Source organism: Equus caballus, chromosome 15 (assembly GCF_041296265.1).
Source record: "Equus caballus isolate H_3958 breed thoroughbred chromosome 15, TB-T2T, whole genome shotgun sequence".
In the NCBI taxonomy this organism is placed as follows: Eukaryota; Metazoa; Chordata; class Mammalia; order Perissodactyla; family Equidae; genus Equus; species Equus caballus.
In genome coordinates, this window is record NC_091698.1 from 31,881,725 (window position 1) to 31,953,813 (window position 72,089).

At 40.2% G+C, this 72,089-nt stretch overlaps 1 protein-coding gene and 2 long non-coding RNA genes across 29 annotated transcripts; 2 read left to right on the plus strand and 1 right to left on the minus strand.

Moving 5' to 3' along the window:
- Nucleotides 1-8,493: 8,493 nt before the first annotated feature.
- On the minus strand, nucleotides 8,494-50,413 carry LOC111768048 (uncharacterized). Of its 27 annotated transcripts, XR_011426317.1 has the most exons (9): nucleotides 49,478-50,403; nucleotides 45,635-45,742; nucleotides 40,121-40,435; nucleotides 34,107-34,255; nucleotides 17,612-17,777; nucleotides 17,321-17,501; nucleotides 15,781-15,885; nucleotides 14,378-14,430; nucleotides 9,151-9,997 (listed from the first exon to the last, which is right to left on the minus strand). It is a non-coding gene; the product is annotated as an uncharacterized lncRNA (long non-coding RNA). The 27 variants fall into 27 exon arrangements; XR_011426311.1 differs by lacking the exon at nucleotides 15,781-15,885 and having other exon boundaries at nucleotides 8,505-9,997; XR_011426307.1 differs by lacking the exon at nucleotides 15,781-15,885 and having other exon boundaries at nucleotides 9,137-9,868; nucleotides 17,321-17,456.
- LOC100629716 (uncharacterized) lies at nucleotides 44,781-46,193 on the plus strand. The gene is made up of 2 exons (XR_011426330.1): nucleotides 44,781-45,089; nucleotides 45,501-46,193. It is a non-coding gene; the product is annotated as an uncharacterized lncRNA (long non-coding RNA).
- Nucleotides 50,414-53,246: 2,833 nt separating the features above from the next.
- LOC100065558 (transcription factor Spi-C) lies at nucleotides 53,247-54,302 on the plus strand. Its single transcript, XM_005599850.4, has 2 exons — nucleotides 53,247-53,421; nucleotides 53,505-54,302. The coding sequence occupies exons 1-2, from the start codon at nucleotides 53,321-53,323 to the stop codon at nucleotides 54,154-54,156; spliced, it is 753 nt and encodes a 250-aa protein (XP_005599907.1). The 5' UTR covers nucleotides 53,247-53,320; the 3' UTR covers nucleotides 54,157-54,302.
- The last annotated feature ends 17,787 nt before the right edge of the window (nucleotides 54,303-72,089 follow it).

Here is a 72,089-nt window from a genome sequence, read left to right on the forward strand (position 1 = left end):
TCCCACATTAATGTTTTTAGCTTTTTTACTCACATTCCCACCAGCAGAGGGAGTCATAAAGCTTTAAAATGTTTGTCAAACATTTGAGAGAGAAATGGCAATTCATTCTTTTCAGGGTTTTCAGATAATAAATTTGAGAATTTTTTTCTTACATTTTATGTTCAAATAATTATAGATTCACAGGAAATTATAAAGATGTACCAAACAGCCTTTACTTAGCCTCCCCCAATGTTGACAGCTTGGCCAACTAGTACAATATCTAAAGCAGAAAATTGTCTTCCATATAACCTACAGAACTTAGTCAGTTTTCACAACTTATATATATACTCGCTTGTGTGTATGTTTGTACATGTGTGTAGTTCTATAAAAATGCATCACATATGTAGCCTCACATAGCTACCACCATAATCAAGATACTCAACTGTACCATCTCCACAAGACTCCCTGGTGTTATCTCGTTATAGCCACACCCACCCTCTCTCCCCATCCCTAACTCCTGGCAACCACTACATAAAAGGCACTATGCATCATGTCCTCTTTTGAGACTGGCACATTTCACTCAGCATAACTTCCCTGAGGTTTATCCCTGTTGTGTGACTCAGTAGTTCCTTCCTTTTTATTACGGAATAGTATTTCCTTTGTATGATTTACTAAAGATTATTTAATTGTTTATCCATTGAAAAACACTTGGATAATTTTCTGGGTTTGGCTATTACTGATAAAGCTTCTATGAACATTTCTGTACAAGTTTTGGTATAAAATAATTTTTCATTTCCCTTAGATAAATGACCACGAGTTCATTTGCTGGGTGTATGATAAGTCCATTTTTAATTTTAAAAGGAACTACCAAACTATTTTCCAGAGTTTCTGTACCATTTTGCATTACCATCAGCACACTTGCACTTGATGTTGTCATTATTTTTTAATTTAGACATTCTTACAGGTGTGTGGTTTTAATGTTCATTTCTCTTACGTCTAGTGACAGTGAACATTTTTTCATTTATTTGTCATCTGTGGATCCTCTGCAGTGAATTGTCTGTGCATGTGAACCCATTTTCTAATGGGATTGTTTGTTTCTTAATACTGACTTTTGAGGTTTTTATGCATTCTAGATACAAGTCCTTTGTTAGACATGTGATTTGCATTTTTTATCTCCCAGTCTATAATTTGTCGTTACATCCCTTTAACAGTCTTTTGAAGATCGAAAGTTTTTAATTTTGATGAGGTCTAGTTTACTAACTTTTCCTTTCATGAATTGCGTTTTGGGTGTGAAGTTGGCAACTTATTTTTACATTCATTTTTATCCTAATTTGCATGAATGGGGACTTGTCTCCCTTAGAACACACTCTGCCTACTATTCACTTTTCTTTGGATACTTTTGAGAATTAATACTTTAGAGAATTAATGATATCCTTTGGTTATTTTCTTATTGAAATTTTCTTCCTTAAACTCACATGGAATATCTTTAATTACTATAGTTTTCTTTTATTTTTCCATATGTTTAGTGATTTTCTCTAGTGAACCATTTGTGTTTGACATTGGTTTTAGTACTTCTACTTACAAAGTTTTTCCAAAAATTTTTGTATATTTTTTCTTTTCATATACATTTTTTGTTTACTTTGGAATTTCTTGTTCTCATGTTAAGTAGTCTCTCTGATATATCAATTTGACATATTCACATAAAATATCTTCTGTAATTTTTATAGATTTATGTTTTCATGTTCACATCTTTTATGTATATCTAATTCATAAATATATAGGCCATATGATAGAATGGTTTGACAAATCTTCATTGAGATATATTACCAATCTTATTATCATATACATTTTTCTGTGTCATTTATCTAATTTTATAGTTAAAACATATCAATTATCAACATACATTGTCTCTTTTCTATCTTCTCTATAATATTCTTTGTAATTGATCCCACATTTTTGATTTTTCTCTGTAATCTATTGTACTCTTTTCCTATGTATCTTTGACTTAGTTTTTTCGCCCTCTGAATACATTTCTTTCTATTTACTTTATAATTACTACTTCTACTTTGCTTTTTTTGTTTTTAATCTATATCTGTATCTCTATAAGTTCATTTTTCATATCATTTTCTTGCCAATTACTTCTCCTTGGAATAGGATTTTTGGGGGGAGTATTTTCAAAATTCACAATCATTTCTTCTGGAAAAGGACTGTGTCCTTATAGATTAGCTTAGCGAATCCTTTTTTATAGCTTGGTTGTGGGATAAGCATGGAAGACAGAGTTTGGGGATGTGGACCATTTAAGGTGGTTAAGTTGGTCTCCATTTTCTTTTCTGGAATCCTCTTAATGATGAATCACCTACAATGTCTGACAAAGAGTGAAAACACTTTCCCCAATCACTTGCTTTCTCCTACTCCCCCTGCTGCTTTCCTCCTCCACCCAGAGCTCTAGGAGAGACCCAAAGTGAGTTATTGTTCCAGCCCTGGTCCACGCAAAAGTACTGGGGCTCCAAGTGGGAATTTACCAGCAATTTCCACCTGCTCCTCTGAAATCTTATATTTTTCTCTTCACTCTGCAGATCCATCCCGCCTACCTTCTGCCATTCCTGGGACACTATTTTATCTTTTGACCAGCCTGAGAAAACCATACCTATATCTGAACTGTTTTTCAGGCTTCTAACAAGTTGTAATTTATCTTGGTAGGAAGAGGACGTTCTTACCTCTTTCCCATTGGGAATATAACAGAAATGCTGAAAGTTGAAAATTAAGTGTTGCTCCATTCTAGTAAATCAACCAGTGGTGTTACCAGCTGGATGCACTTTAGTAGTTGTGCATGTGCATATGTGTGCATGTGCGTTGCTGATCACTGGGGAAAAGTGAACTATTTAGTAAATAATTTTGGGGAAGAGTATCATCCATATGGGAAAAAATGAAATCAGATTTCTAAGAACATATAGAAAATTCACTTTCCAAATGGATTAAATTCTTAAATATAAAAGACAAGATATTTTAAACTTGTAGAAGAAAGTATGTAGCAGGATATATTTAGATAATGTGAACACAGGGTGGGAAACCAGATCCAGGAGAGTATGTCTCATTCTCATCCTCTTTTTTCCTGATCCTGATCCTAGCAGTTTATAAACATCTTTGTTACAGAATTAATAGAGCAGCTTTTAAAATGCAGACCCTCCACACACATATTTAATCAAATGTACAAGGAGATAAGCATTGGGAAATAAAGGAATGATATTCTGGGATGACCTGGAAACTTGTTACGGTAAAACAAATGCAAGGGAAGAAAACCGAGCACATTGAATCCAGAAACTCCAGAAAGAAGCTGAAAATCAGTATTTCTAATGAAATTCAGCAACTGGACAAAATCAGAACACTGCCTCCAAACTATCGGGAGATGAGGACAGGAGCCTAGGGCAGCTAATCAACCTCAGGGGAGGAGTTTGCTGAGGACTGGGGTTCTGTGCGAGGAAGCCTCAGTCATGCTGAGAGGAAGGCCCACAGCCATCTACCAACCCGATATCCTGGATGGAGTGAGAAATCTGTCCCAGAACCACTACCTCTGAATCCCCACGGGACCCTAGAGGTTGGTGCAGGTGTCATGAATAATGAAAGACTTCACAGCAGCTTTAACCTATCAGGGTAGCCAGAGGCCAGTTTATAATTGCTTGTGATTCTTCTCTCTTTTCTAGACATTATGAAGGACACTGGAGACTGCCACAAATAAAGTTCGAGTCACACAGAAAATATGAATGCAAAGGGAGAGACAGACAAATACGAGGAAAGCCATATCTCATTGGAAAGAGATTGCTTCGTAGTTGTTTATGACAAGCACTTTGGGTCAGACAGACTGAGGTTCAAATTCTGACTCTTCTTTTCACTAGATCTTCAGCAAGTTACTCAACGTGGAAGCCTAAAGTTCTTCAAAGAGTGAGTTTGTAAAATCTCTTACAGACACGATGTAAAGAATATAATAAATGATCTTTTCTTAAGTTTGGGCCTAGCAACATAGAATATGGTCTGTAAGTAGTAGCTATTAATCACAATTGTATACATTGCCATTTTCCTGTGCTGGTGTGGCTTAATAAATTGGAATTAAACCAAAGTACAATTAATATTAACTTTCCAGCCTGAACACTAGGACAACAATCCTTGATAGTCCAGCAGTCACGTTGTCAGAAAATCATTATACAATAAAGCATAGTCATGAACACTGCAATAAGGTACGTCAGGTAGTTCTTAGAATTCTTCAGAGAGTTTAGAATCCCCAGCTTTGAAAAGTGATACAGCAATGCAAAGCAAATATCCTCAGGATTAGAAGTAAAAATTAAATTTAAATATTGTCACATTCAATAGAAGAGAACACTATTTTCATAGAAAGCTTCAAAGTAATCAATTATTAGTCAGGAAGATAATTTTAAAACTGATTATTCCTTACAATTGAAGAGACAGTGAGAGAATGCAAAAACAGGTGTTTGGAATTATTCGCAAATAATGAAGCCACTTTTGATTTCTTCAAAGGTCATCAGGTCTGGGTGAACAAAAATTGATATTTTAAGATAATTTATCAAGAATTTATCCCAAGATTGTCACAGCCTATAAATACTTTTAAGATCTCTAGTAACAGGTGCATCAGCAAGAAAACCCTTCTCAAAAGTAACAGTCATTAAAAAATTTGTGTGATTTTGCATTTGCCGAGAGAGACTGACATTGCTTCCAATTATATGTATTTAAAATGACATCACTAAATTTTGATCCTATAATCAATGAATTTGCAGAAAAACAAGCCAGGAAAATCTCACAATCCATCAGAATACCTTGCCACTAAATTATCATTTATTGTATTATGTAAAACTTTGACACCTAATATTACTTTTTGCAATTTTTGTAAGTTCATCTGGTTATCCATATAATTATTACTTTTGAAAAGTAATAAAATGTTTCTAAAGGAAAATTTATTTAATTATCATGATGACACCTTTTTCCTGCTTTTTGAACAAGCAGCCTCACATTCATTTTGCGCTGTGGTCTGCAAATTATGTAGCTGGCCTTGCTTTCCAATGATATGTGCTAGACTCCAGAAAGGTTGAAGTTTGGAAATTTCTTTGGAAACTTCTTTCAAATACCCTCTATTTCATCAGCAAGGAATACTCCACCTCCATTATTCCCATTCCTATCTGAAGAAAAGGAGCAGGCTAGTAGAATTTTATTATAAGGGGGGAGGTTTATCTTATTTCCCTTTCAAACTGACAATAGTAATCTAATTACTCATGTCCTGTCTCTTTTACCTGGGGCATTAATTGTAATTCTCAGGTTTCCACTTTCAAATCCTGCATGTGTTTTTTTAAAATATGGATTTATGATGTAAAAAGAAACTTTTTATTTCTATCCAGTTCTACTGGCAAGCCATTAATTTGGTTTGGACAAAATAAAATGATGTAAAAACATGAAACAACTCCCAGAGTGTTAAGAAATTATAGCTCAGTAGAACAAATATGTAATCAGGGGGCCAAGGGCGCAGTGGGAAGCCGTGTTAAAGAGCCGCCTCTCTGATCCTGAGTTCAATCCCAAGTAACAGAACAGGGTCCCGGGTGTGGAGTTCAAAGGAGGGCAGTGGTTGGTGATGTCAGGAAAGTTGCCAGGGAGTCTGCCACCAGCGATTTATTTAGGATCAGACTGGTAGAAGATGCAACACTGAATTCTGCAACCAGAAAAGTCTGGTCACGGAAAAGCAATGAAAGGGAAAGACGATAACTGCCCAGAAGGTTACATTTTAGTCATAACCTTTTTGAGTCTAAACAAGATAACATCTTGCGGATAACATCATGTACAGTGCATGCAAGAAGTTTCACTCTGTGCCGTTGAAACACTACCTCCCCATTCCACAACTACATACCACATAATTTGCATATTTCTCCCATGTTGCCCCCCCAGCTTTTCTGTGGTCATATAATGAGTGTTGTCCAACTGATGAGGAAACTGACTACAGCTGAAAGTTGGGCTAAGGCTATGGGCTCCCAGGCTCAGCTCCTCAGCTTCCTGCTCCTCTGGATTTTTGGTAAGAGAAATATTTCCAACTCTTTGTGGCATTTAAGTCCTCTGAATCCCAACAAAAATATTACATCTTCATGAGAAACTGATTTTCGTCATTCTCTCTAAACATGACGCTTTTGATTTCTCTTTCCTATTTTCCTCCCTAAACAGATACCAGGGCAGAAATAACAGTCACACAGTCTCCGGAATCCATGTTAGTGATTCCAGGAGACAAAGTCATCATCACCTGCAAAGCCAGCCAAGACATTGGTGATGATGTGAACTGGTATCAATGGAAACCAGGAGAAGCTCCTAAGCTCATTATTAAAGAAGCTACTACTCTCTGGTCTGGGGTTCCCTCTCGGTTCAGTGGCACTGTGCATGGAGTAGATTTTACCCTGACAATTGAGGACGTAAAATCTGAGGATGCTGCATATTATTTCTGTCTACAACATGATCGTATACCTCTCACAGTGATACAGCCTGTTACAAAAACCTCCAAATGCCCTCAGTGGGGTTGCCTCAGCTGCTACTGAAAATGTTCATTATGTAGAATGAGGTGACTGTTGGTATTTATAAAGTTTCTCCATGCACATGCACACTCACTTCCTTTTTTGGTTTGTTGGTTCTGTAGTTTCTGCTGCCGACAAAGCCATGCCAGACACACTGGATACAGTGGAGGCTATAGAAACCTCATTACATTGTCCAGCTGTGCCAGTGCTTGCACTCTGAAGCAGAAGTAAATTCATGTGGCCAGGTCGCAGACTTTTGCCACATTCATCATTTCCTCTTCCGAGAAAAGCAAAACCAAATACCAAGATGGACCCCGCTTAGCTTCCAAATAATAGCATTAAAGGGAATCTTTCCTTTCCTCGAAGCATGCTCATTCTCGCCCATGCAGGCTTTTAGACCCTTTCCTAAGTCGCTGAGTTTTCACCAGCTCCTCCTCAATCCTCATCCCAACGACGGAGAAAAGCAAGTGACAAACATGAGAACACCACACAACTGGGTGCGGACTCCTTAATATTCAGTCTCTCCTTAGATTGCCAGAATTTTCTCTTCATCTATTTCATCTTGTTTGTTCTCATTACAATGACCACTAGGATGTCTCTCACCCTTCTTATTTTAGATCCTCATTCATTTTTGATGTAATTCACCCATGTAATTCCAAGGTCAAAGCCTTCCCCTTATACCCATGGCATATACTATCATCTGGTGACTTTTTGACTTAATCCCCTTGTATCCACTGGCCAAATTTCACCTGAAATCTCAAGTTCTCCTTCAAAACCTGAAGAACTTGGCAGAAATCAAAGAGATTACCTTAAGTTTGGGAATTCAGAATACTTGAAAAGACAGATCTGTGTACAGGCTCTCTCTAACAATCAGGTGATGTTGTTTAATCGAGCATTTGTGATTTAAAGGCACTTCTCCTGGATTTGTGAGAAAAACAACAATAACACTAAGTGATATCCATGTTTTGACCTCATCATCTCCAGCCTATGGCAGCTTTCATGCTGTTGGTCTGCCACAGACACCACCTGGAGAAGCTTCGTGTATAATTATAAAACTGTGGCTCCCCATTAAACTTCAACGTCTGGCTGAAATTATGCCTGACTCTGTGATTTTTACTGAGTACTCAGGTTAACATTTAATAAACTTTAACAAGGAAAACAATGGAAGTAGCAAGAGGAGCCCCAGAAAATCATTGATTTTAAACTTTTCTTTTTTTCAAACAGCATTAAAAGTTATAAATTTCTCTCTAAGTACTTTTTTAATTGCATCCCACAAATTTGGATAGGCTGTGCTTTCCTTATCATTCAGTTCAAAGTATTTTATTTAATATTTGATTTTGATTTATTATTTACATATTTTATTTAGGAGGATATTGTTTCATATTGTATGATTTTCAAAATGCTTTTGTACCTGCTTTCTAATTTTATTGTTTTATGGACAGAGGCAATTCTCTGTATGATTTCCAGACTTTTAAGTTTATGCAGACATTGCACAAGATATGGTTTATCTTGGAGAATCTTCCCTGTGCATTTGAAAGGATGTTATTCTTCTGTTGATGGTATACTGTTCTTCAGCCATTAGTTCAAGTTGGTTGGTACTGTTCTTAAATCATTTATATCTCTAATCACTTTCTGCCTTGCTATCAAGGGCTGAAAGGAGTGCATTAGAAATTTACCTGCAGGGGCCGGCCCCGTGGCCGAGTGGTTAATCTTGCGCTTTCCGCTGCGGCAGCCCAGAGTTTAGCCGGTTCTGATCCTGGGCATGGACATGGCACCGCTCATCAGGCCATGCTGAGGCGACGTCCCACATGCCACAACTAGAAGGACCTGCAACTGGGATATACAACTATGTGCTCGAGGCATTTGGGGAGATAAAGCAGGGGAAAAAAAAAAAAAGATTGGCAACAGCTGTTAGCTTAGGTGCCAATCTTTAAAAAAAAAAATTTACCTACAATTGTAGAAATAGGCAAATGCCACAAACTAGGGCTTTTATTTTTCTGAAGAGTGTTAACCACGTACTAGCACTGTAATGGAGCAATGCAGGGTCTAATTCCTTTACGTATTGTTCTCTTTTTCCTGTTTCTACAGCTTCTCACTTAGGGCTCTTGCTCCCAGATCCACTGACTGTTACATATGGCTCTGTGGCCTACAAGGTTGCACAGGGACTGCCTAAATCTCACACTTTCTGGAAGCCTTCACCTAGATGCAGGCACTTCATTCCCAGGGGAAGTGAACTGTGCTCAGGGAGGACACTGGTACTCTAGTTTTGTGCCCAGAGAAGAAGCTGGGCACTGCCAGGCCTTGATTAGACCAAACCAAAGGCTCCACAGTTAAAGGATGCTACCCCTTTACAGTGGATGGATTTTATTATCTCAGGAGTCAAGGTAGCAACAACAGCCCAGGAACAAGGCTGTAATAAACTTGTCAGTGTGGACACTTCGTAATATCTTCCTTTTGGCTAAATCTGTTAGCATCTACAGGAATTAGGATTTTTTTTTCAATTATTTAAAAATAATTTCATTATTACCATTCATAATAAAAGAAGAAGAGTTGGTTATCATTCAGTAATTCTTCATACAGCTTAACACACTATTTCAACCAAATAATGCAAAGGATCCAGGGCCTGTGTGGTGGCTGCCCCGATCATATTCCTTTATTTGGAGGGAAGTTCTACTACTAATCCCACCCTGCTGAGCTTGTTTATGGAGTGGAATCTTAAGAAACAATCTACTTAAATGTTACTGCTCTATTTAGAGGAATTGCGTCACACAATTAGGGGAATTGCCTCATTTCCTTCATTATTCAGGTTGCCACCAAACTGGACCTCTTTCCGAATTTATCTATCTCCTGGACTTTGTTTATTGCTTTCTTCTGATGACGAAGAGTTTTCAACAATAATGTAAGTCCAGGTTCCGCTAGAGGCCACTGAGAGGTCTCCCAGACATGGGAAGCAGAGACCAGACCCTCACAGCCTCTGAAGCTGAAGCAGCTGGACCCTGAGGAGCTGCAAGAGGTTTTTGCTTCTGTCTGTAACACTGTGGGTGGATCACTATTTGTGTGCTGACAGTAGTAGATTGCAGCGTCTTCAGCCTTCACACTGCTGATTGTGAGAGAATACGACATCCCAGATCTGCTGCCACTGAAGTGGGATGGAATCCCAGAAGCCAGGCTTGACGTCCTGTGAACAGGGAGATTTGGACGGGCTCCTGGCTTCTGTTGGTACCAGTGTTAAGTAGCCGGTACTTATGCTTGTGCTGATCCTGCAGGTGACGGTGACTCTCTCCCCTTGGGAAACAGCTGTGGAAGCCGGAGACTGGGTCAACATGATCTCTCCACTGCACACTATGATCACATAGGAGAGATGAAAAGAGATGGAAGTCAGCAGACATAGAGCTTCATACTATGCAACATACAGATTTACTGTAAGACTCAACTTCAACAAAACCAAACAAGTTTGTCTTAGACTCAAACTCCATGGAAAAAGGATCCTGAGTTGTGAGCTCATATTTTTCTTACCTGTGACACCGAGGAGCAGGAAACTGAAAATTTGAACCTGAAAATCCATTATGTTGGCTGAGCCTTGTCACAGGCTAAACACAGTTTTCTCACAAGCATACCCCCTAAAAGCAACTCTGAGAGTCTTGTGATTTCAAAGGAATAAAGATGCAAATCAGCAGGGTGTAGGCCAGGAGGTCCCGGTTATGAGTTCACGTGATCCTCTCGTTTACTTGTATGAGTCAAACAGGCATAAAGAGGGAAGGTTCTCAGTGCTTCTCTGATGTGTACTCACCACTGTGCTACAGGCTTAATTTGAATTCGTTAGCAAAGAAAGTTCTATGGGTCAGTGTGTGAGGTGACTTTCCTTTGTGATACAACTCTGCCAAGGGATGACCAATGCAATTCCCGTCATAAAACCCCACCGCACAGATCTGCCTCCTCTTTCCCTGGCAGCTGCTCAAACAAGACCTTGCTCAATCATCAAGATCTCCTCAAACGCCTCTGAACCTGCAAAGTGCTCGGAAACTCGTATCCTAGTAAGTGACCTGGAGCATAGATATCCTCATGATGAGTTTCCATAAAAGAAAGACACTGTTTAAATTCAGAGACTAAAACTCACCTGTAGCACAGGGCAAGATAAACCTTTCCGTCTGAAAGTGAAAGACACTCAGTTTCATTAGCAACAGCGATGTATCTAGCACTCTATCTCACAATGGTTTTAAAAGAACCCTGAGATTTGAAGAGCTGGAATGGAGACTCATATCAAATAACCATAAATCAAAACAGTGATTATTTAATCACAGTATGAACAATATTCTATTACTGCGGTATTTAGCTAGAAGTCGTATTTTTATCTGTGAGTGTTGGAGAATAATCTGCAAAAAGTTACATATTAATTATCAGAGAGTGAATGAGAGCACTGAAGCCAGAGAATTTATGTGAGTTTGCACAAGGCAAGGTTTGGAAAGTGCTTTTGTAGTCTCACAGTATATTTGGATTCTATCCCTCTGTACACCGTAGAGATACAGGGACCATGAGGAAGGCTGAGAACATCTTCCATACTACCTCGAGGATGAGTAACTCCTTCACTGATTCTCTCATGAAAGAATTCTCCCTCATTGGTTATTGGTTCTCAAAGATCGGGAATAAAAATTGCTTAGGGAATTTGTGAATAAAGTTTCCATGCCCAGAGATATTGATGTCCCAGGTGGTCTTGAGTTCACCTTAATTCTCAAAAGATGTTTTGCTGAGACCTAAACTCTAGGTCTAGGACTTTATTTTTTTTTTTAATCATTTTAGATATTCCATGGTCTCTGCCTTGTCTTGTTTATGTTGACACTTTAACTGTCAGTCTTATTCTTGGTCCTTCAAAAGGAGAAAATGTTCTATTCTGATGAAAATTTTTTTTCTATTTCATCAGTAATGAGACCGAAGTGTGATAGTATTCACACAGTGGAATACTAGACAGCAATGTAAATGAATGACTGCAGCAACTGACGACGACATTGATGAATCTCATAAACATGCAGTTGAGTGAAAAAAGCTCCGTACGTGTCAAGTAAAAAAAGTGGGAAAAACTAAAGTAATGTTTATGATGCACCCTTAAGAGGCAAAGCTAAGAAGAAAAATAAGGAAATGATTACAGTGAAAGTCAAGATAGCGTTTACTTTGGGAAAAAATATGTGGAGCTTTTGGAGTGTTGTCAATGTTGTATCTATTGACCTGTGTATTAGTTTCCTATTGTTACTTTTAAAAATACCACAAATTCAGTGGCTTAAAACAATACAAATTAATTATCTTATAGATCTGAAATCAGAAGTCTGAAAACAGGTCTGATGGGGCTAAAATCAAAGGCTACATTCATTTCTGGAGACACTGAGGAAGAATCTGTTTCTTCCTTGCTTTTTCTGGCCTCTACAGGCTGCTCACATTCCTTTGCTCCTGGAGGCATTATTCCATTGTCACTGCCCAACGTGAGCCCATAGTTGGACCACGCCCAGGCATCTGTGGATAACTGGCCCTTGAGCTGCACTGAGGTGTTCTCCTATAGGAGCCTTTACTGAGGTTCACAGACCAGTGCCTGTAACTTGGCTTGACTTCTTCAAGTACTTTTCTAAGTCTTTTTCTCCAAATGCCGAAGTCAGACTAACTCTATCCAGAAAGGTCTGGTTGGCTCTGCTCTGATATCCCCTCTCTCTATACCAAAGTCTCCACTCCTAATATTTTCCTTTCCACAACAATTATAAGACAGAATTCCATTGATCAGTGAGATCAGAAATGGGAAACTGGGAAAAATACATATTTCTAAAAATAAGTGCTATGTAGACATAGCAGATATTTTTCACCGGAGGCACCAGAATCTCAGATTTTCAGAAATAACATCTCACCTGTGTGAATCCTAATACGGCACCAATGATTTCTCAACCTTCCCAGGTAGAAACAGCTCATGCTGTACCTGTAGTGCAAGTGCTGCATGCTGTACCTGCCCATTTAATTTCTGCCACATTCTAAGTGGTAGAAAATTCTATTCATTTACCCACATATTTGACTCACTAATAGCCATCCATTGGTAGGTATTATCATGTTTTGATAAATCCTATTCCTATTTCCCTTTCTTTGTACTATCAGCAGTCCAGTGGTAAATTGCTAACAGAATCATTTGTCCTTTGATTGAAGTCTTTTAGTCTTTTTTTCCCCCAATATTCTCTATTGGGTGGTAGGCTTTAAAAAAGACTAAATTCTGAAGAAAATAAGTAAAGAGAGACTCTGACGGGTATAGATTATTCCTAATAAGGACAGCATGTGAGCAAATCGGAAGAGTGGTACAAGTTTCTCCTTTGGTTATCTTTGCCCAAGATTTCCTTACAGAAAGGGTTTCATTATTTACAATTATTTGTCATCACCAGTAACAAGACATTGATGTTATGTAACTCCTGATATGATGCACTGAGAAACATACCACCCTTCTGTAGTATTCTTGCCGAAACCATATAATCTGAATCTAATCAATAGAAACATCAGACAACCTTGATCAGAAGGACATTCTCCAAAATAACTGACTAGTACACTTTAAAGGTATCAGTGTCACAAAAGACAAAGAGAGAATGAAGAACTGTGACAGATTAGAGGCGATTAAAGATATATGACAACTAAATGCAATACGGTATCCTACACTTGATCCTGGAAATTAAAAAAGGAATTAGTTGAAAAATCAGTGAAATCCAAATATGAATTTAGATTAGTTAATAGCACTGTGTCAAAGTTAATGCTCTGGTTTTGTAAGATGGTTATGTCAGATGTGGTTATGCAAGATATTAGAGAAAGCTGAAGGAAGAGTATATAGAAACAACCTTTATGGCTTTAAAACTTTTTGTAAGTCTAAAATTATTTCAAAATAAGATATGTAAATAAAAATAATTAAACATAAGAGAAGAGCCTGAGATTTTACTGTACAATTTCACAAGTGTCGTTCTACTTTACCCCTTTTCCCTGTTTGTAATTCCCGTGTCTGGCCCCTGTTATCTACAGCATATTTGCTTATTGGCTCAATATTAGAATAGACATAAGGCGTTTTGAAGGTCGCTGGTGCATGCTTCTGAGAATAGGAAATCTAAATGACTGAAGTTCAATATTTGTTTAGAGCTCATTTTTTCTTTAACATGAGGGCAGGTGTCCAAATTCTATATTCAAAAGTTACTAAGTTAGTCCACATGCCATGCTGTTTCAGCGTGGCTACACTATGCATATAAATTGTGTTTGTAAGGCACTTCTGGTTATGGAGTCATGAAGGGTTTGGTAAATCCTCTCTGCCAAAACAAAGAAACAAGAATAAAGCTGAAAAAATTATCACCACAACTACTTTAGGGCTCTGGAAATCACCAAAGGCATTAAGCACCTTAAGAAGTCTTTATTTTTGGAAAAGAACTAGAGCTTGAGGTAAGGACAGATGTCTGTGGCTTTTTGCCTGGGGTTGCTTCCTTCCACCCAGGTCAGTCATCAAGAGTGTAGCTTAACCAACAAGGGAGGGACAGCCCAAGCTAGCAGATTTCCGCTAAAAAGGGTGGAACTGAGCTGGGGTAGGGAGTAAGATCCTCCAGTGTTTACAGTTATTTAAATATTAAATATTAAAATATTTAGAGAAATAATGACAAAATAATTTTTGAATATAATGAAACATTAATCTATAGATCAAAGAAATTTAAATAAACCTGTTCGAGATAAAATGAGATTCATAAATACACATATTATAGTTAAAATGATCAAAGACAAAAGAGAAAATCTTTAATGTAACAAGAATAAAACAACCTAATACAAAGAGGGAAACAATAATCCAGCAATTGACTCACTTTTCATCATGTTCAAAGGAGGCTAGAAGACAGTTGAATGATAATTTCAAGTGCTGAAAGAGAAAAAAAAATCAGCAAAAAATCATATAAGCAACAAAACTATCATTCAAAAATAAAGGCAAAGTAAAAATATTTCCTGATAAGCAAAATGAAGAGACATCATTACTAGCGGATATGTCCTACAGGAAATTTAGGAACAAATCCTTCAGACTCACAGGAGAGGACATGAGGTGAAATCTCAAATCCACAGGAAGGAATAAAGATCTCAAAAATAGTCAACAAACAAAAAAGAAGATAGAAACGAAAGAATGCTTACTTTCATCTCTATGGAGTTCAAGTGCAGGAAATGTCACCCTACTGTGATGGATGCAAAATACCAGTTGCCTTGGTTGAGTTAGGGGAACAGTGATTGACTGAGAAGCTGCAGGAGAGAGGCATCTGGGGAATTTGAAATGTTGTGCATTTTGAACTAGTGAATACACCTGAGCATTCATTCAGCTGCACACTTAAAATTTCGGCCCCTTACTCTGTGTTTTATCTCAAATAAAAAGGGAAACAACAAACTTAGACTCTTTTTAAATAAACGTGAAAAAAGAATAAGAATCACCAAATATTTATGAAACTCAGCCTTATTAAAGAGAATTTAAATGTGACTGGGAAAGTATTGAAACCAAGAAATCTGATAGAGGAAAAAAAGGAAATGTTTAACAGGGTCCCTTTTTCCCTTAGGCAGCATAGAATTCATCTCTATTAGTTTTCCTTCAAATATAGAGACATTTTATGTCACTTTGCTCACAAGACAGTCTTCCTCCCAGATGGCTGTCTCCACACTGCTGCACCCATCAGGGGATTTGCATATTGTTCCCTAGGGAGGACCTTCCCTTGAGAGTCTCAGATAAATGGTCAGCTCTCATCTTGCTTTGACTTATCAGGACTCATCAGTTCAACTTCTCAAAATGAGGTTCCCTGCCCAGCTCCTGGGGCTGCTAATGCTCTGGGTCCCAGGTAAGGGCAGACAGAGAGATGAGAAAGGAGAATGGGGTGGGGAAGAGGGGTCTGCAGGCACCACTGCTTTTCATGTCTATTTGTCCACTTGTTAGATACATGTGTCTTAACCTTTGGGAAGGAGTGTGTGATGTTCAGATCTTTGAGAGTGAGGAAGATTCCAGAAGGAACAAGGAACTCTTCTCTGGTGAAGAATGTGACAAGAAAGAGTGGATGTCTTGTGCCTTGTGTCTTGTGCCCTCTTGTGCCTTGCAAATCTTGGATTCACTTTTGAAACTGGATATTTTAGGGCTTTAATCAAAATCAAAAAGATAATTTAGCTTGAAATAAATTAAAAAAGGAAATTATGAAAATGGCTCATAATATTTGTACATAATCTTGCTCTTCTCTCTCATTACTTTAGGATCCACTGGGGATATTGTGATGACCCAGACTCCACTTTTCTTGCCCGTCATCCCTGGAGAGCTGGCCTCCATCTCTCCTGTAGGTCTAGTTAGAGCCTCCTACATAGTAATGGAAACAGGCGTTTGAATTGGTACCTTCAGAAACCAGGCCAGTCTCCACGACTCCTATTCCATACAGTATCCAACTGGGCCTCTGGGATCCCAGATAGGTTCACTGGCAGTGGATCAGGGACAGATTTCATGATTAAAATCAGCAAGGTGGAGGCTGAAGATGTTGGAGTTTATTACTGCCAACAAGGCATATGGTATCCTTCCACAGTGGTATAACCCTGAACAAAAACCTCCCTGCTTGGCAGGCCAGCTGTCTATACATGTATCTGGTCTGGGAAGCAGGCACAGCAGATTCTCTGAGTCCATGTAAGAAGAAAGTCATCAGAGAACCCAGGGCAATACAGTCATCCCTTGGTATCCACAGAGGCTTGGTTCCAGGACCCCCACAGATACCAACCTCCATAGATGCTCAAGTCCCTTATATAAAATGACGTAGTATTTGCATTTAACCTATGCGGGTCCACCTGTATACTTTAAATCACCTCTAGATTACTTATAATACCTAATACCATGTAAATGCTCTGTAAACAGTTGTTATACTGTATTGTTTAGGGAATAATGCCAAGAAAAAAAGTCTCTACATGTTCAGTACAGACAGAACCATCGTAGGTTTCTTGATTCCTAATTGGTTGAATCCATGGTTGTGAATCCCACAGATACAGAGGCCCAACTGCAGTTTGCACTTGAAGTCTCTAGATCATAGAGCGTCAGCTACACCTGAGGTACTACACGTTAAGGCATCATCAGCTGCAACAACCTTGACGTGGTAGAGCCAGCAGGAGAATGGAGGGGTCCGATGCCCTCCGAGCAACCAGTCATTGGAAGGAGAGGCAAATGAAAGCACATCCTAATTCTCCTCCCACTGAGTGCAAATTAGTCAGCATCACAAGGCAGAAAATTGAGGTAAATCCATGGCAACCAAGTTAAATACAAGCTGTGGTTTAGCAGTTTTAGTATATTTATTAGAGGATAATATTTGGTAATGTGAAGAAATTGGCATTTTCCCACTTTCCCAACTTCCTACCTCTACTTTCACCTCTTATCTTTCCACTCTATTACCATGTTGGAGATTGCAGTCTACACAAGCTGTCCTCAGTGAGGTTAGTTAAGAACAGTTAGCAAAAGTTTAGGTTTTGAGTGTTCAGATAGACTTCTGCAAATTCACAGCATATACAATACTTTAATACTAAAAGTGTTTGATTTGTCTCAATTACCTTTTGCAGAAAGGAAAAGAGAGTTCTTGAAATTCCAAAAGTTGGGTTTGAATTTACGCTATATACCACTGGAAGAATACACAATGATATGAGATTAGTTTTCTTTCCCAGAAGATGACTTTTAAAGTTGTGAGAAGACTGCAGGAAAGGGAATATGAAGAAACTAGAGTAGACATCAGCGACCGAACATAAAGAGCTCTTTAACTTACGTTTGGTGGGGTTGTGGATGGTAGTAGGATTACGGTGTGATGATGTGAACCCAGAAAGAAGCCCAGCTGTGTATCTTATGAAGAATCGGAGAGTTGAAGAGACCTCTGCCTGGCTTCTTAGATCACATCTGATGAGCTGCAAGTTTCATGGGAAAGTATTGCATCTAAGAGGGCGTTAGGTCTGTAATGATCAAAGGTTTAGTGACATTCCTATGCAATGAGACCCAAGGTCATGTCACTCAGTGCTACTCAATCTTCACAGCATGGAAGTGCTTCTGAAGACTTATTTACCCCATGAGGTGGTCTGGCAGAGACCATGTGTTGACTCTGGGGAGATGCAACAGGCAATGGCATGCAAACCAGAAGGTCCAGGAGGTCTTAAGTCAACAGGGAATGCAGTGGAGATGAAGACTAATATCCATGGTTCAGATTTATGTTAAAGATGATGTGTGCAGCCCTGGGGGGAAAAAAGCACCTGAGTATACAGGAGATTTCTGCCTTTCTGACATAGCATCCCCAGCCTGCCTGCTGACTCAGACCTCAGCAATGTCCCCTTTAGAAAGTTGGCCACGTGTTAGAGGTGGCTTTGTGCTCAGGGGATTCTCTCTTCCCAGTTGGGTTTCTCTCCCTGGGCCAAGTCAGACTTCTGTCCACATGCAAATTTGGAAAATAGGCAGATGAACAAAAACTCAGGTAAATATCAGCTCAACAAGAAAAGGTTCTTTTTAATCTGTAATTTGAAGTTACCTAATAACATTTTTTCCACCAATTTCTGATGTCATTAAAATATAACTTCTACGTTTTATTCATTTTAGTTTTTGTAGCTTTTGTGGTTGTTGTTTAGGCCTTCCAAACCCTACAACATTCTTCCTGGGAATAGAGATTCATTTCACTTTTTAACCTAAATAATAGTTTGCAGATAATAACCTTGATACTATATTGTCATAAAAAGAAAAAAATCAAACTATAAGTAAATGTATTATTTTTGCATGGCATGGTCATTTCCTAAGAATGAATCTGATTTACGATTTCTAGTGATAGTTGTATAGCAATAAATGCTACAAATATATCCGACTTCAAATAATGCTCTACAAATATGTCTAAACTAACAATGGGCTTGTCAGTAATGTGCCATGATGTAATAAGATCGAAATAAAAGAATGATGGAATCACCAGGAAAATATAATCATATTTATGGTTAAGGAAATAAACCGTATTAGAGAAGACTGCTTATTATAAGACAACGGATTCCATGGTGATTGGAATTAAAATTGGATTCTTAACCAGAAAGTGTCCTCCTCAAAAAGAAGAAGAAGGAGAAGGAGAAGAAAATGGTTTAAGGCAAGGAGTTTGTAATGCATACAAAGAATGACAAGTCTTCAATGGGTACTGGTACTTCTACACGTATTCACAGAGGGGACACATTCATCCAAAAATCTGTTGGCTTCTCGCTCATATTCACTGATGTGGATCCTGAAGAAGCTGCACATACTTCTGTGAGCAGGACACTCACCGGACCCTGCAGTGTGATGGCCCCAAGCACAAAACTCCTAAGGAGGCTCAGCCTCCCAGGTCAGCAGGAGGAGCTGCGGTGCCCAAAGGACAAGTGGACACCAGGCTGGGCTCAGGTGGAAATGGCTGTAGACCCTTGAAGAAGAGCCCATGGAAGCCTCAGTCACAGCGACTGGGCACCTCTTGGGTGTAAACAGTAGCCAGGGCATCACAAGGACAGCCTCCCAGAGCATCTTCCTTCTTCCCCACGTAGGACGCTCATACCCTACAGAACCTACAGGAAATGGCTGCCATGTCCTCCCTGGAGCATCCACTCAGGTTCCCTAATGACCTCATGGACACATGGAAGCTCAGTCACATCACTGGGAGGAGACCCTAGTGAGGTCCTGACATCACTGCTGCCACCTAATCCCTTGGGACACTGTTTCATGCCTTTGCCCAGTGATCATCGCTCTCTCTGACCATCAGAAGACTGGAAAGCTGCCTGCTCTGTATGATGTTTGGCTTTTGAGCAAGTAAGATCACAGGAGTCTCACATATGTACAGAGCCATAAATAATATTGCCTAATAATCCTATCTTGACTTTGTCATGGAATTCTCTTGGAGCAGCTATTCAATCTACCCATCCGCTCTCAGACTTTTCTCTGGTGAAGCTGCTTTACTTCCAGACCGATATGATTCTAAAGCTGCAAATCTAGACAAATGCACATAACATTCTCACATTTCTAGATGTAAATTTCCTAAGGCAAAGTTCTTATTGTTTTTTAGCTTAATTTATACTTCTTTTATGATGTCGAGGTGGAACCAGAGGTGATTGATGTTTAACTTTTACAGATATTTATTGCTGTAAGTCAGTATGACAAATTTGCTGCTTCTTGCATCTCAGAAATTTTCATATGCCATGTTTTCTTTCAGCTTAAAATAGTTTCTAATTTCCCAATTTCACTTCTTTGACCCAATTTTTACTTAGTAGGGTGTCATTTGAGTTTCCACCTATTTGAGGATTTTTCTCTAACTTTCTGTTAGTGGTTTCTAATACAATACCCTTGGATTCAGAGAATATACTTTGTATGATTTGGATTCATTGAATTTTATTAAGTTATCTTGAGGCCCAAACTATGATCTATTTTTAGAAAATGTTTTAAAAATAACATATATGGTGATGGATAAAAATTAGACTATTGATGGTGAGCATATCACAGTCTATACAGAAACTGACAAATAATAATGTACACCTGAAATTACACGTTATAAACCATTATGACCACAATAAAATAAATTTAAAGAAAATAAAAAAATAAGAATGATGTATGTTCTCCTATTGTTTGGTGGAGTGTTCCCTAAGTGTCAATGATGTTGCGATGGTTGATCGCGTTGTTCAATCTTCTATATCTTCACTGGCCCAAATGGCAGGGCTGCTTGCAATGCAGGCTAGACCAGCTTCAGAGTCCATTGCCACTCTGGGCTCCACTCAGAGCTGGTTGACCTCCATGTCCCCCGATCCATTGGCCAATACCCATATCTAGCCTCCTAGATGTAGAATGTGTTGCCTCCACAAGTCAAAAGTTAGTGCTTATTTTCTTTAAAGGAAAAGACACCTGTTAAACACACTGGAATGGGATGTATAGTCTTCCTCCCCCACCTTCTTTATGGAGTACATATGAGAACTCGCTTATCATTGGGGAAAATATTTCATAAGATTTGGTTCCAGCTGTAGGGGGCAGTGTCCAGAAGTATGAGCCGCACAGCAACTCCAAAGAGGGACTATCAGACACCAGGCCTCAGCCCTGATGATACCGGGTAGCCCAGAAAGAGCTCCTGGGCCATTTTAAGATGAATTTGTTCCTTTTGACACAATCTTTGGACTGGCACTCTAATTAGGAGGGTCCCAAATTTGACAGCTTAATTTCGATACTTCTATTCTACCAATTTCCTACAGATCCTTAAGTCAACTGCATGTTAGGGGGTACCCAAGTCAAATTCTCAATAGACATATTTATCCTCTTCCAAGTTCAGGCCCAAAGCTTTTCTATATTTCCCGAATTCATTGATGTAGTTAATACTATGGGGATGTTTAATCAATTTGTGCCAATACTACTATGAGAATGTTTAATCAATTTGTATCTCTCTCTCTCTCTACAAATGTTAACTTGGGATGAATTTTGTTAATAGCCTTTTTTTCTCTTTGTTTTGCTCTGCGAGTTCTGAGAATATCATAAATCCAAAGCAAATTATTTTACTGAGTCTTAAAACTATAGCATTAAGCCAGAAAGATTACCACTTGCCAAATATGTGCTAATTTCTCCACATAATCAACAAGTTCTCCCCTTTCATTTTTCCTTCTATAGATAATTTTCATGCAATCATTTTTCCTGGTATAGATTAGTAAAATAAATTATTATAACTGGTTTTGAATTCTACCTGGGACTGCTAAGGTAGCAGAATAGGAACGAGCCAAACAGTCTCTGGATTGAGGAGCTTCCTAAGTGACAAGGGCAAGGATATGAAACATGAGGAAGATGTGCCCCAGTGGGTCTCTGATAAGTAATCATAGTCTCCAGGTCTTTGCGAAACTTTATAATTGTGCCTTGTGACTCCTCCTTAAAGTTCAAAATTTCTTTTTATTTCATTTATTACTGGTCACTCAAATTAGGAAGATGGGGAATAGGATCTTGAGAAAACGGAAAAGTCAGGCGTGTAAATATATGTGCTTCTCATGGCTTTTAGAGAGAACATATAAACTCGGATGATAAACACATTCATATACAGAGGGCCTTTCCTGAGTGAACCAGGAATTTTATCCAGCAATGTGTCCTCTAGTGAGTGACAATTGCTGTTATTTAGGAAAGATGACCAACTTGGATCACAGGTGCCTTATAGCTCAGGAATCCATACCAGTGACCTGCACAGGGGCACACTCGCTCTGCTGGATGGCTTGTTCTCAGTTCTCATACAAGAAGAAAGTCTTGCTATTAATCAGGAAGAATCTTCATTTGGGCCCATCAGGGAATAGGCCTCTGTCTGTCTCTAACCTTGGCCAAAGCTGTGTGGGTTTAGACTGTTTGGGCTGATAAAGTTTATAGATTAAAACACAGAATGTGTAAGAAATCACACTCTCCACCTCACAAACTCTGACTCCAGGAGAAAAGATGCAAACAGTTTCACCAACTAGACTGTGTTTTCAGGTTATGCAAATCACACACAGGCTTCCACTTGTGTTAAACGTGAACTAACATCCTCTGGCAACAGAGGTAAAGCTACAATAAAACCCACCTGTGTAAGTTCCTTCTCATTCAGTTGGCTGTAGTCAAGAATGCAGACACAGAGACCTGCTCTATTCCTCAACTGGACCTCTTGCACCTTTTTGCCAACTCTTATTTGTGTTCAGAGTAGAATGACCAGCTTGCCCAGGTGTCAGTATTATTGCCCAGGCCACAGCATGGTTTGTTAACATGCAGATAACAGAAATTATTATTTTTTAGTTAGGAATATACGTTTTGTCTGTAGGTAGTAGACAATAATTTCAATTCCATTTTCTGGCCAAGAAATAAGATTTATAAGACTTTACATTTTCTGTACATTTCAGAGAAACAGATTGTGAGATAAAATGACCAATCAGAATTGGAACATTTGAAAGTTTTGTGTTAATTTCACAGAAAATAGAAATACTTTTTGAATTGTAAGCATCTAAAAAGATACTTTATAAAAGTGACCACTTAAAGAATTCATTTGTTTTTTTTTTTTTAAAGATTGGCACCTGGGCTAACAACTGTTGCCAATCAACGTGGCCTGACGAGCGGTGCCATGTCGGCGCCCAGGATCTGAAGCCTGGGCCACCGCAGTGGAGGGGGCAAACTTAACCACTCAGCCACGGAGCCGGTCCCCAAGAATTCATTTGTAATAAAAGAAAACATGATGGCTTTCTTGCTGTTACTCATTTTTCTGCAATCCAAGTTTCCATATTGGACAGTGGGTGTATTAATTTCCTAGGGCAGCCATAACAACATGCCACAAACGTGGTGGCTGAAAATAACACAAATTTATTCTCCCATAGGGCTACAGGCAGAAAGTCTGAAATTAACGCCTCCAAACACCTCTGACTAGAACCTTATTCTATAGAGACCATCTTTGATGAAGGCCCAGAAAAATGTCGGTCATAGGTACAGGTTATCCTGAGATTTAAAGGAGTGGATCAGTTGTTGTTATTATAACATACGAAATCTCCTTCTAAACTGTAGCTTGGCTGTCCAATACACACGATGAGAAAGAGTAGTTATGGGAAGAATTTTTCTGTTGCAATTCAGAAAAAATAATATAAAATTATTCCTTTTTCATGATGTCCCATCATAAGAAAGAAATATTTCCCTTAAGAAATGTTTTGATTAATCTGATAGATATGTGCAAATATGATAGAGTAATATGAGTTAATATCTAGAGTAAATATGATAGAGTATTGACCAATGTATTAGCAACTGGTAGCCAGGAATTTCGTATTCATTGCCTGAGGCATAAAATTCTTTACCCCTTTTTCTTCTTACCTTAAACAGGGCTATTAGCTCCCCAGCTGTAAGTGACAGATTTTGTTCTCCAGGTCAATTTCTTCTGAACTGAGTGCTTGATGGAATTTAATTCACTAGGGCTCAAAGAATGGTAATTTTTAGCACTTGCAGCTAACATTCTTAAACAGTTAACCCAGCAACAGCAGATGCCAGAAAACTCTTGAACTATTGAACTCTTGAACTATTGGTCTGATGACCAATATTTGTTGGGGTGGCTCTTGTTTCTTTCTACAGGTTAGTTGGGAAAGAGCCAAGGAGATAGCCTTTGAACTTTCAAAGATGGACCTGGACATGAATCTCCTCATCATCAGGGTCTCTCTGCTTTCTTAGAGCAGAAGAGCCACGTGCATAGTGTCCTTGCCTCAGATCTACAGTTTCACATGTGAATCCTTTTTCCTGCTACAGCAGTCAGCATAACTTTATCTCTATTGAGTTTCCTTCAAAAACAGAAGATTTTTATGTCACTTTGCTCACAGGAGTGGTCCCCTCACCCTGTCATTGGCTCTCACCATACTGCTTTACCCATCAGAGGATTTGCATAATGTTCCCTAAGGAGGACCTTTCCTTGAGAGTCTGAGGTAAAAGGGAGCTTTAAACTTACTCGGACTTATGAACTCATCAGTTTAACTTCTTAAAATGAGGTTCCCTGCCCAGCTCGTGGAGCTGCTAATGCTCTGGATCCCTGGTAAGGGGAGAAGGGAGATGAGATAGGAGAATGAGGTGGAAGAGACAGCACTGGGGGCACCACTGCTTCCCATGTTTTTCTGCCTGCTTGTTAGGTATCTGTATATATCTTGGTCTCTGGTAAGGGGCGTGAATCCTTTAAATTCATGAAAATAAGAAAGAACTAAAATTAGCTATGATCTGTACTCTGGTAAAGACTGTGCCACAGAAAGAGGGAAATGGTGTAATAGAATTCTAGAGACCCCATTGTGCCTTACAGATCTCTGTTATTTTTTGAAATTGGATATGTTTTACATGAATCAAAAATCATCCCATTTGCAACAACATAGATGGACCTTGAGGGTATGATATTAAGTGAAATAAGTCAGACAGAGAAAGACAAATACAGACATAGAAAGGCAAAAATCTTCTACATATTTCACTCATATGTGGAAGATAACAAATCCATGGATAAATAGAACAGATTAGTGGTTACCAGAGGGGAAGGGGTTGAAGGATGGACAAAAGGGATAAAGGGGCACATATGTATGGTGATGAATAAAAATTAGACTACTGGGGGTGAGCACAATGAAGCGTATTCAGAAATTGATAAATAATAATGTACATCCCAAATTACACAACGTTATAAACCATTATGATCTCAACAAAATTACTTGGGAAAAAAAATCACGCAAAAAATGATTTAGCCTGAAATAGTTACCATAGCAGAATTATGATTATGGCTCATAATATTTTTACACAACTTTGCATTTCTCTCTTGTTATTTTAGGATCCAGTGGGTATATTGTGATGATCCAGAGCCTGCTCTCTCTGACCATCATCCCTGGAGAACAGGCCTCCATCTCCTGGAGGTCTAGTCAGAGCCTTCTATATAATAATGGAAACACCTATTTACATTGGAAACACCTATTTACACGAAGGCTGGCCAGTCTCCATGGCTCCTGATCTATGGGATTTCCAAGTGTTACTCGAGTGACAGACAGGTTCAGTGGCAGTGGGTCAGGGACAGATTTTACACTTAAAATCAGCAAAGTGGAGACTAAGGACGTTGGGGTTTATGATTGCATGCAAGATACACAACTTCCTCCCACAGTGGTACAGCCCTAAACACAAACCTCTCTGCTTGGGGTGGCCTAACCACCCAAATATGTTGCTTATCTGTGGATCAGACAAAGCAGATTCTCTGAGTGTATAATAAGAGGATGTTGGAGAACTCATAGGTTGCAGCTGAGGATCTGGACCATGAGTGCCTCTGCTACACCTCAGGCACCACACTTAAGCCCCGTCAGCTGCAATAGACTTGTCATGGCAGAGCCAGTAGAAGAAAACAGGTGTTCCAAGTGGCCTCTGAACAACTGGAGGTGTCAGAAGGGAGAGCTAAATAAAAGCTTATGCCAATCATCCTTGTATTGCATACATCCATCAATAAAATCAGTCAATATAAGCCACATAATTGAGGCTCATTAGTAACAACACAAAACTAACACTTTTTTTGGTAGTTTTTGAGTCAACAATCAGTAGTACACATGCAGCAGGATAATATTTGGTGATATTAAGAAAATATTTTCCTCCCTTCCCACACCTTTTCCATTTGTACTCTTTCTTAGCATGTATCCTTGTCCTTATGGGGCCAGGCGCAGGATTTTATACTGCTGTCCTCACTTGAAAAGCCAAGAAAAACTACTCATATTCTTTTGTTTTGAACTACCTAGATAGACCCGACAAATCTCTTCATAAACAAAGGCCTAGTACCAAAGTCTTTGAAAGTCTCAATCACAGCATGTGGAAGTCAAAAGAGAGTTTTCTGAGCTCCAAATTGGATTTTAAAAATAAAGAACCAAGTCTGGAAGAATGAGAGAGCATAAAAATCTATGCTCTATTCATCAGAATTTGTATCAATACAAGATAATATAAAAGTCATCTTTTTGCCTGATGAAAATAAGAACCTAAGACTTTGGGTAGAGGATAGTAAATGAGAACACAAAGGGCATGTGGCTGAGGTCAATGAAATTAAAAGGCAACATACAGAATGAGAGAAAATATTTGCAAATCATATATCTGAGAAGGAGTTAATATCCAAAACATATAACTATGTAATAGCAACAACAACAAAAACCCCCAAGCCACAAATAATCTGATTAAAACTGAGCAAAAAACATGAATAGACATTTTCCCAAAGAAGATGTGCAAATGCCCAACAAGTACGTGGAAAGATGCTCAACATCGCTAATCATTGGGGAAATACCAATCAAAACCACAATGAGATATCACCTCACACCTGTTAAAATGGCTATTAACAAAAACACAAGCATTTTTTATGGCAGGTCTAGTGGTGATAAACTGTCTCAGATTTTGTTTTTTGGAAAAAGTCCTGGTATTTTCTTCATTTCTGAAGGACAGCTTTTCTGTATATAATGCTCCTGGTTGACACTTTTTCTTTCCATATTTTGAATAAATCGTCTCACTCTCTCCTGGCCTGCAAAGCATCTGCTGACAAATCTGCTAACTTTCTTATGGGGGCCATCTTCTATGTGATGAATTACTTTTCTCTTACTGCTTTCAAAATTTGCTGTTTATGACTTTTGACAATTTAATTATAACGTATATTGGCGTAGGCCTTTTTGGTTTCTGTGTAGTTGGGATCCTTTGAGCCTCATGAATCTGAATGTCCATTTCTCTCCTCATGTTCAGCAAGTTTTCTTGTATTATTTCTTTGTGTAGAGTTTCTCTCCTTTCTCTGTTTTCTTCCTGAGATTCTCATAATGGGTTTATTGTTTCTTTTGATGCAGTTCCATAAGTCTCATAGGCTTTCTTCACTCTTTTTCATTTCTTTTCGATAGTTCCTCTGACTGGATAATTTCAAATGACATGTCTTCAGGTTCATTGATTCTTCTACTTAGTCAAATCAGCTGTTGAAGCTCTCTATTGAATTTTTCTGTTCAGCCATTGTATTCTTCAACTCTAGGATTTCTGTTTGTTTTAAATGTCTATATTTGTTGAACAATTCATTTTGTTCATGTTTTCTAATTTCATTTAATTGTCTGTCTGTGTATTTTTGTTGTTCACTCAACTTTTCAAAGAGGATTGTTCTGATTTCTTTGTCAGACAGTTCATAAATCTCCCCTTTTTTGGGGTCAGTTATTCAAGCTTTATTAGTTTCCTTGATGTCATGTTTAGCTGGTCCTTCATCATCCCTGTATTCTTGTGTTGGTATCTGCACATTTGAGTAAGTGATTTCCTCTTATGGACCATACAAGTTCATTTTGGCAAGGAAAGACCTTCATCATCCAGCTTGGCTTGAGGTACTGGATAGATCAGTTGGTAGCACCACCAGGCAGGTGGTGCTTGTCCTCAGTGTCTCCAGTTAGTTAGGTGACTGCCCATGCTCTGAGGTTGGGAGGATGCCACTGTCTGAATTCCATGGTTGAGTGGGCCTGCTGGCTGGGCTCATCATTCAAGTAAGGCCACTGCATAGGCTCCTGGGTTGGAGGGGGCAGATGTCTATGTTGTGCTGTAGGTGGGACCACTAACCGGACTCTGTAATCACCACTTGTCAGGTAGTGTGGCAGGCTGTGCTTGGAATCAATGAAAGCAGAAACCCATTCTGCCAAGATCTGAGTGCTGGTTGCTCTAAGTCCTGGCCTCCTTCTTCATCTCTATCTACTCCCCAGTGTTTTAGCTTAGCAGGTTTCACCAATCATCCCAATGAGGTGAGACCTGGCTGAGCCTTCCAGGAAGTGTCTTGCAATGCTAGGAATAACAAATGTCCACTTCGGGTTTTCTTTTTCCCACTGGAGAAATTGTGGTCCCTGGGGGTCCTCACAGTTTAGTACTGTGCTGGCCTGGAAAGGGACAACGTAGTCAAAGTGAAGCCATTTCTTTAACCCTTCTAATGAAGTCCTTCTCAGGCTTTGTTGTTCAGAGGAGTGCTTCAGCCTAGCCCTTGGGTTCTGGAATTTTTACAATGGTGTCTTGTCTGTAGATAGTTGCTAGTTGGTCTTCTTGTGAGGGGGACTGAAGTTGCCAATGACGTATATCACCAATTTACTGATATGACAGGTTTTCCTTTTTGTGGTTGGCTTATCTCACTTATGTCTTCCATGTTCATCTATTTTGTCGTGATGGCAGCATCTCCTTTTTTAATGTAGAACAATATTCCATTGTATATATATCCATTCATCCCTTGAAGTACCTTTAGTTTGCTTCCATGTCTTGAGAACTGTGAAAAATACTGCAGCCAACATGGGAATGCAGACATCTCTTTGAGTTACTCATTTCATTTCTTTTGGATATATACCTAGAAGTGGGATGGCTGGATCAAATTGTAGTTCTGTTTTTAGTTTTTTAAGGAAACTTTATTCTGTTTTCCATAAGGGGTGTACACTTGTATATTCCTGCCAACAGTATACAAGGATTCTCTTTTCTCCACACCCTCATCAACATTTATTATCTTTTGACCTTTCGATAATTGCCATCCTAATAGTTATGAAGTGATATCTCATTGTGGTTTTGATTTGCATTTATTTCACTGATGATAAGTGATGTTGAGGACCTTTTTGTGCAGCTATTAGCCATTGGTTCATTTTTTGGTTGGGGAGGAATGCCTATTTAGGTAATTTGTCCATTTTTTTAATGCATCGTTAGGTTTCTTTTTTTGCTATTGAGCTTTGCGAGTCTTTTATTTATATCTCAATTGGGCTGCAAAGAAATTCACCCACAGTGTAGTCTTTGAATCCCTTCTCTGAGAAACACTCTGTGAAGTGTTTTTAAAGGCAGAGAACTAGAAAAGAAAAGTTTTTAGGAACATTCTTGCAATATTTTTGTCGACTTAAGCACTCAATCTTGGGTGTAATATTAGGAATGAAAGTGTGAGTCAGAGTTGGCGTAGGTTTGGTTTTAGTAAGCCCTGTCAAACAGTTTTCCAAAAAGGGGATTATGTGCACTCCACCAACCATGTAAACATTCTAGGTGCTATAAATCCTTTGCAATACTTGTTATTGTCAGACTTTTATTATATCGATGCTGGTAGATCCTGAAATGGTATTGTGGTTAAAATTTACATTTTCTTGATGAGTAATGACGTAAATTTTTCATATGTTTATTTTTTATTAGCCATTTGAGAATCTTTTTTCTTCAGAAGTACTTGTTCTGCTTATTCAAATCATACTTTTATATTAATTATATATAATTATAATAAAATATTAAAATTATGCAATACATAATTTGTATTTTCATGTGTAAATACATATTGTATATATATGTGTGAGCGTGTGTATATATATATATATGTATGTATGTATGTATATAGTTTTATTTCTTTGTCTTGCTTCATTGTATTTGCTAGGACCTGAAGTATAATTTAAAATATACATGGTAATGGTAGACGTATTTTTTTCCCAATTTGATGAGAAAAATATTGAATATTTTATCATTGAGTATGACGTTTGCCCTAGGATTTCCGTAGACGTTTTTTTCAGTTTAAGGGATTTCTTCATTATTCTTGGCTTGCAGAGATTTTTATCATAAATAATTGTTGACTTTTTTCAAATGATTTTTTCAGCATCTATTGAGATAATCATAGATTTTTTCTTCTTTATTCTTTCAGTGTGATGCATTATATGGATTGATTTTCTAATGCTAAAGTAATCTTCTATTCCTGAATATATTCCACACTGTCCAGATGGATTATCCCACATAGATGTCAACATATAGATATATAGATGTATTAGTGTTTATATATATAAGCATATATATATATATAGTTGTGTATGTTTCTACGTCCTTTTGTCTACATCCCAGTCCCACCTAGAATGTGACTGAACACAACATTTTGTCATAAAAAATATTTTACATAGAGTGAACAAGGCTTCTCTAGAGGAGTCAGAGATCCCTGGACCATCATCTGTACATCTGTAGGGGGAGCTTTGAGAATGAGAAGGAAGACAACTTGTACATCTTCCAGCTGCTTTTATACCCACTGTACTCCCTACAACAACAACATCACAGGACCAGCCTCCACTGCTTCCAATGCTTTATCTCAGTAAATCTTCTCTGCCTTTATCTCAAACACTTAGAAGTTTTGAGCCTCATAGAAATAATACTGAAATGTTTTGTTTATAATAGGAGCAGTGGGAAGACCTCGGTGTAGTGTAGGCATTCCTTAAACCAGGGACCCTTTAATTTTTTAATCACTGTGGCACACATATACACAACAGATGTCTAGGAAATATATAAAATATCCATGAAGCAATACTTACCATTATTCTCTATGACATACTCTCTTATTCCATTATTTTACTTTTTGTTATTAAAAAAATCTAATCACACATTCTTAATTAATTTCTTACCCCATGAACATTTAAAATACTCCTTTTTATATAACTCAACCCTAGAAAATATACTTCTAAGGGTGACATATACCCAAAATCATAAACAACAAGTCTGAAGAAATTACATTAGAAAGGCCCTGATGAGACTGTGGTAATATTTTCTTATTTTGAGTCATGGGACACAAATTAGAGAAATAAAGAAAAGATTAAACATGTAGGATAATAATTGTATAAGCAGGACAGCAATATGACATTTTACCTTTGGGAGGGTAATGTTTTGATAATGGATGGTGAGAAGAAATACATTGAACATGTCTGGGTGGGCTTGACTGAAGCTCTGAGCAATTTAGTGTAGATCAAGACAAAATAATTAGATTTATAAGAATTATGAGTCAGTTAGCAAAAAAATCAAAAACAAGTAAAAACAATCTAAAGTGGCTACAGATGAAACATACTTGGATTAAATCTAAGACTATTTTGTATGAGTCTCTGCTATGTCACTCGGTCAACTTATAATGATGATGGTGACAATGGTAAATATTAGAATAATACTACTTGCAACAAATTTACTAGCTGTGTACATTATGTCCTGAATGCCATTCTAAATGCTTTATCTTGTTTAAACTGCAAGCAGCACTACAAAGTCAATTCAATTATTGTTATAATTTCACAGATATGGAAAGTGAGGCAAAGGACGATTAACAAATTGATCATGCTAGACAACCCATAAGCAATGGAGCTTTTTCCCCAGTCAAGATGATTTGACATCAGGCACTTCCATGATAACACACATTTGGACGGACAATGTCTGACTGTGGATGAAGTTCTAAATCCTGAAAGGAATTCCTAATTCCTTTCATCCTGAAAGGATGAAAACCCACTCGGAACTAGGAGTAGTGTTAATAAAAGTGTGTTTTTGAGGCCCACAGAACGGTTGGGAAAGCAAAAGATTTTAACTGTTTTAAGTAAAGTAGCAGATTTATAGGAAATGAGAGTCAGGACTGGAAAATGTAACCCAAAGAGCTGCTTAGACTATGAATGGTCTAACATCCACGGGTAACATTCATGGACCAAGCACTCACAACCACATATGCACAATTCTGAGGAACACAAGGAAATCCAGATTGGATTCTGTTTAGATCCAGAGTGTGGACATAGGTTTCCCAAATTGTTAAGGAGACAAGAGCCTGAGCCTGGATTTGATGGATGTTTTGTACAGAATGGAGTGGTGTAGAGTATAGGGGATCGCCGAAGAACTAGCTCCCTGCCAGCATGGACAGTAGCATGGTCTGTCTTTAGGGAAACAATGTCTGTACACTGAAGGGTCAGAGCCCTTGTCCTGCTCATTTGTGCAGTTGCGGTTGTTCTTGCACTGACACTGCTGGGCCTCATTGAGATTGCTCTTTACTAATTCCAACAAACAATGAGCCAAGTTCATGGCCCTCACGAGAGATCCTAAGCATCAGATGAAAGGTCTATCTGGCAGATAAATTTCTGATCGATTTCTTGTTTCTACCAGATACAAGTGTGCACCAAGGGGAATGTTCTTCAATAAAGATGCAGCAGAGAACATAATCTTGACCAGCCATTATGTCCCTGTCTGATTCTCTGGGTCAGAGCAGACCTACAAGGTCAGTCAGGGCATCAGTGATAATTTATGCTAGTACCCAGTCAAATCAAAGCAGAACCCTACGTGGAAATCTATGAAGCTACAGCCAGACACTCAACAGCCCCAAATGGCTTCAGTAGCTGTCAGAACGGGGTGGCCTGCACTGTCACAGAAGTGGTATGGAGCCCAAGCGTGTGAGCAGTGTAAGTCAGGCCTGCTCATGCGGTACAGCCCTGAACAAAAACTGATGTTCACTGAGTATTCAGAGTCTCTGGGACGGAGGAAAACTTTTCTTTCCTCAGCATCTGCTGTTTATTCTGATACAAGCAAATCTCTATTTTACTTGGAAAATCATTTATTGTGTACTTGAATTAACAGACAGGACAGAAAACTACTTATGCATATGCTTCTCCCAATGTCCAGGCAACACATTTAAGGCCAGGATGCCTTCTAAATAGCATGGACAAATGACTAATGGGTAAATTAATTTAAAAAACACACAACTTTTACCTCACAGGGAAAGCTATTTTTTTCTCATAATAGATTTGTTGAATCGCAAATGTGTTAGTGGAAAAACCCACCATCCAGTGTCTCAGAAGCAGGTGATCACAACATATCTTCTCCCTAACCAGAGAAAATATCTTTGCAACAATGTGTCCCATTTCGTCTCATTTTGGACTATGTAGTATTTTCATAATCATGACCAGTGAGATATAGAACAATACATCCATTTTATGGAGTAAAATTTCTTTTGTACAATTAATAACAAAACCTGTCTTTATATTTTATAATTTTGAATATAAGAGAAAAATCCAAGGAAGACAATTGTTAAAATGCTTATTATCAAATCATCCAAGAAAAATACCATAGTATATTGCATCCTATGGACTTCCAAGTGTTTGTTTTTCCCTTCTATATATGTATATGTATTTTTCAAAAACACTATTATATAATCCATATTTCACAGCATTTTATTTACAATGATCATACTGTGAATAGTCTCCCTTTCAATATCCTTTTTACTGTGTGCCTGATATTTCATACCATTGATAGAAACTATCTTATTTATCTATTCTCTGGTTGATAGAATAATTTCTCTCTTTATCTCAATAATATGAAAACCACCGTGATTAACTTCCTTGGAGGTAAATAATTTTACTTCCTACCCTTGAACAACCCAAAAGCAGAAACAAGATATTGGAAAAATGAGCCACTGAAGGCCCTGAGCTCAGAATGTATCACTGGCGTCATGTCTGTGTCTGCTCCTTCCTTGCTGAGGATCAACCTTCCCTTTGCCTTGGAGGATAGGACAGCATCAGTGTGAACATCCTGTGTCACTCAACTATCCAGACTCATCAGCTGCCTAAGCTTAGAAGTGCAATCAGTGAGGTGATATCATGCATATGCACCCTTGGTTAATTAATAACTCTCAATGTCTTTCTCTTCTAGAGTTACTTATATGTCCAATGTGCTTTGTTCTTAATATGCTGTTGCTGATTCTGAGAGAACAAAGAGCTCTTCCCTCTTTTAATACGATTGTCTTTCTCCAAAGATTCAGAGTGATTCTGGAAAAAAGATATTTAAGAAGAAGTATTGAAAGTATTTGTTTGCTCTCATTATAAATCTCAGGTAAGAATGAGTTGGACACATTTGCAAAACTTTGGACAACAGCCTTACATACTTTTAAGATGCAGAAAGCTGTAATAATGAAAATGTGCAAATTTTCACATTTTGTCAACAGAATGAATTCCAGAAATCTTCCTGTATTAATCCATTTATTTTTTTATTTATCCATTTATCAAACAAATATATATTGACTATCTACCATGAATCACTGTCTCTGCTTGTGTTTGGATCTATCACTGTAAAATTTAGCATCTTCCCATAACAAGGAATTCACCATCTCACATATTCCTTACAAGGCCTTGAAAGGTACAAGAAAATATTTGTTGAATAAAGAAATACAATTTTCATATTATTTTGTGTTTTTGAGATTAAATTATAACTCTCTGCCATCTCCAGAAGATTTAACAGCCACAGAGCCAATTAGTCAATACAAGTACCCAATGTTATCCCCAAGGGCTTTTGCATACTTGCTTCCAACACACAGTTCATCTTCTAAGGTCCTAAGAAAGCGTCTTGTTCTTCAGTTTGGATGTGACAAGTATCTTCTTGGTCATCTTGCAAATGATTTTGTCAACGGTTCTACTGTCCACAATACAAACAATGTCATCTCTGAGTCCTAGGGAGAGAAGAAAAATTAGGAATTTGTTTGAGTTTGTAGATATTTGGGGATTATCACTTTTTTTTTTTCTGAGAAAGATTCTCCCTGAGCTAACATCTATGCCAATTTTCCTCAATTTCTTTTGTATGTGGGACACCTCCACAGTGTGGCTGATGAGTGGAGGAGGTCTGCCCCTGGGATCTGAACCCGTGAACTTGAGCCACTGAAGTGGAACACGTGGAACTTGAACCATTCAGCCACGGGCCGGGCCTGGGGATTATTATCTTCTAGTATCACCTTTTCTTCCTTATTTCTGACCTAATTTTTATATTTCGACTAGGTAACTTCAAGTACCTTTTATAAACTATGACTTAATCTCTTTGATGTTAATATCTCTAGGATTCTTGTGTGTTGTTCTCATGACATGCATGCCCCACAGGGTCAGTAAGATCTTTATGACCTGACATGTGTGCACATAGTGAGTTGAGTAATTTATCCTTCAAACTATAAATGACAAAAAAACGGGTCAAGATGGAAATAAAACATGAGTACTCTGCTACAGTTAAAGATAATATTTATAAATATAATCACAAATAAGATAACACATATGGTTAGTTTTATAGGAAATTCTATCACTTGAGAAACAGAAAATTCAAATTGTATATTGGTTCTATATGAAAAAAGAAAATGAAGGGACTATTAACAAATCAATACATAAGGCTACTATAACTCTTGATAACAAAATCAGAAAAAGGAACATTAGAAAAGAAACACAAGACTATTTTTGTGTAATATATATTATATTAATTAATATATTATAGATAATATGTGAAATATATTAATATAATATGGTATATTATTATATATTATATATATCAGAAATTTCATCTTTGCTGTCTGAGAAATAAAAATCTTTCTGACTTTTCCTGCTAACTTAAACTGGATTACTAATGTTCAGCCTACATGTTTCCAAGAGCCAAATTTTTCTCTGTCCAGCTCCTTAAGTTTGAGAGTTCTGATCAAGTTATGAGTTTAGTTCATCAACACACAGCACACAGTAAGAAAAAATATGTATCCATTGGTCCCACTTTCTGTCCATGATTGTAGGAAAAGACACCTGCATCTAATATCCACATAACCGCGGTTGCCTTGGGAGCAGTAGAAAAGAGACAAATGGCTGAGCCATGTCAAGTCCATCTTGCCACTTGGTGACTTGTTGGGTCAGCAGCAGAGGGGGAGGTAAAATTTCCTTCTCCAATTAGATGGGCTGGAGCCAGAAGGATGGCCATTCAACCTCCTAGAGATTGACCTGAACACACATCTCTACCTTCTGGGTCTCTGATCCATCAGCAAGGCATAAAATTTCTTCAGAGTGAAAGATATACCTTCAGTGTGTCTTTCACATATCCAGTCATAGATTTTCAGAATTTGACCTTTCAAGTATCAGTGATTTATTCTTTGCTGGCTTCTTTCCAAACACAAAAGATGTTTTATGTCACTTTACTCAAAGGAGAGTCCTCCCTCCAGATGGCCTTCTCCACACTGCTGCACCCATCGGGGGATTTGCATATTGTTCCCTGGGGAGGACCTTCCCTTGAGAGTCTCAGATAAATGGTCAGCTCTCATCTTGCTTTGACTTATCAGGACTATCAGTTCAACTTCTCAAAATGAGGTTCCCTGCTCAGTTCCTGGAGCTGCTAATGCTCTGGATCCCAGGTAAGGACAGAGGGGAGATGAGAAAAGAGCATGGTATTGGAGGGGGGGGGCACAAGTGCTTTTCATGTGTATTTGTCCACATGTTGGATGCATATCTACCCTCTGCAAGGGGCATGTGAAGTTTAGATCTCTGAGAATGAGGAAGAATCCAGAAGAAACAGCTAATTCTCCTGTGGTGAAGAATGTGACACAGAAAGACAGAGAGGATGTAGGCAACTTCTAGACAACTTTGTAATTTACAAATCGTGAGATCTTTTTCAAATTGGATATTTTAGAGTATTAATAAAAATTTTAAAAGAAAGGATTTAACCTGAAATTAATAACAAAATGGAAATTATGAAAATTGTTCCTAAAGTTTGTATATAACCTTACACCTTTGCCTCATTATTTTAGGATCCAGTGGGGATATTGTGATGATGCAGACTCTACTCTCTCTACTTGTCACCTCTGGAGAGCCAGCCTCCATCTCCTGCATATCTAGTCAGAGCCTAGTGATGGATACATCTATGTGAATTGGTACTTTCAGAAGCCAAGCAAGTCTCCATAGCTCCTTATCTTTGTACTTTCTCACTGCCTCTCTGGGGTCCCAGACAGGTTCATGGGCAGCAGGCCAGGGACAGATTTCATTCTCAAAGGCAGCAGAGTGGTGGCTGGGGATTTTGGAGTTTATTACTGCATGCAATCTCTACAACACCCTCCCACAGTGGTAGATCTGTGAACACAAACCTCCCTCTTGGGTGGCTCAGCTGTCCACGTGTGTTGTTTGTCTGGGGAGCAGGCAAAGCAGATTCTTTGAGTGTGCCTGGGAGAGAGATGTTGTAGGACCTGGAGAACAGGTTGCAGCTGAGGGTTCTGGACCATGATTGTCTCAGCTGCACCTCAGATGCTACCAGTTAAGTCTCATCAGCTGCATGACATGGCGTGACAGAACCAGCAGAATGGAGGGTCCCAGTGCCCTCTGAGCAGAGTCATGAGGAAAGGGAGAGGTAAATGCAAGGTCACCCTAATTCTCCCTATTTTGTGTACGGTTGTGAAACAACTTGAGTCAGCATAACAGACAGACAAATGAGGCAGATCCGTAGCAACATAAATTAAATACGTGTTGGGTTTAGCAGGTTTTTGTATATTTTTAAGAGGATAATATTTCATAATGTTAAAACAATTGGTATTTTCCCACTTTCCCAACTTTCTACATCTCCCTTTTTTACTTATCTTCTCGCTCTATTAATGTATTCTTTGAGATAGCAGTCTACACCAACTGTCCTTGAGGGAGTTAGCTGAGAATGACTTGTAAAAGTTTTGGGTTATGGGCGTCCAAATAGTCTTTTGTCAATCCACAGTAGATGCCGCATCCTAATGCTAAAAGTCTCTGCTTTGTCTCAATTACCTTTTGCAGAAGGAAAATGTGAGTTCTTGAAGTTACAAAAGTTGTTTAAACCAAAAAAAGCATATCTGGAAGATTTAGGGCATGGAATTCATCCCATACAACACTGGAAGAATACATATGATAGGAGATTTCTTTTGCTTTCCTGAAAGGCAAGAATTTAAAGTTGTGGATGATGGCAGGAATGGGAACAGGAAGAGATTATAGCACCTTCTGCAATCAGACATAGTCTGCTCTTTGGCTCACATTTAGGGGGTTAAATGCCCCTGTTTGTTGTGGGTCAATAATAAGAATCCAGAAAGAGGACCAGATGTGTTTCTTATGAAGAATCACAGAGTGGATGGGACTTCTGCCTGGCTTCCTAGGTCCCTTCTGAGCTGCTGCACATTTCACAGGAAATGAGTGTAGGGAGCAGGCGTTAGACCTATAATCATCCAAGGCTTAGTAATGTCCCTGCTCAAAGAGACCTAAGGTCATGTCACTTTGTCTCTGTCAACCCAGCACAGCCTAGGAGATCTGAAAACATATTTGCTCCTCCAGGTGGTCCAGCAGAGACCATGTGGTTGGGTTGGGGGGAGATGCAATGTGCAATGACCTTAAACCAGAAGGCCCATTGGGCCCAAATCAACAGCAGATACAGAGGAGATGGAGACCAACATGGATGATTCAGACAGATGTTAAGGATGATCTGTGCAGCCTTGGAGGAAAATAAAATGCATCTGAGTAGGTAGGGGATTTCTGCCCTTCAGGTCCATCATCCTCTGGCCTGTCTGCTACCTCAAACCTCAGGCACGTCCCCTTTAGAGAGATGGCCATGTGTTAGTGGTTGCCCTGTGGGACCACCAAAGTGCAGGCAGAGGTTCTCTTCCCAGGTGTGTTCTTCTACCCGGGTCAAATCAGAACGTCTCTCCACATGCAGCTTGGAAAATGATACAAAATTCAGGTAAACGTCAGCTCAACTAGGAAGGCATCTTTTTGGTTTGCAAGTTTAGGTCATCTAATCCTCATTTTTTTCCACTGCTCTCTGGTGTCATGAAAACATGACTTCTGCCATTTACCCTTTTATTTTTTTGTACCTTTTGCAGTGATTGGCCTTCCAAAACATCCAGCATTCTATCTGAGAACTTGTATTCCTGTCATTTTTTTAACACAAATAATATTTGCAGATGACAACCTTTGTGCTATATTGCCGTAAAAAGGAAAAATTCAAACAATAAATAAATGTGCTATTTTCACATGACCTGCTCATTTCCTGAAAATGAATCTGACGTGTTTTCTAGTGATAGTTGATAGAAAATAAATACTTCAAATAGATCCCATTTAAAAAAATTCTATAAAAATATTTCTGAATAATGGGCATGCTCATTACATGTCCTGACATGTATGAATGAAAATAAATAATGTTTAGATCAACAAACAGTAGAATCCTCTTTTTGGTTAAGAAAATAAAACATATAGAGATGAGTTTCTTTCCAAGATAATGAATTCCATAGGGAGCGTAGTTAAAAATGAATTCTTAACTAGAAAATCGAAAAAAAAAAGAAAACATGTCTTATCTTAAGGAGTTTGTAACACACACAAAGGATGATGAGTCTTCAGGAGGTGTTTCCACACATATTCACAGTGGGGACACACATCCATTCAGAATTCTATTGATTTCTTGCTCATATTCATGAATGTGTAGCCTGGAGAAGCTGCACATGCTCCTGTGAGCAGGACACTCACTGGACCCTGCAGTGTAACAGCCCCAAACCTCACAAGGAGGCTCAGCCTCTCAGGGCAGCAGGAGCAGCTGTGGTGACTAGAGGACAGGTGGACACCAGGCTGGGCTCGAGTGGAAATGGCTTGTGGAGCTATGAGGAAGAGCCCATGGAGGCCTCAGTCACAGAGAGTGGGCATCTCTTCTGTGTAAACAGGGGCCAGGGCATCAGGAGAACAGCCTCCCAGAGCCCCTTTCTTCCTCCCCACATAGGACGCTTACACCCCGAAGGACCTCTGGGGAATGGGGTCACTGCTGACTTCATTGGCTGCAAAGAAGCTCAGTCATGTCATTGGGAGGAGACCCTAGTGAGCTCCTGACATCATCCACTGCCACTAAATCCCTCAGGGCCCTGCTTCATGCCTTTACCCAATGATCGTCACTCTCTCTAACCATCAGAAGACTGGAGAGCTGCCTGCACTGTGTGATGTTTGGCTTTTGAACAAGTCAAAGCTCACTAGAGTCTCTCATATGTACATCGACATAACAATATTGCTTCATAATCCTACTTGACTCTCCTTGTCACCGAATTGTCTCTGAACAGTTCCTCAATCTGACTCTTAGACTTTCTCTTGCGAAGCTGCTCTTGCGCATTTTTCCCACACTCACACGATTCCAGTGCTGCAGCCTAAGCACGGCTCACTGCATCGACACATTTCTGTTGATAAAAGGCTCCCGTTATTTAGTATAATTTGTTCTCCTTTTATTAGTGACAACGGCAGCTTAGCTGATTGATTCTAAATCTTCTTTGCTAATATACATGTTCATTGCCATAGCTTCAGAGCTATAAATTCTCTTTCTTTCCTCTCAGAAATTTTCATATATTTTCTTTCAACTCAAAGTACTTGCTAATTTCCCATTTTGCTACTTCTTTAATCCTAGTTTTTTTTTAGTAGTTTTTGATTGATTTTCCAAATATTTGTGGACTTTTCTGATAACCTTAGGTCACTGATTTTGAATATGATTCTCGTCTTTATAGAATACACTTTGCATGATTTGAATCTATTTAATTTTATTGACCTACCTCGAGGCCCACAATGTGGTCTATCTTAGCAAATGTTCTGAAAGGAATATGTATTTTACTGATATTCGGTGGAGTGTCTCTAAGCGTCAGTGATGTCCAGGTGGTTAATGTCGTTAAATCTTCTGCGTCTTCACAGGCCCTAGTGACAGGGCTGTTGACATGGCAGGCTGCACCTGGTGCAGAGCTCTTTGCTGCTCTGGGCCCCATCAAAGCTGGCTGAATTATATTTCACCTGGTACGAGGGCCAGACCAGGACTCCTCGAGGTGGAATGTGTTGTCTCCATAAGTCAGAGAGGCCTGTCAGGTGATTCTTTCCTTTAAAGAAGAGGATACATGTTAAACACTCTGGAAGGAAAGGTGTACCCCCATTCTCTTTATGGGCCATTCATGAGGGATCTTATGATTGGGGGAAATAGTTCACACTGTTTGGTGGCAGCTGTAGAACAAAGAGGTCAGAAATATAATCTGGACAGCAACTCCAACTAGGAGACATCAGCTGTCAGACCACATGCAGAATCACCAGGAAGCCCAGAAAGAGTTCCCGGTCATTTTCAGATGATATCATTTCTCTTGACAGAATTTCTTGGCTGGTGTTCTTGTTAGGAGAGTTTAAAATTTTAAATTATAATTTCTGTACAGTCAGGTGTTACTTAATGACAGGGATGCATTCTGAGAAATGCATTGTTAAGTGATTTCATACTTGTGAGAATATCAGAGAGTGTACTTACACAAACTTAGATGGTATAGCCTACTACACACCTAGGCTGTATGGTACTAATCTTATGGGATCGCGGTCGTATATGCGGCCTGTTGATGGGAAGGTGGTTATGTGGCACATGCCTGTACTTTTATTCTACCTACTTTCACTTGGTCATTATATCAACGGTACACTTGGGGGCAGTCAAGTCAATGTCTCAATAGACATATTTATGTCCTTCCAAGTTCTGGTCCAAAGTTTTTCTCTATCACATTAAAGATATTAATACTATGAGAATGATAATTCAAATTAAGCCTCTCTTTCTGTCTATCTTTCACTCTCTGTCTCTTTTTTTCCTGCAAATATCACAGTGAGATAAATTTCATAACAGATTTTTCATTATCTCTTGTTTTTTTTCTACATGTTCTGAGTGCGGTTTAATTGCTGTTATGAGCAATACTACAAGTTTAGTTTGAAGCAAAAGCAAATCACTTTTGCTGACTCTGGAAACCTTAGCATTAAACCAGGAACAAAAAATGTTGCTCTTGTCTGTTTAGGGTTATACTCAAAATTTTTAGGGACCAGCAAATATTTGCTTTAATTTTTCCATAGAATCGATAGGTTTCTCCTCTTTATTTTTCCTTAAAGAAGTCATCTTGGTGGAATTAGTTTCCCCAGGATAATAAGTTAGTGTGTATTCTCATAATCATTTCAAAGTTTAACTAAGACTACAATGATTCCAGAAAATGAGAGACATTCTCCAGATTGAGGATGTTCCCAACTTACTAGAGCAAGAACATGAAATCTGAGGAAGACCTGCGCAAGTTTCCAATATGTTATCATAGCCTACATTTCCTTCTTAAACCATGTAATTTCTACCTGTGACTGATTCAGAAAGCTCAGAATTATTTTATTTTATTTCTCATCCTTATTCTCTGCTTGGCCTAGTAGGTGCTTTAGAAGAGTCAACATGCAAATTTTTGGAAGCACTGCAAGGTGAGGGCAGTTGATGCTTCAAAGAGCGTCTGAACTTTGGTGCATCCTTGGCTCCTGGTCTAAAGAGACTGAGTGGATGTGAGGTTCTCCACTGTGAGCCTTCCGCTCCCCTAAGTCAGAGATCACTATTTCACTCACTGATGCAGAGGCTGTGTTTTATTATAAGACAACGAATGGCCACTAAATATTTCATTCAGACTTTGGCTCCTTCCTGTTCTGAACTTTAATTTGTATTAACAGGAGATGAAAAGAAGTGGTTAACGAGAATTTAAGCTGATTTTATAAGTCATTTTAAGTGATTTAATTGGATCTTGTTTATTCCAGAGGGTCTAAAATTCCCTTATTCAAAATTTGTATAAGCATTTTGCAGATTCTTAAAATAGTTGAATATGGAAGAAAGATGGAATTTGAGAAATCTTAGACTATAAGTCCCCATTTTTCTTCTGGTAAACTATTCCCTCTAAATGAAAAATCCAAAGAAAACAATTTTTTTCCTGGATATTAATACAATTTTTATATCAAAGGCAGCTTCAACTAAAATTTAAGAGGCTAGGATCCCCATTTCTCACGTAAACCAGACCTTCTTACAAGGTCCAACAGACCAACCTCAAATGCAGACTGTGAAAAAAAAAATTGTTAAACTTCCAGACAAGCTGTGGCTTGAGAGAGCTTCTTTTGAGTTTACACTCCCCTTTCCAAGGCTGAGCCTTGGGCGGTGTCTTAGAGAAGAACTTACAAGGCAGACAGTGCTCTGGATGCAATGGAACTGTTATCTTCCTTTGTCCAGTTATTAAACGGGTGAGCTGGACACAAAAGAAAGTTTAACATTTACAGACAAAAAGCCTTCATCTCTAGCACACAATTTCCCCACTTATCCTTATGGATCAGTTGTTTACCTCTATAGGATTTTTATATCTATTTAAAGAAAAAGGAAACAAAAATAAGTCAAACATTTGGATATAGATTTGTATTAAGCAGATGAAGAATAAGGTCTCGAGGATCCAGAAGCACGATGTGTGAAAAATACCTGTTTCTCCCAGTGTTTTGAGAAAACATGAACACAGAGGATAAACACATTCACACAACCGTCCCTGAGCTCCCTACAAATCAGAAGTTATCCTTTAATGGGTGAAAACTTGCAATTATTTAAAAAAGACTGACAAATTTAATCACAGGTGCCTCTGGCTCAGAAATCCAAGTCAGCCCACCTGCACCTGGGGATCTCCCTCTGCAGGTGGATTGATCTCAGACAAAGATATAACAGGACCTTCAATCACAAAGAACCTCCATTTGTGTCTATTTGGGGAACAGGCTCTGTGTGTCTCAATGCTGTCTAAAACAGTGGACTTGAACTTTTTGGGCTCACAAAGACTGCAGAATGTATACAAATATCGCACTCTCCACCCCACACTCTCTGACCACAGGAGAACAGACCCAGATGGTTTCATCTCCAAGACAGTCTTCTCAGGTCATACAAATCTCATGCTGACTTCCAGCTGGTTTTATGGAAGCCAAATCAACATCACCTGGCAACAGGGAAAAAATACAATAAAACCCACCTGTATAAGTTCCTCCTCTTGAGTTGACTGTGATCAAGTACAGAGACACAAGACCTGCTCTGTTCCCCATCTGGGTCCCTTACACCACTTTACCAATTCTTATCATGTGTGTCCAAGGTGAGATGACCAGCCTGGCCATAGCTTGGTTTGGTAACATGCAGGAGACAGAGATTTATTTGTAGAATTAGGAATATTGTGCTTTTCGTCCATAAGTGGTATAGAAAAAATGTAAAAACTTTTTCACAAATTTTTATAAGATTTTACGTTTTCTGAATATTTCAGGGCAACAGATTATGAGAGAAAACAACCAATCAGAATTGGAGAATTTGAAGGTTTTTTGTTAATTTCACAGAAAATAACACTACTCTGAAATGGAAGTATCTTAAAGAATACTTTGTAAAAGTAGCCTTTTCAAGAAATGATTTGTAACAAAAGAAAACATGATGTTTCTCACTGTTACTCATTTTTTCACAATCCAAGTTTCCATATTGGATAGTGGGTTTATTCACTTCCTAGGGCTGCCACAACAAAGCACACAGACCTGGGGCAAAAGAAACAACACAAGTTTATTCTACAACAGCTCTGGAGGCAGGAAGTCTGACATTAATGCCCCTGAGCAGCTCTGACCCAGCACCTTATTCCACAGTCACCTTCTTTGATGAAAACCCAGGAAAATGTTGGTCATAGGTACATGTTGCACAGAGACTTTAAAGAAATGGATGTAGTTTTTGTTGTTCTAACATACAGAAACTTCTTTTAAGCCACAACTGTGGCTACCCAAAATATATGATGAGAAAGAGTAGATATGGGAAGAATTTTTCTATAACTATTCAGAAAAAATAATTTTAAATTATTTCCTGTTTATTTCATCCCACCATTCTGAGCGAATTCTTCCCTTAAGAAATCTTTGATTAATCTGATATATGTATATAGTATATGTAATCATATGTAATTATGATACAATATTCACCAGTTTGTAACAATTGGTTACATGAATTTCACATTTGCTGCCCGATGTATTAAATTTGTTTGCTTTTCCACTTGTCTTAAACAGGTCTATTAACTCTCTCAGTTTGACATGAGTACTTTACGTATTTTAATTCACTGGGTCCCGGGATAGTTTGTAACACTTGCGTCAACCATTCTTAAACAGTTAACCTGGTAACAGCAGATACAGACAACTCTTGAACTAGCTCCAGTCTTTGCTGTTATTGGGAGAAAGTGCTGATGATCAATAGCTGTGGGGATGGGAGTTGTTTCCTTCTCTAGTTTAGCTCAGAGGAAGCAAAGCAAGATATCCATTCACCTCCCAGACATTGACCCTGGACACACACATGTCAACATTTCAGGGTCTCTGATGCTTTCTGGGCCATGTGCATTGTGACCTCGCAAAGAGCTAGACTTTCACAGTCAGATCATTCTTCCCAGTACTGCAGGCAGCATGGGCTTTATCTCCATTGGTTTTCCTCCAAACACAGAAGATATTTATGTGACTTTGCTCACATTAGAGGTCCACTCCTACATTGGTTCTTGCCACACAATATCTCAGACCAACCAGGGCATTTGCATATTGTTCCCTAGGGAGGACCTTCCCTTTTGAGTCTGAGATAAAAGATCAGCTGTCATTTTGTTTTGACGTATCAGGACTCTTCAGTTCAACTTCTCAAAATGAGGCTCCCTGCTCAGCTCCTGGGGCTGCTGATGCTCTGGATCCCAGGTGAGGGCAGAGGGGAGATGAGAAAGGAGAGTGGGGTAGAAGAGTCAGCAGTAGGGGCACCACTCCTTTCTATGTGTATTCTGTTCGCTTGTTCCATACATAAGTCTAGGTGTCTGGGAAGGGGCATGAGATGTTTAAATCTATAATTATTAAAAGGATATAAATGAACCAAGGATCAGTGCTCTGGTGAAGACAGTAACACAGAAAGAGGGGAATGAAGAGGTTGAATTCTAGAGATGCATTTTCACCTTATGAATCTCTGCTTTTTTTCTTAAGTGGATACTTTTGAATTCTGAATCAAAGTCACACACACATACACATGATTTAGCCTGAAATAACTACAAAAGGAAAATTATGAAAATGGCTCATAATATTTGTACATAACCTTGCACTTCTCTCTCATTATTTTAGGATCCAGTGGGGATGTTGTGATGACCCAGACTCCACTCTCCCTGCCTGTCGTCCCTGGAGAGCCGGCCTCCATCTCCTGCAAGTCTAGTCAGAGCCTGCTGGATAGTGATGGAAAAACCTATTTGTATTGGTACCTGCAGAAGCCGGGCCAGTCTCCAAAGCTCCTGATCTATTCAGTTTCCAACCGGGACTCTGGGATCTCAGACAGGTTCAGTGGCAGCGGGTCAGGAACAGATTTCACCCTGAAAATCAGCAGAGTGGAGCCTGAGGATGTTGAAGTCTATTACTGTGTGCAAGCTACACATGCTCCTCCCACAGTGATACAGCCCTGAACATAAACCTCCCTGCATGGTGTGGCCCAGCTGCCCATATGTGCAGCCTTTCTGGGGAGTAGACACAGCAGATTCTCTGAGTCTGTCTAAGAGGAAGATGTTGGAGAACTCAGGGGAATAGTTGGCAGCTGAGGACACTGGACCATGAGCGCTTCCCCTGTGCCTGAGGAACCACGTGTTAAGGCGCATCAGCTGCACAGCCTTGGCATGGCAGAAGCAGCAGGAGAATGGAGGGGTTGGGGTACCCTCTGAGAAAGCAGTCATGAGGGACTAAAAGCTGAATGAGAACTCATGCTAATCCTCCTGCATTGCATATATTCATCAACTAAATTCATTCAATACAACACATAATGGAGGCTGATTCACGGCAACACAAAACAAATACTTATTTTGCTTTATTAGGTTCAGTAGTTGCTAGCATGCATGCAGCAGGATAATATTTGGTGATATTAAGACAGTTTTCTTTCCCTCCTCCATCTTCCCACTTCCACTCTAAGTACATGTCCCTCTCAATTTGGGGGCAGCATAGGATTTTATACCACCGTCCTCTGTGGAATAGTGAGAGAAACTATTCATATTCTTGTTTTTGAACTGCTGGGTAGACTTCGTAAATCTCTTCATAAAAAAGGGCCTAGTGCCTAAATCCTTAACAGTCTCTGTCACAGCATGTGGAAACCAAAAGAGAGTTTTCTGAATTCCAAAGCTGGATTTCAAAAATAAAGAACCAAGTCTGAACAATCAGAGAGCATAACAATATATGCTACATTCAATAGAATTGTTATCAATACAAAACAACATAAGTGTCATATTTTTGCCTGCTGAAAATAAGAATCTTATGATTTCCACGCAGAGGACAGAAACGAGAATGTGAAGGGCCCATGGAAGAGGTCAGCTATTGGTACAACACCCAGCTCTGGGGCTCACATTTGTTGGGGTGAGCTTGGGGTTGGGATACGAATCCAGATGGAAACTCAGTTTTATTTCCTGGGAAGATCACAGGGTTGAAGATACCACTGCCTGGCTGTCAATGTTGTCCCCTGCTGCCAGTGCACGTTTTGTGGGTAAGTGATGCATCAAGCAGGGCTCTATGCATTTAGTGACTCAACAGTTAGTGAAGTTCATGTCCAAATGCACCTTAAGTCATATCACACATTCCTATTCAACCTAGTAGGCATAGACGAGCTTCCAAATGTTGATTCTGCCCCGTGATACACCAGTGATGATTTGAGAATGATCAATTAGGAGAGACCAAGTAGTCAAGTTGAAGAGGATGTTGATCAGAAGGTAGAGCTGAGGCTGCGAAGATCAGCAGGAGATGCAGTGGTTTAGGTCCAAGGTCCATGTCTCAGACACACACAGAGACAATCAGTGCAGCATAATAGGGAGAAACTCCATGAGAATGTGGGAGGTTTCAGTCTGCCATTCCGGCTCAGCTGCCCAGTCACATTTCCCATCCCAGACCTCAGCAAATGTCCCCAGGAGAAATCCTTTCTGGGGTTAAGAATTCAGCTCCTGTCCTATCTATTAAGGCAGCTCTCTTCAGCTGCCAAAGCTCAGATGGATTCTCTTCCCCAGGAGAGTCCACCTGCATGGGCAAAGGCAGAATATCTGCCCACACTCAAGTCTTGCAAATTTCACTGAGATACCAATTGAGGGGAGAAAATCAGATCACCTACAAAGGCCTATATTCTCTCTGGAATATTGAGTTATCTGGTCTTCATTTCTTCCATGTCTCTTACGTCATTGTAAACTGACTTTTGAATTTGTTTTTTGTGCTCCTCTCTGTTTGTTGCAATGGCTGTTTTTTAAATACCTACTACATCCTAACTGAAAGTGGAAGTCCCCTTTATTTTTAAATTAAATTATAATGTGATTATTTGAGCTTTGTATTATATTGCAAAACACTGAGGTCTAGTGGTGGTGACTGATCACGCCATCATCAAAATGAAGTTTGATGGTGAATATGATTTCCATATTCCAGTGATAAATGAATAGAAACATGCTTCAAATATACCCCATATAAAATAGTGTTCTAATATTTTTGTGCAAATAAAATGGCATATCAAAATAAAAATAAAATTCAATCTTACAGTTAAAAAAAGAATGATTTGTTTAATCAACTTAAAGAATACTTCATGTACCAGAAATAGAATGAAAAAAGGGACACACATGTCAAATAAATAGTTTGAAAAAAAGTAAGCAAATAGTTATCATCGGTACTCTATAAAATAAATGCTGTGGATAATGATATTAACAGAAGGAATGTCATCTTAGAAAGAAACATGGATATATACAAAAGACTAACGTTGGGACGTTACATATATTGATAAATATAAATTAATATTGGCTCCAAACAATATAGAGTTTGAGATACATATATAACCAGAGTATGTGTATAAAAATAACACACCACAAAAGAAGTAGGGAAAATGGAATTAAAGGATCCAGCAGTTTCAGGAAAATGATAAAATTAGTATTTCACATTAGGTAGCAACATGTTGAGGATTTCTGTTGTACCGATTTTCCTGCTGGTCTAACCATTTCTGAGAGAGGGGTGTTGAAGTCTCCAACTGTGATAGCGGGATCATCTACTTCTTTTTCCAGTTCTATTAGTTTTGGCCTCACATAGTCTTGATTCTCTGTTGTTAGGTGCATGCAGATTAAGAATTGTTATGTCTTCTTGGAGAATAGACGCCTTTATCATTATGTAATTCCCTTCGTCATCCTTGATAACTTTCCTTGATTTGAAGTCAGCTCTTGCTGAAATTAGTCTAGCTACTTTGTTTTTGATTAATGTTAGCATGGTATATTTTTCTTCATCTGATTACTTTTAATCTCTACGTGTATTTGTATTTAAAGTGGGTTTCTTGTAGACAACATACAGTTGGGTCTTGTTTTTTGATCAACTCTGACAATCTTTGTCTTTTCTTTGGTGCACTTAGGCCCTTGGTATTCAAAGTGATTGGTGATACAGTTGGACTAATGTCACCACATTTGTTCCTATTTTCTGTCCATCACCCTTATTCCTTGCTCCTATTTTTATCTTAAGACAAAATATGGCTCTGCTCTATTTCCAGATGGTTCTTTTTCTTAGCCCCCTGCTGGAAGCATGAGGTGATTTTTCTCTGATATTTATTGTGGGAATCTAGTTGAGCTCATGAGGTAAATCTCACAATATTATGGGGGCGTTCCCTATTACTGGGTCTCCCTGGAATTTTTTAACTCTCAGACTTGTCCACACTGAGCCTTCAGCAACTCATCAATTACAGTTAAGGTTTTCCTATCCTAGCACTGGTTCTGTGAGCAGTTTCTGCTCATGATTCTCTTGCTCTTGTAATCTCTGCTCAAGATTCCCTGTATTCACCTGTCTCTCCAATGTTGGAGGCAGTAGTTTTCCCTTTGTTGCCCCTGTGTCAGGGATTCAAGAAGAATTTTTGGAAAAATAGTATAAGGAACTCCCACATACACTTTACCCAGATTAATTTAGTATCAATAGATAAATTCTACTTCCATATTCCTTCTATATTTATTTGTTATGTTTTAGTTACTATTGATTCAAAACAAATCAGTTCAAAATTAATGGGATATGAAAACTGTAATCATTGTACTATTAACTCTATGGCTCTAGGTATTTCCTGGACTCACCAAGGTTCCTGCTTTGGATTTCTCACATAGATGCAGTTGGATGATGACTGGGGCTAGAGTCATCTCAGAGGTGGTCAATGCTAGATGTTGTTTGGGTCCTCAGCTGAGGCTGCAACCTAGACATGTGGCTGCTTGACTCCATCTATACTTCCTCCAAGAGTACCAGGCAGTAGTCATACAGCCTTTATGACCTCTTATAGCCTCAGTACTTTAATCACAATCCCTGGCCAACCCAGATTCAAAGGGAGAAAATGTGTGCCTATAGGTTCAACAGGATGTGTCAATGTCACACTATTAGTGGAACTTGTAGCATGAGAAATCTTATTACACCTATCTTGATGAATACGATAGGCAATTATCTACACTTTGGCCAAAATAACCCGTTTCTGCCATTTGAGAAATATACTAATTCCTACTCCAACACCCACAAGTATTATTCCACAGTGGCAACAGGTCAAAGTCCACAATTTCATTATCCAAATGTGGTCCTTTGTGGATGAGTCTCCTTGCCCATAGTTTCTGAAGAGTATTCCTCATACCTCAGGACATGTCATCAATGGTGAGACAGGAATAGGCTATAGACACTCTGTAGACGTTGCTATAGATACTCTCATTCATAAAGGAAGCAGACAGCAGCCAATATCCCATGTGCAATAGAACAACATCTTCCCTTTTGGACTTCCTACTTCAAGTCTCTTTGCTCCAAGATCTACTTCTTATCCCTTTAAGCCACTTTATGAGATCAAACCCAAATACTGAATCATAACATCTTCTACATCAACCTAAATTTTCATTAATCTTTGAGACAGTTTAAATTAAATTTCCTTGATGAATCCTTTGCTATTTTCTCTTTATTCTGATTTCCCCCCCTGAATTTAGATCATAGCTTATTGTTATCCTCAAGTATAGAGATATGGCTGCTGTATAGAATTCTCTAAATTTTTCTTTTATGATTTATCCCTCAACTCTAAATTCCCAAGTTCTGTTACTAAGGCTACCAACGACCTACCTTTGATTTGTCTTCTATAGAACATTCCAAGGGTTGGGTTCATAAAGGGAAAGAGTTTTGTATTCAAGCAGTTTGAGCTCAAATTCAATTTATAGCTGTGTCAGGAATTATTCTCGAGAAACATTGTTGATAAGGTTCATATGACAAGCTTGTGGTCACTCAAGTAGTCACTACCAGAGAAAGGTCATCTCTAACTAAGGACTAAGCAAATTCTCTTGTGATTTTGGCTTAAGAGTGGGGCTTCACATGGTTTTCTTACTAACTGAAGAAGTGAGGGGAGGAAGCATTCCTGTGACAGATATGAATTAATCTTCTTTGGAACTACAAGCCCCAAAATATCTCCATCCAGAACTGACTTTGCACACTTTCCCAAGAACACTTGGCTATAGATCAAAGCCCTATGGGCTGGTCCCTGGCTGAGTGTAGGTGTCTGCCTCACCTACACTATCTTTGGAGGGGGTAGAGTAAATGCCAATTCAATCATTTGATTGATAGTGCTATTGAGGTCAAGTATATCCTTATTGATTTTCTTCCTGCTTGATATGTCAGTTACTGAAAAAAGATGTTGAAGTCTCCAACTATAATAGTGGATTTGTCTGTTTTTTCTTGCAGTTCTATCCATTTTTGCCTAATGTGTTTGACACACTGTCGTTTGGTGCAAACACATTTAGCAGTGTTATGTCTTCCTGAAGAATGAAACCCATTATCATTATTTAATGTCCTACTTTATTTTTATCCCTGATTATTATTTTTGTTCTATAGTCTGCTTTGTCTGAAATTAGTATAGGTCCTCCAGATGTCTTTTGATTAGTGTTATCATAGTATATCATCCTGCATCCCTTTCCTTTTAATCTACCACAGTCTTCATATTTAAAGTGGGTTTCATGTAGAGAAAATATATTTTTTTCACTTTCTATCCATTCTGTCAATCTCTATCTTTTATTTGGTGTATTTAGACCATCCGTATTTAAAGACATTACTGATCTAGTCTTATTATTATCCACTCCATTTATACTTATATTCTGTGTTTTTTGCTTTCCCTGATCCTAGTTGAACGTTTCATATGATTCTATTTTATGTCCTCTCTTAGTTTACCAATGTTACTTCTTTTTAACCTTTTTCACTGGTTTCCTCAGAGATTGCAAGTACATTTTTAACTTATCAAATTCTACCTTCAAATAACTCTATACTCCAACACATTTAGTGCAGATACCTTATAAAATTTAGTGCAGATTTCCAATTCCTTCCCCCATCCCTTACGACATTGCTGTCATTCATTACACTTATCCAGATGCTGCAATCTATCAATACATTGTTGATATTACTTGGAAGAAACAGTTATCTGTTCGATAAATTAAGAATAAGAAAAAGAAACTTTAATTTTTTAAAATTTTTTCTTTCTTCTACCCTCTTTCTTTTTCTATGTAAATCTGAGTATTTGTCCCATATATTTTCCTTTTCTCTGAAGAACTTCTTTCAACATTTTATGCAGGGCAGGTCTGCTGGTGATGAATCCCATCAATTTTTGTCTGGAAAATAAGCCCCTGTTTTTCCTTTGCTTTTGAAGAGCAATTTTGCTGGACTTTGAATTCTAGGCTTGTGGTGCTTTTCTTTCATCACTTTAGACATTTCATTCTACTCGTTTTGCTTGCATGGTTTCTGTAGAGAAGCCTATTGTAATTCTGATCTTTTTTATATGTATAAGGTGTTATTTTCTGTCTTCTTTCAAAATTTTCTTCCGTCTTTGGATCTCTGCAGTTTAAATATGAAACGCCTAGGGGTAGAATATTTGGTATTTGCCCATTTTGTCTTCTCTTATATTCTTGAATCTGTGGTTTGGTGTCTGTCATAAATTTGGAAAATTCTTAGCCATTATTAACTCAAATATTTCTTCTTCTCTGTTCTCTCTTTCTTTTCCTTCTGGTACTCTAATTATGCATATTTTATATCTTTTTTAAAGGCCCCATCATTTCCTTCTGGCCTGCATGTTTGTGATGAGAAACCACCTCTCATTCAATTTTTCTCCCCTAGGTCTAAGGCATCATTTCTTTCACGCCGCTTTTCAGATTTTGTTCTTAGTCCATAGTCGTCAAAAATTTGACTATGGAGCCAGCGCTGGTGTCTAGTGGTTGAGATTCGGCACTCTTACTGCCACAGCCCGGATTCATTTCCCGGTCATGAAAATACACCACCCGTCTGTCATTTGTCATACTGTGGTGATGGCTCACATAGAGAACTATGCTAACAATTAGGATACACAATTATGCGCTAAATCTTTTTTAAAAAAAGATTATAATCTTTGTATAGATCTCCTGTTTGTGGTTGCTCAGCCTCTTGAACCTATGGGTTTATGTCTTTTGTGAAACTAGGAACTTTTGAACTATTATTGTTTGAAGCCTTTTTCAGCCCCTACCCTTTTGCTCTCCTCCTTTCAGGATTCCAAGGACATAAATGTTAGATTTTTTGTTATTATCTGGCATATTCCTTAGTTTGTGTGCCTTGTTTTTCTTTTTCAGTGTATTTTCTCTCTGTTGTAGTTTATTTTGTTCTGTCTTCCAGTTCAGTCTTTTCTCTTTCTCTTCTATTCTAGTTTTTGAGCCATCTGCTTAACTTTTTATTATAGTCATTCGTATTTTTCAAGTTTAGCGTTTCCATGTTTTCTGCTTTATATTTTCCATTTTTTCTAAGACTTTCTTTGTATTAACTTGTTTCAAGTATATTTGTAATTGATCATTGAAACATTTTTATGATCAGGGGAAACATCATTTCCACCTGGTGCCTGTGGATGCTAGATTGGACTCTGATGGACAGAACTGTCAATTTATTAATGAATCATGGCTTGTGTTGAACAAGACAAGCTGGGACAAGCATTTGAAGATGCTTTTGAGGTACTGAGGCAACATTCAACCGGAGATCTTCAGTACCCCCCAGACCTGCCTCCCATCCAAGAGATATTCGACATGGAACAATAAATATTCTTCTTCCTCACCCATTTCCCTACAGACTGTAGAATGGTAGTCTAGATTACAAAAATTACCTGGCCTTCATCAACCACTGTCATGTCAGAGGGAATTCCAGCTGCTGTGCTGTGCTGCCGGTAGAGGAGCCTGTCTATAACTGGAGAACAGTAATAAACAGTGCTGCAGACCTCTATTTTGAAGGAAATATTCATCAATCTCTGCAGAACATCCCTGAAAACCAGCTAGTACAACCTGCTGTTCTCCAGCAAAAGGGAGGAAAAGGCAGGAAGAAGCTCCGACTGTTTGAATATCTTCATGAATCCTTGTGTAATCCTGAGATGGCATCTTGTATTCAGTGGGTAGATGAAAACAGAGGCATCTTTCAGTTCATATCAAAAAACAAAGAAAAACTTGCCCAACTTTGGGGAAAAAGAAAAGGCAACCGGAAGACGATGACTTACCAGAAAATGGCCAGAGCACTGAGGAATTATGAAAGAACTGGGGAAATCACCAAAATCCGGAGAAAGCTGACTTACCAATTCAGTGAGGCCATTCTCCAAAGACTCTCTCCATCTTATTTCTTGGAAAAAGAGATCTTCTACTCACAGTATGTTCAACCTGATCAAGGACATCTCAGTTTAAATAACTGGAATGCAAATTATAATTATACATATGCCAATTACCCAGAGCTAGGTCACCCTGATTGCTAAATATACTCTTACATTTCATGATTTCCTGGCATCGGAAATCCCTACAAATTCCGGGATTTTTTTTTTCTTAAAGCAAATACTGAAGAGAAAAAAACCAGTTAACTTCATTGTTGCTATCTTTTATTAAATAGCATAATTTACACTAACTTGGTGAGATATTCTGCCAGTGAAAAATGATCAAGTCCCTTTTGAAAGTATAGACTAAGTGTCTTCGCTCTTACTGTTGTCTATGCAATACTTTCTTCTAGATTAACAATGCCAGTAGAGATGATTTGGTTTGTATATTCATTTAAGTATTATTTTCCTGTCATAACACTCAGACAAAAAAAAATCCCTCTAACGTATATCTGACGGCTTTAACAACATAACAAAAAATAATGGCATATGATAGTGTTCATGCTAAAATACATTCATGACTGTAAAAACTTCAGTGACTATCTATCTTGAACCCATGCACTTCAGACCTCATGGTCTGTGAGGCTGTGCTGCTAAAGAGACGATGGTCTAAGGAAAATGCCACCTACATTAATGATAATAAAAATCCAAAGCTTACACTTCCCTCAAAAAAAAACAAAAAAACAAAAAAAAAACCATTTTTATGATCATTATTTCAAAACCTTTGTCAGATAATTCTAAAATTTTTGTCATCTTGTTGTTGATGTCTATTGTCTTTTCTCTTTCAAATTGATATTTTCCTCATTCTAGGTACGACAAGTGTTTTTTGATTGAAAATGGGGCATTTTGAGTATTATGTTATGGTGTGGGGATTTTGATAGTGAATGTCCAACAGGCTCCCTGGTGATGTCAATGCCGTGCTGCTGGCCTACAGAGTAATAGGAATCCAATTAGATAGTCGTTAACCATATCGGCTACATCTAAAAATTTCCTGAAAAAGATTTTTAGAAATGGAGATACTTGAATTCTAGACAAGAATTATGAATCAATCATTTTAGGTTGGAGACTGGCAACAGTTATTTTTAAATCTCCCTATTTGATTCTAATGCATAGATAAGTTTATCCTAGATGGCTGGTTAGTAGTTTACAGGTTTAGAACAAAAAATAGCATCCCTGACATATTTTACTGAAGGAAGGATTTTTCATTGAATTTATATTTCCTTTGTTCAGCCCTGAGTCATTTTCCTTTACAAAAACTCCTCCCGGAAAAGGTGGAACTATGTCGGGACCATGCATCAGTAATAGAATTGCTTTAAACACTTGTTTCTTCTCCCTCCTTGACTCAATTGTTTCCAAAACTTCTTCATGTGAACTTGGGGAAAATAAACATCTAGGTTTTCCCTTTGGGGTCTAGGGTCACTCAGTTCAGACATGCAGACATACTCCTTCCCGTCTCCAAAAATGTAGCAGAATTATCTCATTTCATGATTAAAAGGGCTACTCACCCTGACCAAAATCATAAATTCTTTGATTGATTGCTCTTCTACTGCCCCACGTAGCCCCAAATTACCGTAGCTTTAGAATATCCTCTAGTATCTCAAGGTAGAAGTATCCATCTCTTTGGAATCAGAATCTGAGGCCCAGCAAGACCTAAAATTGCATGATAGGAAGCACAAACTTCCCAAATGGGTCACTGTAAGTAATGACTGGAGAAGCTGCTCCTAATTCTATCCCCTAGCTTTCAAATCCAAGTGTAGTTCCTCTCAAGGCCATCATTTCAAAATTTATAACACATCTTGAACGAGAGCTTCCAAAGTCTGCAGGATGTCATACCCAAGCAGGCCCCTTTCATGGCATTATATTTGGTAGGATCATTGGATGTCATGGTCACATGTTTATTATTTTGTATTTTTCATTACTAAGTAGGTGCCTGTATCTGAAGGATTCCCATATTGGTAAATTATAAACTCCACGAAACCTCAGAGAGTGATGCGAACTGAGACTCAGTGGGCAGGAAAGGCTAAAGTATATCTAGAATACAATGAATTCCAGTAAGGATGAATCATATCCCCTCCAGGGGGAAGTGATGTGATGTACAAAATTACTACCAAGAGGCTGATAGTACTAGTTTCTGCTGCTGAGAACTCAGATATCCAGAGGTGACAACAATTAGATCTACACTGGTGAAGATAGTGTGGTAGGCTATGCTGTTGGGCATACACATAGCTTCTACCATGTCACCAGGGATACACTATTCATGAACATAGTGAGCAAAAAGTGTGGCAGCTGAGAACAAAGGCTGGGGCCAGCTGATCTGCTCAGAGGTGTAAGAGTCTTCCAGAGCTTGGTTTTTGATGTGTTGTTTGTAGTCAATGCTCTGCTGAATTTTGACATAAGACAAGGTGCTGCTTACTTAGTGGTCACTTCCTTAGGTTTATCCACAGTCCTTTTCCCCAGATCTCCTAATCTCTCGTCTTCTAATCCCCTGCTTCCAGGCACTTGATTAACTAGCTATCCAGGAATCCATATAGACCGTCATCTTAGGCCAGTTCTCTATATGCAATAAATTGATACCTATGAATGCTGCTTAAATATCTGCTAACTCAGTATCTTATTGCAGAGCCTCCCATGAATTGGGTATAATATAGGAGCTGTACACACTTTACAGAACCAACATGTGATGCTAACATATCCATGGACAAAGCCTAGAGTTTTTTTCTCTGGCAATAACTGGTTGGGAAATCCCATGAGGACAAAATATAAGCTGATGAAGAGGCATTAGGGCAAGACAAGTAAGTGATGTTGGAGACTGGGACACGTGTCCACGGAATTAAGCATGCCCGCTGAATCTGCTTAGACCCAATCCTGAAAGTACTACTTCTGTCCTAAGACAGACTGATGCTGAGACCCATCCCACCTGATATTTGGTGGATCTGAAATAACCAATTGTAATGGGTAGCTCAATCACACAGCTGCTTAATGTCCACGGCCATATCTATCAAGAGTCCCTGATAGTCTGGGAGCTGATTTTTGAACATTGTATTTTTTTTTCTGAAGATGGCATGGTCTTACACTAAAACTCTAGAAGTCTATGATGTGATACTATATTACAGCTTCTCACAGTGCATACAATATCCTTATCTGCCACAGACGTCGCTGGCAGCAAGTGATGTGGTGGATCATGTAGCCCAAGTGACAGAGCCACTCATATTGCTGCCTGAACCTGGTGCAGAGTTCCTTTCTCTTCTGGGCCCAGTCAGATCTGATAGCCTTCCACTTTAGCTGATAAATGGGATGGCATATGATCCCCAAGCATATAAGGTGTTGTCTCAACATTCCACAGAGGCCTAGAAAACACTGTGCTCCAGTCTCAGTGGTAGGAGGTACAAGGTGAAATTATTTGTCCTTCCTCTTGAAGAGATATGCCAATATGCTTCAAACATCTGGACTCCTGCTATATTTGCCATTGTGGCAGGCTCATGAATTTTTGTAGGATTTGAATCCCATCCTCTGCAGCACATATATTCTTACAAGTCAGCTAGTGTCCTTGCAATTTCTTGCTCATCAAATCTAATTAACATCAAGTTATCAATTTAGTATTTTATTATGTGATGCACTGTGGAATGTCCAGACAATCAAAGTTTCTTCAGCCTCCACTGGGACAGAAAACAAGAGAGTTAGCCTAGCCCTAGGCCAAGAAAGCAGATGTGAACTGCCGTTCATTCCAGATGAATGCAAACTATACCAGAGGTCTGCATTAGTTTGTGTGTCTTTACTGCTCAATACTGCACGTGATCAAGCACAGACAAACTCTTCCAAAATAACAGGTGTCAAGTGTCAGCTATGTACAATGAATAAGTTCTAGAGATGTGCTCTGCAACATAGTGTCTATAGTTAACAATACCATAATATGAACTGAAACATCTGTTAAGAAGGTACATTTCCTATTAAGTATTTTTTTTTCAAAGATCGGCACCTGAGCTAACATCTGTTGCCGATCTTCTTTTTTTTTTCTTCTCCCCAAAGCCCCCCAGTAGATAGTTGTATATTCTAGTTGTGAGCGCCCCTGGTTGTGCTATTTTTTTAAATTAAGTATTCTTACACAAAAAAACTAATTAATTTAAACTAAGTTTAAAAAAATAACAACAACAGGGGCCGGCTCCGTGGCCGAGTGGTTAAGGTCACGCGCTCCGCTGTGGCGGCCCAGGGTTCGGAACCTGGGCGCGGACATAGCACCGCTACTCAGGCCACGTTGAGGCGGCATCCCACATCCCACAACTAGAAGGACCTGCAACTAAGATATATAACTATGTACAGGGCGTTTGAGGAGATAAAGCAGAAAAAAAAGAAAAAAGATTGGCAACAGTTTTTAGCTCAGGTGCCAATCTTTAAAAACAACAACAACAACAACAAAAAACAATGGGATGCAAGGAATCTTTTGAAGGTGAGGGATATATCTAATACCTTCATTGGTAGTGATAGCTTCAGGGGTGTATGAATATGTCCAAACTCATCAAATAGTATACGTTAAATACGTGCAGTGTACTTATTATTATTGTATATCAGTAAAGCTGTTCAAAAATAAATCTCTACATCTCTCAGCTCTAGATGGCCAGCAGAGGGAGACCTAACACACTCGGAGCAAGGAGAAGGGAGAGCAGTTTCTTGACAAACATATCTGAGTTGTTAAGGTAATATGAAATCCCCATAATTTGCATATATCCTTCCTCCTACATCTGAAGTGGTCTTGCCTCTCACAGTCTTATAAGGAGCTCTTTATCTTGAGATGTGGATAGAGCAAAAGAGACAAGTCAAGAGCAGCAAGATGGTGTCCCCATCACAGCTCCTTGGGCTTCTGCTCCTCTGGGATCTAGGTGAGAATAATTGGACAAAGATAAAAGTAGGGATATTATTTCAATTGCTGATTTGTTTTCTTCATTGAGAATCCTTCACCACCTGAATTTGGCTTACTGCTTAAGTCTGATATTTTAAAAAATAAATAATATCCTTTCCTGTATGTAACTAGGTTGATGGTGACTTCCATTTACGTATAGTTATGTTCTGCTAATGGTTCATGTGTGGTTCCAGCCTCCAGTGGTGAGATTGTGCTGACCCAGTCTCCAGCCTTCCTGTCTGGGACTCCATGGGAGAAAGCCACCATCACCTGCCGGGCCAATCAGGGCATTAGCAACTACTTACACTGGTACCAGCAGAAGCCAAATCAACCTCCAAAGCCCATTATAAAGTATGTTTCCGAGTCCATTTCGGGGGTCCCAGCACGATTCAGTGGCAGTCGATCTGGGACAGATTTCACACTCACCATCAGTAGGCCAGAAGCTGAAGATGCTGCAACTTATTACTGTCAGCATAGCTATTATCATCTTTACACCATGTTACAACCTAGAACAAAAACTTGCTCAGCAACGGTGAACAGAGAAACTGGGCAAAATCATGCACTTCTTCTGATTCTTGCAGGTGCAGTTGGGGCAATGAGCTCACCAATACCACAAGTCTGGCTCACCCCCAACAGAGATGAATCCCAAGAGGGACTGTCTCAAATCCTCATTTCATCTTCACCCACAGTAATTCTTCACACTAAGTGAAAACTTTTTGAAGATAATTACCTGTTAATCTGTCTATATGCTTACGTAAAGCACCCTTTCCAAGTAGGTAAAAATTTTGGATTTCTTCTTTAGGGGTTACAGTTACTCAAGTACGATAAAAGGGAATTGAATAGGGAAGATTGTGAAACAACCAAGACTTAAACTGGAACTGAATTGACAGAACCCGTTGATTCAGGTTTTGGTTATCATGGGTTCAAAGGAGTGACAATTTAACCCCGTGCCAACACGGACCCTGAAGGCTGGACATCTATCAAGTCAGATTAGAACTAAGGTTCACTTTTGCCAGTGGAGTATTATGACTGAGAATGCAGGAGGCGCTAGATATTTAGCTATAGTCTTGTGAAAACTGGCCCATTGGTAACAAGACTGTAGACATGTGTAAAGCTTGGGAAAAGTAGACTCTCCCAGGGAGGATGTTTAGCAGGAATAAAGGAGGGAATCTGAGTCCTCTATTGCCAGTCTTGGGAGCAGCACAGGGCTCCAGGTCAAAGAGGTTGAAATCAGGAAACTCAAGTTCCCTCTTTAGAGTCCCTATATCAAAGGTTCTATATATCAAGTCGATAAACAAAAGAGAATGTAGCTTGAGAGCTCAAGTAAGGGTGGGAAAGTTCAAGGGACATTTTCATTTCCTATCCTGACTGTCATGTGAAATACAGGAGATCATCTTCACCCTAAGAAGGAACATTCTTTACTGCTTATCAGAGACTTTGACTATCTTCTCCCTCACCCACATATAAATTCAAGCTGCACTTTGAAAAATCACTTCCTTTTACTTTCACCAGTCTTGATTGTCGGGACGAGTTCCTTCTTGACATTTTTTTTGTTATCAAGAAGAACTTAAGTTCATTTGTTTGACTATGTTTTCTGTCCACTTATTCATTCATTCAACAATAATTTTTGGTGTCCAATCAAAGCACTAGAAATACAGACATATCACAGTCAGTGACATTTTCTTTAATGGCTTTCACCACATTTGGCCACAGAAGTTCTGCTAGTTTTTGATCAATTTTTTTTCTAAGTACCACTCATACTTTATCCCAAAGTGAGAAAATACAATATAAGAAGTGATATTTCTGCATGGAGGGTGCAGGAAGACACTCACCATTCTTTTCCACATCACAGCTTGAAATTATGTGAATATGCCAAAATCTCCCCCATCAGGAGCTCCTTCCGGTATCAAAGCTTAAGGAAAAGAAAATTGCCCTTAGACACATGTGGTCCTGAGATTGAAGTCAATCATCAGCCTCTCCACTGCCTTCCAAGGCCTGACTCTCCCCACCGTCTCCATCAAGCACCACCCACCGTTAGGTCTTTCCCTGCCTCTTTGGTAAACACTTTACATTTTATATACAACTGTTTTATTTAAATTCAAAATGTTGCTTGCTACTCATACAAACTTGTTTTTTATTGTCCAATTGATCTTTTTTTGTACGTGAAAATAATTAAATGTCAGGAGATGAGTGGAATGAATCATATTCTCTACACTAAGAAAGAATGGAAATACACTTCCATTAATAGCTTTTCACTTAGTTTTAGAGTTTTCAGGAATAAGTTAAAGCCGTCGTGTGAGGGGTAGTTGCACATGAGTAAATAAGACAATTGTTGATCCAAGTTCTTTCATTCTAGTGGTAGCAGAGGAGGGAGCCGTCCAGGAACAATAACTATGTGGTGGAAGTGGATGGAATAATTTCAGGGATGGTTAAGTTCTATTAACACATCAGGCGAGAGGTTGTAGAGTCTGGAGGGGGAGACTGTCCACCTGCAGCGATCAGTGAGGGTCTCTGGGTCACATCTGAGATGCAGTCTGAATGAGGAGGAGGCAGCCCTGTGACCCTGTGACTGAATACCACCTCCAATGACCAGGGAAACATGCTGGGAAGTGCGGGGACCAGGAGATTCCAGATGAACCACTAAGTGTTTATTGAAAAAAAATCTTTTCTTGTATTACAAAAGCCAACTAGTCTTATAGCAACCAGATGTCTTCTGTGATTTTATTCCTTTAAAGGGTAAAATTTGTAATATTTTTCATCAAGCCCCTTGGTGTGGGTCTCACCCATGAGACGGAATGTGTCCTCTGTTCAGAAGCTGGAAGCCCAGATCTGCATGTCTTGTTGCTTTGCATGTTCACCCAAACCCATCCCTGCCTCTCAAGCCCTTATCAGTGGTTGGTCACTGCCTCTGGGCAGGATCCATGTCAGGCAGAGGCAGCACAGGGCTGTGGACACAGGGCTCTGGCCCTCTGGGTCCTGTGCTGTGGCTCCAGCTGAGAAAGGGAATGGAGGGAGGCTCATGTGAGGGTGCATATGACCCATGGGACTGAGATTGAGATCATTGCTCAGTGCATGTTTACAGTCCCATTTGTTCAGCCAGCATGACCTTACTGGGAAGACCATGGGTGGGATGTCATCAATACTGGGGCACATTTGTGTTTGGTCTGCATCTCCAGATTCTAGTGGCAACGCTGTGGGCCCCAGTTTCCAGTTTCCCTCTCCAAGAGAGAGGGTCTCTGTCACCTACCTGGGGGCTGAAGAAACCAGGGAAGACTCCAAAGATTGACACCGTGCTTTGTCCACCTTGTCCACAGCATAGCCCAGCTTGGTGCAGTGGCTATGGGACACTCTGTGCTTAGTTGCACTAGCTACATTTTAAGTGCTGAATAGCCACATGTGGTTAATGATTACCATGTTGGATGGCACAGATATAGACATTTTCATTGTCAGAGAAAGTTCTACTATTTAGTAATGGCCTAAAAGTTTACGCTTAGCCACTCACAGCGATATAGCTCAAAGCATAAAACTCACCAGCTGTTGGTCCAGAGGACTGGGTGGCCTCAGAGGCTTTCTCACTGGTGCGGCTACTGCGCTTCTCAGAGCTGCTCTGGAAGGGTTTCTGGATGGGAGGAATGAGGCTGGGAGGACAGATCTAGACCAGGAGCCCTCTGCTTCCCACCCCACCTCCTGCCATTATGCCTGCAGGTTCCCTCCCGGCCCATCTTTCTTTTCCAAAACCACATCTTTGGCATCTCATGTGGATCACAGAACCCAGCCCTTAGTCGTCTTGTGATCAATATCTTTGCTAAATTCCTGATTAACCTTTTGTTCTCAGCTAGGTAAGGATCATTTTGTGTTCCGTACAGAGTCTGGCCTAGTAATGGATGTAATAGTATCAACTTCGTAACAGTGAAAAGGCTCACGGTCAAGATTATCTCAGCACCCACAACAAAAATCATATAAGTTGCTGCATCATAAAACTGTCATTAGATAGCAGACAAATTCCACAGTAAACAAAAGACACAGGCCTGATCTTAGAAATACTGAGAAAGTAAGAGTGATACTGTACCATTATCAAAGGGAGCCCCTGAGGTTTGAATGGGTTGTCTGGTGTGATGGGGACACCTAGGAGGAGATGCCATTGTGCTGAGTGGTGGAGAAAACCTGCTGTGTGCTCTGTGCTCTGTGGCTGGAAGCCAGTGCTTGCCCATTTCCTCTGCGATGGCTGTGTCCCCAGAGATCATCCCTACCCTCTCTGAGCAGGATTAGCCTCAGGAGGCCCTTCAGGGACGTCTGGACCCCAGCTTTGTCTTCCTGCTGCTCTGACTCTGGTGAGGAAGGAGGACTCAAGGTTCATCTTCAGTTTGTTTGCATTAAACTTGGACATTTCCTTGAAGATGAAGCCATTAGACTGTTTTGTTTTCCGAACAGAAATACATCAAACTGAACGAGCTCTCCGCCTGATATTGATGTTTGGGGATGTTCACACTTGCTTCCCCACCTAGATGCTGGAGGGGACATGGTGTGGATCCCCTCTTCAAGCTCCTTTCCTGTGTCCCAGGAGAGAGGGTCACCATAACCTGCAGATTTGTAGGGCCAGCCAGAGTATTAACATCATCCTGCCTGAAATCAGTAGAAATGAGGACCAGCTCCCAAGCTGCTACTCACTCACACTGCCGCCTGGATGTGATGTCTGCCCGGTGGGGGAAGTGGGTCTAGGTAGGTGTCACTCTCACCACCATCATTTGAGCTGCCTTCAGTGCACAAACATCCTCTTCCTGTCACCACTCCAGGCACAAACCTCACCCCAGCTTCTGCTCCTGCCCTGGGCCTGCTATGATCTCTGGGGCCTTCTCAGGAGAAAGAGTCTGGGTCAACAGCTCTGAAATTGCATCCCCTCTCCTCCTGGCACTCCCTTCCCACCTCCTCAGTCTGGCATCTCCAGGCCATCTTCTCTGCATCACTGACTGGAGCACTCCACTTCACGAATCCTTGTGGAAGAGTTGTTGTTGGCAAGTTGTGGCATGGAAAACCAGAAAGTAAAAGACAAATACTCAGAGCTTGGCACATGGGGGGTGACACCAACCATTGAGACCAAGTCCTGGCAGCCATGAGTAGCAATAAAAGCTTGGCAGGGAGGTCCCTCCTCCCTCCAGTCAAACGTGAGCTGTGGACAGGCTGTGGGTGGTTTTGTCCTGTAACCACACTCGTCCCTGAGGTCGCCTGTGTGGCTGCTACTGACTGAAGCCCCAGGGGAGGCATTGCCCACGGGCTGAGCTCTGGAGAGAAAAAACCTCTTCTCTCTGACCCAGACCCCCTGCACGTCTCCTTGCACCTGCTGCTTCACAGGGTCCCCAGAACCCCTCAGTCCCTCAGAGTCCTCAGGATGGGCAGGTCCCTGCTTGGATCAGCAGGACATGGGGTAGAGTCCTGGGCTTCCTGACATGTGGGCTCTGTAGTGAGGAAGGGGCCATAGGGCCATGAACCCGTGGCTGGTTTTCAATGTCCTTGCTCATTTACTTGTCAAAGTTTAAAATCACATTATACCAACAATTAAAGTTATATCTATGCACATTATATTTATATGTATCTATATGTTATAGATACATAGTATATACAAATATAATTTATATACAAAATACTCATTTAATATATAAAACTTACATATAGTGCTTATATATAAGTGATTTGTTTGCTTATTTACTTATTTATTTAACACATACACCCTTTCTTTCTAATGGGACAGAGTCTGCCTGAGTGAAGACACTGGGCAGGGGGACATTGCTGACCCTGCCTCTCTGGGCTCCAGCAGGGTCACGGCCACTCAGGACAAGTGAGATCAGCTCAGAGAACAGTCGGCCCCACAGTCCCAGACCCAGCTCTGAGGTCCTGGTCACTCCAGTTGTCACCCCGGCTGCTGGACACTAGTCTTGGTTCAGTGCTCGTCAGGTATGAGCAGTGTTCTTCCCTGCCCCTGACAGTCAGCCCGTTGCAGGGCCATTCATCCCCCAGGTCCTCAGCCCCATAACCCAGGAGAGCAGCTGTTTCCTCTATGGTTCAGCTCAAAGCCAGGCAGCTCTTGGGCAGTGCAAGCCAAACTTCACCCTGCTTGAGGACCTGTTTCTAATCTCCCCACTTATTCCAGTACCTGAGGTCCTGTCCTTGCCACATTTCCACAGTCGCTGAAGGTGACATTGTCTCCTGAAAAATTAGAAACTTGGCTTCATTGTTAACATTAGAGCCTGGCGTGTTCCAACCCACAAGCTACAGATGCCCTTGTTGTCTCTCCTCTGCATCCAGGTTAACTTGGCCACATCCACAGCAACCTTCCTCCTTCACCTGCTGTGCATAGTGAGGATAGCTGAACCCTCTCCCAGTCCCAGGGGAAAGCAGGGTCTAGGGGGCACCTATGACCACCTTGGGCAGTGAGATGAAGGAGAGTGAGGTTGGCTCAGGTTTTTCTGGAAGGATTTCGATCCTTCATAGGAAGAGGAGAGGTAAAGAGCTTTGCCCTGCATTTCTTCCTGGAACAAGTATGAGAAGACATGATGTTCAGAGTTGTGCAGCCCTCATGAGACCATGAGACATTAAACTCAAGATTAAAAGTCAATGTGTTGAAGGTGGCGAAGCAGAAATACGAAACAACCTGGGTCTTTCTGCTCTCACTGAGCTGCTGCACCAATCTAACAGCTCCAACCTTCAGTCTTCTTGTGATTGTTTAACCTTTTTCTATTGCTTCTTTCACTTGCTTCTAAAATTATTCTAACTTATACAGAAAAGAACATAAAGGGAAAAGCCTGGCTGGGCCTTGGACTTGCTCTTTAGTACAGGACAGGAATTATCATATGTTTGTGTGTGTGTATTTATGGGGAGTCAGTGACAGGACTGTCAGGAAACCATAATAAGTTATGCCCTCATTGGCACCCTAGTCATATCATGCCCATGGCTAGAGAAACTAGACCATTTTGAAGAGTTTAAGAATTCTGCTCTCTTTGTCTCCATTTCTCTTCTTATAGCCTAAGCACCAAAACAGCCTCAGACTTCCCTTGATTTACCTGTCCTCCAATGGTCACTAAAATATAATTGTGATCAATAAAATTTGGAAAGATGTAGAGTCAAGGATTACATTGGTCTCCTCAACACTAACATATTGGCAGGTTTTCCCTCCACTCTCAGTTGATTTTGAAGGGGAGATGCTGACTCATCCAACCAGGTTCCCATTAGAGGGTGCAGTTTGAGGATTTACAAAGAAAAGCTTCCAGGCTGTAAGTGTTGGATTCCCAAGGAGAAAAGCCTGATGGTGATTCTTGACTCACAGCATGGAGGAGGCCAGAGTGAGTCCTGAGGAAAGCTGTGTGTGTGAGAAGGGACTTAGACTTCAGACCTATGGCCACAGCGTTAGGAGACTGAGAGTGGGACCGCTTATCAAAGATTGTGGGGACCTGAGTTTGTTCTCATCAGGAAGCCCATTTCATCAGTGGACACTCTGCCTGTTATGCAGGTTGGGTCTCGTCTTCATTGATGTCTCCACATGGCCCCTGAAAGCAATGGCTCTCAGGTCCCTTTGTGGAGGTTGGATGGACCCCTTGGGTTTCACCCAAAGATGTATGGAGATGAGTCTGGAAAATGAGACATGAGAGTCCCCATTCAGAAGGCAGATGGCTTGGTGATCAATAGAAAAAAGCAACAGGTGAGCACTGGAATTATTGAAGGAGTTTATACCAATTATACTGACACCCTCTACACTTGAGGGTTCCCACGTACTGACTGTCAATCTACTCCTGAACTCTAAAATCTCCTGTAGTTCTAGGCTGTCTAAGAAGAGAAGTAGCACAGAAGAGCTGATTCTTGCTTTTTCTCTAGGCAGGGGCATCACTTCTTTCTGCTCATTGTCAAGGAATAGAAAAATTTCCTCCTAAATATTTCTGACATTTTCACAGGAGTACTGGTCTTGTCTCAGGTCGTAAACCCTCATAGTCCCAGGGGACTATCTTCCTTGAAGGCTTTTTTCGGTCTGCCCTATGTCATATCCCCCTCCCCCACCCTAGCCCAGGTCTATATAACTGTTGATGCACTCCCAGGCCCTGAACACTCCCTACCAGCATCTTTCTAGGGGCTCAGGTGCAGCTCCTCTGGAGCTTGGCTTTCTGGATGGCAGGTCAGTTGGGAGGCCCTGTGGGGAGGCCAGTTTAGTCAGCTCTGTCTCCTAAGTAAGGGTGGCTGTACTAGGTGCATGCACCCTGCCATGCACCATAAATGCCACTTTTCCCTTTTACTCTTTAGCAGTGAGTGGGGACATCAGCCTCCCTGTTTGCATCTCCAGGAAAGAGAGTCAATATTTCCTGTCAAGCCAGTGCCTATGTACATGGAAAAATGTCTTAGATCCAGATAAAACTTAGACAAAGATTTGATATATCTCTCATGTTTTGACCTTGACCCTGGTGTCTCAGCTCGGTTCAGCAGCAGGGGAAGTGGAACCAGCTATGCCTTCAGCATCAGTGCCCTGGAGCCTGAAGACACCATGGAGTATTCCTGCATGCATGACTATGGGTGGCCAAACCACAGTGCTGCAGCCTGTACACAAACCTCCTGATGGCTGCTGGGGCCTCAGTTTCTAGAGAACCTGCTTGCAACTAGCTAACCAGGACCCTGTTCCAGAGATGCAGTACATCTAGGAGCTCTGTATTGAAAATACAGATTATTTTCTGGGTGGATGTAGCAGTCCCTGTTGGTACCCTCAGCCTTGTCACTTCCATGTACTTCTGCTGACTTCCGAGGACCCTATCTGTGCCTCAGTGCCCTGTCTGAAGCTGAGAACAGCAGCTCTGCCTGCATGCATGGCATGCTGGAGGGCTTGGAATGAACACCCCCAGGGCAGCCTTCAATCAGTGACTGTCAGGAGGAGGTGCATGGGTACCCCAGCTGCCCCACCTCTTGGGTGGAATAACCCAGAAATATTTTCACATTTCTGTGTTGAGGCTGAGATCCAGTCATCCTCACTGGTAGCTGGCCTGCTAATGTGCCTTTCACTGTCCATCTTCTTTCCCTGTCTCTTCCCTCCTCTTCTCTCAGTCTTTTCTATTCCTCTCAAATCTGCTGCCTGCATAGGAATCCTTGTCAATGGGTGACCTGACCTAAGTCGGCAAATCTTTCATTCTTGGAGGGTATCTCTGATCTAAATTCTTGCAATTTCTCCCTTTTGATGGTCAAAAAGTTCAGAAAATTTGAGAAACATTTAATTTCCATTTACCAATCTCTCTTAGGTTGCGCTTAAACAGCAACTCCTTTCTTATGTGTCATGAAATCAGAGAAACCTCTGAACAAAGATTTGCACCCCAAAAAGTCCACATTAAAAGTAAAGAAGAGTCATCTAACACTTAAAGTCCCCAGACCAGAGGGCCCCCGAGTCTCAGATTCCTTCCAGCTCTATTGCTTCATAAATCTGTTATTGTTCCTTGTTCTCTCCTCCCAGGCATGTGATTTTGGATTCTACTTCAGGGGAATATAGTGTGGAGATGATAAGAGACGTGTGATAGGCTGAACAATGTCCCCTCAAAGATGTCCACATCCCAATCCCCAGAACCTGTGAATATGTTAGCTTACATGGTGAAAGGGCCTTTGAAGATGTGATTAATTTCAGGATTTTAAAAAGGGGAGATTATCCTGTATTATCTCTGGCTTGTCCCTGCTGGTGAGCGCTTGTTCTCCCAGGATGGGGCTACTGGCCTTTGCGAGATCCAACAGATACAAAGAGTGAAATCTTTAGTCTCTGCTTTCAAGGAAGTCACTGTCTATTGGGGAAGATGAGCCCTTAGATCGATAAACGATTGCTGCATAACTGACATAGGCTGTGGTTACTGAGAAAGGCAAGCTGGGAGTGTGTAGAAAAGAGGAACAAACCAGGTGGGTGGGTCAGGAACACTGCACAGAAGAGACTGCTTGAGGAAAGACTTTAAAGAGGAAAAGAGATTTTCCCAGCTAGGAGGTGGGGAAGTGTATTTTGCTCCCCCGATGGAGGCTGGGGCAGCATCTCACTGCTGTTCTGAAGCTGCACTATGGAGACACTCCTTCCCCATCCCCTGGGACATCACAGGAGCCTTCTTCTCTCTTCCACAGGACCAGGGGTGAGGGAAGACCTACCTTCTCCCACAAGAACTGCAGAGCTCTCCAAGGGGCAGACTGAGCTCCAATCCTCACAGCTCTGTTTTCAAGACTTTGCCCAATTTTTGGGAAAAGCTGATCCTGCTTTGGATGCTGAGTAGATACTAAATTTATATGGTTGAAAATCTCTGTTTCCAGTGGGCAGGCATGTCTCACTTGAGCAATGACTATGAAGTCTTCAAAAAAGGGACAATTTTGAAGAGCTTTCACCAGGATACAGAAACTTTGTGCAAACCCAGTCTTCACCCTCCACTCCTGTCTCCCTCAGGGGCTATCCCATTTGCCTGTAGGGCCTGTGCTCTTAGAGTGATGAGCTTGGTTCCATCACACACAACACAACACCCACCCTTTGGTCTCACACCACCTGGATCAGTAACACTGGGTCTAGAGCTGGTTTCCCACTGCCCATTGGGGGGATCTGCCACAGAGATGGCTACTGAATCTCTCTGCTTTAAGCTTAATGCTGTCCCTGTCTGGCAGGTACAGAGTGACCTGTCACTTTCATGACCACACAGGGCCTTACAGAGCTGCCCTCCCTCTTCGACCACACCAGGATCCTTGTTTCCATTTAAAGTCTCCTCAGCATGATGATTCCTTTCCTTGGTCATGAAAGATTCTTTTGTAGAATCAGCAAAAGTCACTACCTCCAGTGAGGAGAGACTATTCCATTCCTAAATGCCTCCTGAAATTCTTAAGGGATTCTAAGTGCAGCAGTGATGGGATTGTTCAGTCTTGTTTGCCTAGGTCTCAGGTTCACTGGACAATGTAGGCTCTAAAGTCAAAACAGTCTGATTGGTCTGTGTCCTGTCCCTGAGGACTTGTCCACCACCTTGTTCCTCTACTGTGTTCTGTTCGCCCCATGTGGTAACTGACAGAGTCCCTCTTAGGGAGGCTGCCAACAGACAGACAGACAGACAGAAAGAAAGAAAGCCACCACATTGAACCAGACAGAAGGCATGCTCCATGGAGGCAGCCAGGAGGACACCGAGGAGAACTTCCTGACATCCCAGGAGGTTCTCAAAATCCTCACCCCCATAGTCATCTCTGGGTCCTGTCTATGGGAACCCCAGAGCTACAAATTTTACCCAAAGGGCTGAAAATAGTGCAGAGGACCTGACATGACACCCTGGGCCTCTCCAGCTTCCAACACACAATAAAGAAGTAAAGGGCCATAGCTGTGGTGTCCAAGGGCAGCAGAACAACGCCCCTTCTCCCGAGACATGGGCTGGACAAGCTGCTGCATTGTTGAGTAGGCAACATGTGCCCACATCCTCTCTGTGGGCATCTGGCTTCTCGTATTAACTATTTCCTTCAACAACAGTTTATTTTAATTTTAGTTACCTGTCTTCTCCGGTGGTCTTTGTGTATATTCGAAGCTATGTTCTCTGTGATGATGACAGGTTGGCTTGACTCTCATATGATAACTAATTATCTGGTTTGGGCTTTGATCAATGGTTAACTTGGCATCTCATTGAGAAGAAAGCAGAACAAGCCCCCATTTCTGTAAGAATAGATCCTTGAATGATCATCTGCAGGTGCTTTTCCATCTCTGGGGTGAGCTCAGTCCCTGCCTCTGGAGAGGAGCCCTGTAAATGAGGCAGCCTGACTGGTCCCACTCAATCCAGCCTTAGCTTCTGTGGGAGCAGAAGCTCCACCGTCCTTCCACAGAAGTTCCGTCACCTCCACCTCCTCCTCCAGCTGCAGATAGGGTGAGCCTGCCAGCCCTGAGAGGGCACCAGAGAAGAGCCCTGGTCAGGCCACCAGACATGCAAGTTGACTCCAAGAAAACTTGTGCTTATTTAACCCTGGGGCAAGGAACCCAATTCCAGAGCAGCCCTGACAGTTAACTACCTGCCCAGCCCCATCCATCTTGCTTTGTCTTCCAGAGGCAGCTGATTCCTAGGATACTCCAAGATGAGCTGCCAGGCCCAGCTCCTCTGTCTCCTGGTGATGAGTTTTCAGGATAAGCATGTTTCCTGCTGCACATCCTTAGCTGAAACCTTAGCCCTTGATGCAGAGATCATGTTATCAAATGGATTTTGGAAATTACAGTGAAATGTATAGAGTTGTTTTGACTTAGCTCTTAGAAACTGAGGAAGAGTCCAAGCCTGACAATGTAGCAGAGGTATAAACAAACTTGAACCTGTCCTCTGCTCCCTGAGGCCCATGGATCTCTCTGTCCATGCTCCCTCTCCATGTCCATCCTCTCTTTAGAGGCTCACTGGTACCACTTAGGTTATAAGGAATGGACTCGTCCACTGGCTCCTCAGGATGAGGCTGTGCCATGTTGTGTCACCTTCTATAGCTTCCCTTGGGCCTGACAACACATTGACAGCAATTTCTTTGTGGATTCTTGGATGCAGGCAATGGTGGAGAAACCCAGTGGCACTTAATTTCTAATTTATATCATATTGAAACTTGACATGGTTCTTCTAAAGAACATGGTTCTTCCAATGAACAATGTTTCCTTGAAAACTTTGGGAGAAGTAATGCATTGCGTTGCCTGGAAGTGGTATCCTTGCAGCCCACAGAGGGTAGATCATCCTGACTCAGTCTCCAGAGACCCTGGCAGCATCTCAGGGAAGGTTTGTCTCCATCACCTGTAGAAGCAGAATGGGGGTAGGTACCTCCATGGCCTGGTACCAACAGAAACCCAACAAAGCTCCCAGGTTGCTCATCTTTGAGGAGGTGGCTCTGGCATTGACTTTTCCCTCGCCGTCCACGGATGGGAAGCTAAAGACTTTGGGGTGTGTTACTGCCAGCAGCACTTGAGCCGACCTCTCACAGTGACAGATTCCCAAACAAAAATACCCTTTCTGGTCTATAGATGTCTGCCCTGGTGCAAAGACACCTCCTTCCTGCAGGAGGCCACAATGTGAGAGATGTGAAGTATCCACATCTTAGATGTCCAGATTCTCAGCGTCGATCTTTTCTGACCTGGTGAAGCAGGGTCATGTTGAAGAGTTCTTACCTCAGATTTAAA

Coding starts and splice junctions, on each gene's coding strand:
- LOC100065558 (XM_005599850.4), top strand. CDS start 53,321: ATGGCTTGTGTTGAACAAGACAAGCTGGGACAAGCATTTGAAGATGCT. Junction 53,422..53,504: donor CTTCAGTACCCCCCAGACCT/GCCTCCCATCCA, acceptor GTAGAATGGTAG/TCTAGATTACAAAAATTACC.